Source organism: Tetrao urogallus (assembly GCF_951394365.1).
Source record: "Tetrao urogallus genome assembly, chromosome: 14".
In the NCBI taxonomy this organism is placed as follows: Eukaryota; Metazoa; Chordata; class Aves; order Galliformes; family Phasianidae; genus Tetrao; species Tetrao urogallus.
The window spans coordinates 11,461,174-11,522,121 of record NC_136827.1 but is presented as its reverse complement, the minus strand read 5'-3'; the positions used below and the strand labels follow the sequence as shown (position 1 = coordinate 11,522,121).

At 43.1% G+C, this 60,948-nt stretch overlaps 3 protein-coding genes across 4 annotated transcripts; 2 read left to right on the top strand and 1 right to left on the bottom strand.

Moving 5' to 3' along the window:
* Window positions 1–3,068: 3,068 nt before the first annotated feature.
* Window positions 3,069–8,137, top strand: CNOT8 (CCR4-NOT transcription complex subunit 8; the record flags this gene model as incomplete). The annotated part of the gene is made up of 6 exons (XM_079542481.1): window positions 3,069–3,185; window positions 4,788–4,981; window positions 6,294–6,455; window positions 6,806–6,950; window positions 7,571–7,681; window positions 7,988–8,137. 6 exons carry the CDS (start codon window positions 3,069–3,071, stop codon window positions 8,135–8,137), a joined length of 879 nt encoding a protein of 292 aa, XP_079398607.1.
* A 2,462-nt stretch (window positions 8,138–10,599) lies between these two features.
* GEMIN5 (gem nuclear organelle associated protein 5) lies at window positions 10,600–27,452 on the bottom strand (the record flags this gene model as incomplete). The annotated part of the gene is made up of 28 exons (XM_079542611.1): window positions 10,600–10,755; window positions 11,794–11,890; window positions 12,158–12,734; window positions 13,140–13,302; window positions 13,830–14,087; window positions 14,765–14,975; window positions 15,295–15,414; window positions 15,606–15,753; window positions 16,292–16,429; window positions 16,709–16,804; window positions 17,371–17,499; window positions 17,926–18,039; window positions 18,529–18,756; window positions 19,012–19,183; window positions 19,739–19,878; window positions 19,977–20,158; window positions 20,538–20,611; window positions 21,011–21,147; window positions 21,774–21,868; window positions 22,401–22,486; window positions 23,211–23,423; window positions 24,045–24,204; window positions 24,410–24,542; window positions 24,723–24,842; window positions 25,065–25,216; window positions 25,935–26,116; window positions 27,041–27,195; window positions 27,302–27,452. 28 exons carry the CDS (start codon window positions 27,450–27,452, stop codon window positions 10,600–10,602), a joined length of 4,587 nt encoding a protein of 1,528 aa, XP_079398737.1.
* Window positions 27,453–31,501: 4,049 nt separating this feature from the next.
* Window positions 31,502–33,553, top strand: MRPL22 (mitochondrial ribosomal protein L22; the record flags this gene model as incomplete). 2 transcript variants are annotated; one of them, XM_079542643.1, is made up of 4 exons in its annotated part: window positions 31,502–31,522; window positions 31,973–32,050; window positions 32,833–32,902; window positions 33,342–33,553. In XM_079542643.1, 4 exons carry the CDS (start codon window positions 31,502–31,504, stop codon window positions 33,551–33,553), a joined length of 381 nt encoding a protein of 126 aa, XP_079398769.1. The 2 variants fall into 2 exon arrangements, 1 of the variants encoding a protein (XP_079398769.1); XR_013792593.1 differs by lacking the exons at window positions 31,502–31,522; window positions 31,973–32,050; window positions 32,833–32,902 and adding an exon at window positions 33,172–33,256 and having other exon boundaries at window positions 33,342–33,456.
* Window positions 33,554–60,948: the final 27,395 nt, after the last annotated feature.

Here is a 60,948-nt window from a genome sequence, read left to right as displayed (position 1 = left end):
GTTATTTCTTCAGTTTCAATCGGGTATTTTCAAGCCACAGTACCTTTGAGCTCAGTCTCTTTGCTCACCTCCCGCTGGCTGTAGCCCAGGAGAGGTCCTTTGTTTCTGCTCAGAGTACAACTCCTCACCTTTCACTACTGCTGCGGAAACTTTATGAGGGTTTAGGCACCGGCCCCGGGGTGTTTCCAGGCAGCAGTTGGCTGTCCCCTCCCAGACGAGTCATGTGAAGTCAGTACCGTGTCACTGTTAGTGCTGGCACTGCTCCCTGTGCGTGTGCACATGCTGTCACTCAGTCCAGCGCTCAGAATACAGCTCTGCAGGTAAGAGTTTTTCATCAAGAGTGTATTGAGAATAAAAAAGACAGCTCTACCTTAAAGATAAGTCGTTTCTACTAGGCATGAACTCATGTTTTCAGCACAAAGTAGCTGATGCCAATGCAACTGAATGGGTCAAAGGTGTATTTGTTCAACGCATGTGAGTTACAGGGGTGTTTGGCAAAGCCCAGCAGTCCAGCTTTCATCATGTCTCACTAAATCTATAAACTGCAACAGCTGTCACTACATCAAACAGTTACAGGTATTGATTCTATCTACGAGGATGAAATGCAAATAGGTTAGAATGTGGTTGGGCTCAGTTGTGTTTAAATATGCTTACCAACCATGAAGTCTGTAATTACAGTATTGCAAGATGTAAGGTGCTGGAGTGTTGTCTTTATTATGCAGATGTGGCCCCGATCTGTACTACTTGCCCAATATACAGTGTCCTATTGTAAACTAAGCTCAGAGAAATGAGGGTGTCACTTGACATAACTTACCGTGTTTATTTTTCCATGTGAGGAAAATTGAGGACCACTTCCTCTCACAGTTAGCATCATTCAGCCCCTCATGAGTGAAGCAATATATGCTGCTGTTCTGTAAGCAGAATTTCAAGCTAGCAGTAGTGAGAATTGCAGTGATCTGCAAGCACGAGTAATGGTGGTGCCTTGTTGTCCCTGCCTGATTTTTTTGTACCTAACATTATATTTTTATCAAGCAACCTTTTCTGGAAGGAATATTCCTAACTCCCCTCCCAGCCTCGTGCCATTTCATCTCTGTTCCTGTTGCTTCATTTCCATATTTGAGACTGCTACTGTTTCCACTGACACTTTCTCTTGACTAATGCAAAGTATTTCCTACTGAGGAAAGAGTTTTTAATTCTCAGCTGTTGCTGCTAATTGTTATTTATCATGGACTTAATATGGAGCAACGTGATTCCTCCAAGCTATTTGGGTACGTGCAAAGGAGGAAGTGGAAACTGGCATTTCAAGAGAATAAAGGTTGTCCAGCATGTTATTTGGACTTGGTCTCGCTCTGGTAGCACTGTTAATCTAATATGCTAAAGTAGGTGATAAGAGTGAACTGCTCGGATGTCAGTTTCTTTTTAACCTCCGTCCAATTCAGATATGGGTTCTATCTGAAGGATTTACAGCCTCTAAGATTAGTTTAAAGGATGTCTTCGTTTGCTTTCTACCGCAGTTTGGGTCACGGGACAGCACTGAACACAGCTGTTCGCTGGCCCAGGCTGTGCCCCGAGCTGCACGTCCACCAAAAACACTGCAGTGTGAGACAAAGGCTGAGCTCTGAGCAACGCAAGAATGGGATTTGCTCTTTGCTAGAGGTGACAGAGACCTTTCTGCAAATGCAGCACGTGGCATACATTACAGCAGCGACCGCAGATCCGAGCCGAGCATGCAAAACGCCAACTATCGACCGTGGAGATAAACGGCGAATCAAAATAAACTTCAGAATGCTGACAGCTCCAAGGTTAATTGATAAGAGAGCAGCCTTTAGCAAAGCAGCACTGTCAGAGCTTTTTCTGCTGAGGTATGAGGACTAAAGCCGAGGCGCTGAACAATGCCTGATGTGTAAGAGCTGCCAAGGTGGTTTTCCTGGGTACTTTTATGGAAATGGTGAGCAGGCAGCTGAGGGCACGAGGGGAAATGAACCCAAAGGTGCACAGACAACCGCTCCGAAGCAGCAGCAGAAATGCGGAATAACAGCCATGAGCAGTCAGACAGCGGCTCCTGAGCACGGACAAGCAGCACATCCCGGACACCTGAGCGTGCAGCACGCCACATAACAGCAATAGCAGCACGTTGCAATAACAGCAGTAACAGCACGCTGCATTACAGCAATAGCAGCACGCTGCAATAACAGCAGTAACAGCACGCTGCATTACAGCACGCTGCATTACAGCACGCCACGTAACAGCACGCGCCGCCACGTCACGCACTTCGCGCCGCGAGCCCACAGCCGGGCGGGGCACGCGACAAGGACACGGCTTTGCGCATGCGCGCCGCGGGCAGAACCCCGCGTGGCGCTCCGCCTTCCCCGCCCCCTCCGTTTCCGTCCCCTCCGCGGGAGCGCGCGCCAGGCGCGAGCCGCAACGTACTGCACCGCGCGCCGCTGCGGCTTTGCCATAACTCTCGCGAGAGCCGGGCGCCAACCCGGAAATCCCGCCTCAGCCGGAGGCGTCATCGCGCCTGCGCGGAGGCGAGAGGCCCGGCCCCAGCTTCCGGGCAGGTAGCGCTTGGGGGAGGGGAAAGCGATGGGGAGCGGCGGAGCGGACGAGCGGTGGGGGACGGGCGGGGCTCGGGAGGCCCGCGGGAGGCGGCGCGGCGGGGCTCGGCGGGGCTCGGCGGGCTCTAGCAGGTGCGGGGCCCCTCGCGGCGCAGGGCGGCGGCGGCTGGTCGGCCCCTGCCCTGAGGCAGCGCGGCTCGTGGGGGCGCGCGCGGCGCTCGGGCTGCGGGGCCAGGCGCGCTCCCGCCGGGGCCGGCGCGGCTCCGGGGCCGCTGTTCGTTGCCGGCTGCCTCGGGGCGGCCGTTGGCGGAGGCCGCCGAACCCCGCGGAAGTGGGGCTGCGGTGATGCCGCGGAGGCGCGCCGTACCGTGCTGGCTCGTTCCTTTTTGTAGCTCTTTCTTCACGCCCTTCCGTCTGTTCGCTGCAGCACGCTGATTAGATCGCGCGGCTTGCGGCTGTACGCTGCCATCTGAAGGCGGGGGGAGCTGGCTGTGCCCTGGGCCCGGCAGGATGCCAGCAGCCCTGGCGGAGAACAGCCAGGTGATCTGTGAGGTGTGGGCCAACAACCTGGAGGAAGAGATGAGGAAAATCCGAGAGATTGTGCTGAGTTACAGCTACATCGCAATGGTAAATGCTTCGTGCTTGACCTGTTTGTCTTATTCGGGAAATAGGGGCACATGATAGTTGGACCAAGAGATCTTTTCCAGTGTCGATGATTCTGTGGTGCTCGTTGAGTGAAAAGTGATTTCCCTCATCTGTTACCAAACAAAAATAGCAGTTAATTGGTGAAATATTAGGAAACTCATCACTAGAGAGACATACCAGAACGCAGTGTGTGTTGTCTTTGTTCTGGTTTGATGGAAAGCCGGAGAAGAGAGAGACCACCTTAGAAAAGGGAATTAATTGAATATCAGCATGTATTAGTTTGTACAGTAGAAGGTGGGGTGTTCAGGTGTACAAATCTTTAGGTTCCCCAGCATATTTGTCCTGCAAATTTCTTGCCCGTTTTGGAAAATTGACAGGAAACTGTAGGAGAAGAAGCCTCTAAGTGACAACTTGTTAGCAGCGGTGGCTCCTTCTTAGCGTGCTCACATGTTGGTTGTTCCAGGAGAAGAATATTCTGGCTGTCGATATGACAGCACGTTTCAGGAAGTTTTATTTCAGAGCAGCAGAATATCCTCCAGATGGGAAGAATCCCTTTCTGCTCTTAAAGTTTGTATCTGCTTGGCAGGAGCCAGGCACTCACACAGCCAACTGAGTTATGGTACCCTTCAGTTACGACAGCTTTGACTGAGGATGCTAAACTCAAAGATAGGAGAGAATTCTGTAATAAAAGCATGACATAAAAATACACGTGCCTTCAGAGTGCATAGAATTCAGTGCAGAACAAAGTTGTGAAGCAAACAGTAAACATATACGTATATAATTGTATGTTGATTGGAAATGAATGCCTTGCTTCAATATGCTTTGTGTTTCATCTCTTTCTGGCCTGTTTCCCTGTTGTAATTGCTGTGCTGTGAGAGTGGGTACAGGAAGACGTGCAAGGGAGAAATTCTCTTATGTACTGGATCCTCTGAAAGTTTTTGTGTGCTGTAGTCTATTTATTGTAGTATTGCTGTAGTCTGTCTATCTGTTGATGCTATTTGACTTGAGAGTAGAAATTAGTATGGTCGCTTTGTTGTTAAAGTCTGTCTTGATTTGCAGCAATTTCTATCAGTGTAGTATTGGCTATTTTTTTTTTTTAGTAACTACAAAGTTTACCATGATCTGTATTGTTGTTGTTACCATGGTGTTACCATGATCATGTACTGGTGAGAGTGCTGGATTTAACTTACATTTGGAACTTGAAAGAATGCTATATGTATATTTCTAAATAAATCATTTTCAGTAGATATGGGGAAAATAAGAGGGGTAGGCCCTTGGGAGTAAGAGATGCTTAAGTGATGCAGTAACTCATACTGGGTGATTTTGTGACGTGTTTGTTTTGAAACAAAGCCACAGGAAAGGTTACCTGTGAGAAGTGAATGAGTGCAGTCGGCTGACCCATGATGTAGGTTTTCTTTTAGTTCTGACTTGTAGCGGTTTGAAGTCCATACTAGAATATGAAATGGGATGAAAAATAAGTGTTTTTAATAGAAGAACTCACAGATTGCAATATTGAGACCTGCAGGTGTGGAACTGAGTACAGTCCTGCCAGAATGTGGGATAAGATTTCCTCTTCTTTTCCAGGACACGGAGTTTCCTGGGGTTGTTGTAAGGCCCATCGGTGAATTCCGCAGTTCCATTGACTATCAGTATCAGCTTCTTCGGTGTAACGTTGATCTTCTGAAAATTATCCAGCTGGGCCTGACTTTCACAAATGAGAAGGGAGAATATCCTTCTGGGATCAACACCTGGCAGTTCAACTTCAAATTCAACCTTACGTGAGTCTTCTGTGCCAGGGAGCAATGGCTGCTTCCAGTGCTGCCGTGTGCTTGTCTTTGGAAAATGCAGAAATCCATTTGTTCCTCATCACTGGTTGGTTCTGAGCATTGAAAATTGAGATTCCAGAGCAGATCATGTGAGGCTCAGTTTTGGCATGACGGGAATTGTATTTCTGGAATAATGTTATGATCTGAAACTTTACGTGGTTTTTATATATTTCCATATATTTCATGTAATCGATTCATTGCAAATCTGTGTCTTTCTGCTAAATAAAAGTGGACGTGCAATTTTCAGCAAAAAGGAAAAAGCCCCTTTACAGAGCTTTGCTAAAGTATCTAAAGGAAAAAGCATAGGTGGAATTATCACACGTGTTTGGGAGAATCAGCCTTGTTAAAGTGAGTGTGGCAGTTCTTGACTCTTCCACACTACCGTTTCCTGGGCTGCAGTTGAAGCAAGTTTATTTATCTCTTCCTGTGTGATTATAAAGAGAAGTTTGGCATCTATGCCACAAAAGCTGCCTGGAAATAGAGAAAGTTTCTCTGGCAAAAGTGCATTTCTTTGGGAATCAGTATTACTGTGAAACAGAACATTACCAAAAAACTCTTCATGTAAGCTGATCATACTGCTCTTGAAAACAGAAGTTGCAGTGTTTACTTGCACAACTCTCTCAGCCTCTTAAAAGCATTTAAGTCGTAACAAAGAGGTTTTGACGCTGTGAACCCTATTTGACTCTAAATTATCATGTTTGGTATGAGTTTTGTTCTGTGTTGTCATGTCCCCCACCTCCAGATGGAGCTTAGGAGTGTAAAACTCGGGTGTCTGCTCAGCTCTTCTCCAGGCTTATCAACACTCATCTCTGTAGTCAAGCGTTACGCAATTTGTTTAGTCTCTAAGATGGCATTGCAGATAATAATAAGGTAATATAGTGCTGTCATGTGACAAATAAAACACAGACAGCAGTGGTGCTTGTTGCTTTAGAGGTCTGTGTCTTCCTCTTTGGGATGACTTCCCTTTTCTCTCCCATCATCTGGCACTTCCATTACCTCAGAGATATCTTTCACAGCATCAGTTCTATGGAGGTGCATTCTTCAGATTTGGCAGTAGCAGCAGAATTGATATTCGGTTGAGGTTGCAGAATATCTTGTTAAATGTGTAAGAGTAATGGTATTAAAAATGGTTTGAGTTTTGTAGAGACATCCAATGGAGCTCAGAGGTGGACAGCCTGCAGGTCGCTCTGATTTTCCAAATGCGACGTGCGGGAAATCTTTCTGAAATGAGCCTTGGCTACAGAGCTCTGCTTTTCTCCTTCAGGGAGGATATGTACTCTCAGGATTCCATAGACCTCCTTGCAAGCTCTGGGCTGCAGTTCCAGAAGCATGAGGAAGAAGGGATCGATACCCTGCATTTTGCTGAGCTGCTCATGACTTCAGGGGTCGTCCTCAGTGACAGTGTGAAGTGGCTGTCGTTTCACAGGTAGGTCTGACGATCACTGGTGCTACTGAGCGAGATGCCTCTTTCTGGCTTAAATCCTGCTGCTTTGGACCATGGAGTCTGACACAGATTTTAATGAGATGCATTTTAGCAGCTGTGCAGTTCTTAATGTAAATTTGAAATTGTAAAGGCCAACTTTAAGCATGCTGGTACTTCATTTTATATCAGCACCTATTTTGTTCTGCATTTTGTGTGTGTGCTGCTTGCAAGTTCTTGTGCTTCCTCTGTGGAAAAGAAGGCTGTAAGTATAGAAAAACACCCTCTTGCAACTGATGTAACACTAATACCAGCTGAATATAGGTGTTTGTCAGGTTCTTTATGTTTGTTTTCAGTGGTTATGACTTCGGCTACATGGTGAAGCTGTTGACAGATTCCAGGTTACCTGAAGAGGAACATGAATTTTTCCATATCTTGAACCTTTTCTTCCCATCTATCTATGATGTAAAATACTTAATGAAGAGCTGCAAAAACCTCAAGGTAATTTTGTCTTCGATGCAAACAAGGGGTGGATGGACAGCAGCCCTGCACATCTGCAGGAAGCCAAATGACAGAACCGTTCTCTCTCTAAACTGAAGTATCAAATCCAGTAGTCACACAGAGACACTTAAGACTAAGTTTGTATCTAACAGGTACTGCCTCCCCTGTTATAAGCTTGTCAATATGTTTATTATATAAGGAATATTCACATAACCATGTGTATCTTTTTTTTTTCCCCCTGCACAGAGTGGAGTATTTTTGTCTTATGTGAACTATTCCATGACTTGATTAATTGCTAGGCACTCAGAGGGTTGAAAATTATTTATGTACTGAATCACAGCCTTAGTTCAGGAAAGGGTGGGAACCCACGGTGCAGCATTTGTAACCTGTGACTGTACCCACAGTCATCTGTGTGTCTGCAACAGGAAAGCAAGGTACCTAAATTTGACTAGAGTGTTTCTGCATTCTTGGACAATGTTTATCGTTGTATTTCACTACAGCTGGGGTGTGTATGTTGCTGGAATCTGCACACAGTATTTAACAGTTGTGTTCTGGAGAAGTTTGGCACTTATGGTAAGACACAGATGTTTAGAAAATAAACTCATCTGTTTTCATTGCAGGGCGGCCTTCAAGAAGTGGCAGATCAACTGGATTTGCAGCGAATTGGAAGACAGCACCAGGCAGGATCAGACTCTCTTCTCACAGGAATGGCATTCTTCAGAATGAAAGAGGTAGTGCAGTGTTCTTTTTGGTTCTTTCTCCAGTCTCTGTCCATCAGCATCAATACAAACCATGCTTTTGGTGGTGTTTTTCTTTTTGAGCCTTGTGAGTATCACACTTCAAAATGGTCAGTAATAGAGATCGTTTCTATTGGCATTGAATCTTTCCCTTTATTCTTCCTTCCAGTCTTTGTCTTACTGCCCATGCTGAATCCTAGGAGTGGCTGATTTCAGATGAACTCTTTAATTAAGGTTAGGTGCTTTCCAGTTTAGAGGAACAATTAATTTCTCTTCCTCTTTTTTTGTTCCCCTCTGCAGTTGTTTTTTGAGGATACGATTGACGATGCAAAGTATTGCGGGCGGCTGTATGGTCTTGGCACAGGAGTGGCTCAGAAACAAAATGAGGATGTGGACTCAGCCCAGGAGAAAATGAGCATTTTGGCTATTATCAACAACATGCAGCCATGATAGGTGGTAGCCCTCAGCAGAACGTGGTTACTACATTGGCAGCTGCTGTCCTCACCCATTTTCCCTAATGGTGTCTCAAAGGCACAGTACACAATCTCTGGAAGGCCTGCAGTTTTGCTGAAGAGCTGCGTCTTCTTTTGAAACCCTGGACAGAGTTGACTAAATTCCTAATGCCAGCATTTCTGATTTGCCATCTTTTTAATACGAAGGGCAAAAGACAGAAACTACTGTGTATACCTCTGTTTTTTTCCTCTTTATACTGTACAGAATCTGCAAGGAGGACTTAACAGTGTAATAATATTCCTTTAAGACAAGGACCTGGAAATCCAGTGAAGTCAGACACAGACGTGCACACAAACTCCCAAACTGTGCTTTAGAAAGCTTATTTTAAAACTTCTGCATGTTGTGAGGGTGACAGCTTCACCTCATTTTTTGCTTATTTTATCTTTGCCTAGTCTGTGGAAAATTTGCTCCCTTTGATCACTGCAGAGGTTTGGGAAAGGATAACATTAAAAACGATCCTTGCAGCTAAAACTATTTGGAGATTTGCTTTACAACGATGGGAACGGATATTACTTGAGTCTGGAGTTGATTTGGTCAGCTTCATAGTTTTTGCTTCTGTATGGTGCAGGCTTGATCCATACTGAGCCTTGGCTTAGTTCTTACAGGTGTTAAACTGTTCTAGATAGAGATTAAGAGGGTCTAGAAATTAATTTTTGCTTGAGAACCTCTTGCCAGGACCAATATTCTGACTTCAGTCGTCTTCAACTTGACCTACAAATGTTAGTCTCATTTTGACAGAGTTAATTCAGAAAATGGATAAACTTGTTCCTCTTCTCCCCCCTTTTTATGCTTAACAACCTGCAGAACAGCTCTCCTTCCTGTCATTAAAAACATCTGAAACAGAGCTAGAGAATGGATGAACAATGTGGGATTCTGACTTCTAAAAATCAAGCCATACTTTTTTTCCTTCCTCAGCAGCTCTGTAATGACATGATTTAGGAAAAAAAAAAAGTTTTGGACGGGGCAAACTTAAAATTTTGACTTGGTCATGAATTTTAAACAAGCTTATTCAATTCATTACTAGGAACGAAGGTTTAGAGCTGGTTTTTGAAATGCTTGTAAATAGTACTTGTTTTTAAATTTTGTAAAATAAATTTTTTTAAACAAGGCTTTGTTTGGGAATTTTAGTACTTGATGGAATTCTGGAATCTGAACTCAAGAGGTGCCTGCATGCAAGAAAGGGAAGATGCTGAAGTTTTTTTCTTTTACTACTTAGGATATACGACTGGGATAGTTCTTAAAATTTGCTTTTATCAGCTGTTCTTCAGTAAGTTTGAGCTTAAAATCTCTTTGGTGGACTTAGATTCTCTTTCTGACCTTCTGCTAGCTCAGCAAGCAGCTCAGCCACTTAAAATGACAAATCTATTTTGCTGATGTGTCCTGCCTGAAATTTTCCTGCTTCAGCTCCACCGTACTGATTCTTGCCTAAATGATAGGAGAGCTGTTTGGTTAAGCAGTAGCTCCCCCTCCTGGTTCAAGCAATTCCAAGTTAGTGGGAACAACTCACCAGGTTAATATTAATTAATCTTTAATTAATCTAAAATTAATCTTTTAATCCAACTCCCTCCTTTTACCTGCTGCTATTTGAATCGTTTTGCTTCTAGAATTTACTGAGGCTCTTTACAGCCTTGTTCTTTCAGGAAGTTCTTATGTTAAGATGGAAAAAGCTCTAGTAAACTGTAAGAATGGCCAAAACAGTGCATGTTCAGCACTGCAGGATCCAGGATCACTTTTGACACTTGGAGAACCTGTTACAGCCTCAAATTTACCCTCACTATACTTAAAAACTAACAAACAAAACATGAAGCTAATTTACAACGTGCAACAAACACCTGCTTTGTCCAGCATGTTCCATTTCTATTGTTCTAGCAACAACACAAATAACTGCTTCTAATGATATCTCATTAAATGCCTGTTCCTGCTTGTAGAAGACTTTATTTAAAGACGGGAAAATAAAGTCACACTTTGTAAAGTCACACAACACTGGTTCAAAGGTCAGACTACGTGAAGGAACCATTATTTTCTTCAGAGGGCAGCTAGTGCTCTTCTGCTGGAAGACAGCTGCTCAAAACTACTTTGCATGTAAATTCCAAGAGATTTCCTTAGCATCACTTCCTGTGCCATAAAACTCCTGTAAAGTTTCAAGGCTGCAACCTACTACTTTTCAATTTCCCATTGAAAAGTTTTTTCAATTCCCCAACACAATCCCATTAAGTAGTAGTTGATAACCATGGATGTATGTATATAAACCCGATTGTTTTGTAGTTTTATCCAAAACAGCAGTCATCAGTAACTACATGTGTAGAAACAAGCCTTCACTTTGAAGAAAGAACAGTCTTGGTGTTAATTGGTGCTAAGTAACTGTGAGCAGCTCAGAGGAGATGTCTGGTCTCAAAAGGTCACGTCAAGAACTTCCTGGCAGCCTTTCCATAAACGTCAGCACTACCATGTTTCCTAAGGAGATCCACTGCCTGTTCATGTAATTCAGGAGGACACTGGGCTCCAATGTGAAGGAGGACAAGGCAGCATTCCAGCACATCAGGGAACGGAAAGACCTGCACACAAAAAAAGAACAAAAAGTGAGTCCACTCTTTCAGTTGGAGTTGTTCTATTACCACACGTTCAAGCAGCTGCATCTACAAACACTGCTTTACAGTATCTTATCTGGGAGACAGTCATGAGTCAGATGGATATTTTCCTCTTCTTCCAGGACACCAGCACACATTTAACTTGGTTAAGTTTGCTCCCTTGTGCACAATCACCGTAAATACTTACATGATAGACTAGAGAGGGGTGGTTCTCAATCTCACAATGTGTCGTTTGAACAGTTTCTAATTAATAATAGGCCATGTTATGCTTGACATTCATGACTTCACTATCAAAACTACTTCTGTACATGGAATTACTGTACTTAGCATAGAATTGCTCTTAGAATACATGGGAAAGATGCATACAGGATATCCCACTGAGTTGTCTCATGCAGAAACTTCATCTATGTGCTCCAACTGCATGGAGAAAGTAATGCTTGAAGCAAGAATCAAACGCTGATGCCAGCTATGAATTCTCTCAAAATTGCTGTGGGATTCGTTCATGGAAAAGGAGGGCGATTCTGCCCACCTATATCAGCCAGCTTATATTTACATTACACCTTTATCCTACACTTCTAGAGTGCAGCTGTGGCACAAAGTCCCTGCTCCTTCTGTATAAACAAACTAGCAGAAATGCTGAGTCACAGCCTGAAGCAGTGATTGGGCACCTGGTGGAAGGCAGGGCCAGCAAAGGGGAGCTCAGGTGCATGCAATGCTCCTGAGAGACAGAAGGGGTGGAGCCAGGATCCATCCCTTCCCAGGCCTCCTTTAAGGGTTGGCAGTGGAGGCTAGAGATCCCTGCATGCCTGAAGCCTTCAAAACGTAAGTGATTTTTTTCCCTTTGTTTCTGTATCCATAGCTCTGTGTTTGTGCTTCTCATTTGCTGCAGCTAGGGCTCTGCCACCCCACTATTGCTGCTGTACTTTCCATCACGTTATAGCATTACAACGACTTACAAAAAGGCTGTCCTCTTTCAGAATTATACTGCCTCTACTGAAAACTTACCTTTAAACTGTCTGGAAATTCTGCTAATTTCTGCTTTGCTTCTAAGAGTCGCTTTGTTAGTTCAGGGAGGGTAATTGTTTCTTTTTCTTCATCTTTACTGTTAAGAAAAGAGCAGGTGTTATGAGTAATTGGTTTGTTTAAATGACTGTGTAGCCTCCCTGCTATAATAAACCCACCTATCAAAGTCATTCAGCCGTAGTAAGTTCACACACACATTAATGCCTTAGGGAAATGCAAGACTTCTTAGGCATACATTCATTGACCAGCATGAGATTAGAAGTAATCTGAGCAAGTAAGAAATCCACTGCACAAGCACCAACTGAAAAGCTACGCTTTTCAATCCATCTCATGTTCGAAAGCTTACCGCTTGACCTGACTGCTGTCAGAGCATGGTTCATCCCAGTCGTTCTCTGAACTCTGCTGCACGTTGTTCTCATGGACATTTCCATTTGTGCTTCCCTGGGGGTTATTCCTCTGCTGCTGATGCTGGTGGATCATGTCTGCTAAAATGTTCTGGACCTCAGCTATATCTCTCTGTGTGCTCTGTAAAGCAGCAATCGCTTCTGAAAGGAGCACTTTGCAGCCGTTCAGTTTTGACTGTCTGTCTGAAAAATTGACTGAATTAATTTCTGAGTCGCTTTCTGTCTTGCACCTATTAAATTCCATTGAACTGCTGAGGTTTTCATCCATCTCAACTGCAGTTTGATCAGGAGTTTCTTCAGGAGAGGAGTGATCAGGAATGCAACTCTGCTCAAGAGCTGTCTGCTCAGTGGGACACAACACAGGATCCAAACCAGCCTTTTGCATGGCAGAAGAACTTTTGGGTGGGTTCCACCACAGGTCATACAGCAGTCCATAAGCCACAAAGCCCTCTAAACTTCTGCAAGCATCTACACTTTGAGAATTTGTGCTGTCCAGTTTGTCTCTCAGGTTCTCACAGCCTAATAATAAAAAAAGAAGTTACAAATATAAGGATTTCCAAATAAAAAAGACCAGATCTAATAACCGAATGGCTGTACAGGAGACCCCTAACACAGATTTACTCAGATGCAGCAGTGTGACGCTGGAAGCAGAAAAGCAAAAGCAGACATCTTTGCCATCCTTTTAAATACAGTACTCTCTTCTAGCTAGCATGAGACTGCATCTTCTTATCATCCATACTCAACTCCCTTGTGTCCTAAATCACTAATTAGGATATTCACGTGATCAACAGCTACAGCTGAATGCACTGCATAGTATGGAGAATAAAGGGAAGAGCAACAAAGGATGTAACAGACACATAACTCTGCTTACAAGGAAGATTCTTATATTTGTCATTGCTAGGAGATGTACAAGAAGAGACGTACCTTCAGGAAGGAAAATATTGCAAATTTCTTGCATCAGAGTAAAATTGCCAGCATCGTAACTACGGGCCACGGCACCAAGAATACTTTTCACTGCCTCATCCCAGGCAGCAGCCTGATAGCTCAGTGCTGCGAGGGTCAGGTCATGGGAGATATAGAAAAGCACCTAGAGGAAGCAGCAGAGAGCACAGTTCATAGTTATACTGCTAAGTAGGAATGACTTGCTAGTTAAAACTATTACAGAAAAGTCCAGAAGCACGTTTTTTTCAAGAGAAATTTTAACAGTGATGTAACTTACATGGTTTCCTTTATGTAGGAAATCAGAGCATCTTTACATGACCTGTCACTATAATTATCAGCAACTGTGCTTGCCTCTGTCCTCTTAAGTGGCTGAGAAGTTCCCCAATGGTCAGTGACTCAGTGAGGGCAGAGAGAAGAGCTGCAGGAGCATCAGTCTATGACCATACCTGCACTCTACCATATCTGTAACAGCAAGCATCCTGGCCTCCCCTGACAGTTGTAAACAAAGTCTTGTTGGGGGAAGCTGCCCCAGTTGTCTCATCATTAACTGTCCCAGACTGTAACCTCATCCTGTAGCAGAAAGCAGTCTCCTGGAAACAGCTCGCAGGACACCACAAAGTGGCTGCACGTGCCATAGGGAGGCTTGTTGTGTACAGACTTAAGTCCAGTTACCTGCTTTGGGTGAGTGTTGCTGGTACAAGGAAGATGCTCAATACTGCGCAGTTGCTCCCGTGCACACGTGGCTTTTTCAGTGGTGTCCATGCCTAGGACCTTCTGCCATACCTCTATCACCATGTCGAAAAAGGAGGCATCTCTGTTCAGCTCCCAGCTGTGGTAGCAGGGAGGCACAGGGCTCCTTCGATTACAGGGATTTCTTTCGCTAAGGCACTTACAGAGCAGTTCGTTGAGGCAGAAAACGAGTCTTTGCCCCTTTAACAAGAGAAGAAAACAAGAGCATTGAGCTGAAAAATAATCTCTTACTGCCTACACCAAGTGGCTAAATTAAAAACACAGCTAGTAGCAGGCTGCTGCTGATAGCATACTTCACTACTATAGCTCTATAGGAAATAGGCTCTATAGGAAATATATAAAGGAAAAGTACTGACAGAGGCTCTAAGGTCAGAAGGAAACATCAAAACAGGCTAAGGCAACATTCTGCTTCTCAGTCTGTGCTATAAGAAATTCTTGGATTAAGCCTCAGATGGAGATACTCATTCATTTAATGTAAACAGTGAACACTCTTTTACCTTTCTTATTATGATCACTACTATGTACTAAAAAAGAAATCTGCACTATATAACTAACAAAAAAAACCCACCACAACAAAGCAAAGCAAAAACAAGCAGAAAAACCTTCTGAACTACCTCTTATGAATGGAATGTGTGTTGAGCCTACATGCCTCCCTATCATAGGCCATTTTTCTCTGCCAAGATGCATGGTTTTTTGAAGTGTCATTGCAATAAACTTCTAGAAAAAAAATTTTGAGGCAAAACAAGCTCAGGGCTACCAGTGGATTGTTAATACACAGGAAGAGGTGTAAAGTTAATCAAGTTAATCTGGAGAGAGACATTACTAAAATAAAGCAGAAAGGAAAGAACGAGGCTCACAAATAAAGTTTTCTGTTGCTGAAGGACTTCCTGTGCTCCAACCCAGTTCCTGGATAACAGCATTTCTTGGGCACATCTGAGAGACAAACTTGCTGACAATTCCTCCTCTCCAGATATCAGAGCAAGCTCAGCAGCAGTTTTAAGGGATGCTGCATCCCCCTTCTTTGCCAGCACTTTAACTGCATCGTAGGGTGAGGAAGCACCCAGATAACTGAAAAGAGAAAAAAGCGAATTGACTCTAGGTCACAAAGCCTCATATTCCAGAATAAAACTGCTGGTGGTATGTAAAACATGCATGGCTTACAAGAGTAATACAAATAAATAGATTCAAGAGACAAAAATTAGTGCCTGTGTCTGGATTTCAGCTGAATCTTTCTCAGAAGTCTGAAAACTCCAAAAATGCCGGAGCCAAAAACAACATCAAGTAAAGCCAGAGTGCAATCCCAGACCAAAATATTCCAAATATTATTAGTAACTGGTAGTCACAAATGTGAAGCCCTCAGTTCTGTCTTCTTACTAGTAACACTTACCATTTGGCAGCCATGGAATAATGACCATCTTTTTCTAATACAGCTGCCCAACTGGTGTAGAGATCCTTCAGAATTGGATCTTCTGGACGCAACCGAGCCTTAGCAATTACAATTGCTTCCCTAATGCACGTAAGAGAAACCAGACAGAAGATTGATTGTATTAAAAATACATAAATACCTTCTCCTTTCATAAAGGAATCATCTCTTACATTTAAAAAGAAACTACCTCAAGTATTTCATGGGGAAAAAAAAAAAACAAACAACAAAAACAAAACAGAAGAAAAAAATCTAAAACACAAACATGCAACAACCTGTAAAAATTATTCACTTTCAGGAGCTCGACAGCTTCATACACCTTATGAATGGACAGGAGATGGGAGGCAGCCTTCACGTATTGCTCCTGGAAACACAGCTGCTTTGCAAAGGCTTCTACTGTCCAAACCCAAGCCTGATATCCAACTGCAAAAGAGAAAGCAATACAATTACAGGCAAAAAAACTAAAACAGAAAAAAATCCTGTTCTCTTCAAGAATTCATTGGTTTCTTCAGCACGCGCTTTTTTTGCCCCCACTTAGGTACTTCTTCATCTTTCTATTGCAAGCAACTTGAGGCAACAAAACAGGACAAAGCTTGGACTTGAAAACAACTGTAGGATTTCACTAGCAGTAAAATAACTTAAAAGTACATTTAAACCAACAGCGAGCCAGAACTGCTACATATCACAAAGCAGCATCTTTGCCCTTGGAGGTACAGCCTGCTTCTCTGAAAAGTCCCAAAGGAAATCTCTTTATTTTCTGCTGCGCTAATCTAAGGGTGCTTGTGGGAACATCCAGGCTTTGTCATAATTAGAATTTGTTTTGTATTTGATTTTTGTCATCATACTGTTAAAGAAGAAACTGCTATCCAATCCAGAAGAGTAATGAGTTTCCAATCTAAAACAACGAGGTGAAGTTTGGCAACTAATTCCATCTGCTTGTGTGTCACACGAGCAAACGTACCCATGGGTGAGATGGCTACCAGCTGGTCTGTCAGTTCTCCCCTCTCAGCAGCTGCCTGGAGTACACCCTTCATGTCTCCTTTCCACAACATGAGCTGTTGAAAGAGCTCTGGATGTCCATTCTCCAAGTGGTATTTTCCTGTTTGAAGTAAACAAGTTTCCTCGTTATCTTTCAGAATGAGTGCACCAGCATTATCTGACACAGTAAAATATCTTGATAGAAATGAGCTTGCTCAGGCTTAAAGCATTTTAGGTTTGTGTTTGAAAGCTGTAAAAACTGTTTGGGAAAAGTAAGCCTTTTGTTCTTTTCAAGCAGACTTGCATTGTTAATCCTGCACTTAAATATGCAGTAGGAGTTTTGTTCTTGAACATCGCAGTGACAATGCACATACTGCCAAACTGGGCTCGTTCCACTTACCTTCCACATCAATCATGTTGTGCAGAGAAGCTCTGTCTGTGAACAGCCCCAAGTGGATGCGATTCTGGAGGTCAGGGGACACATCTTCATTATCATCTAACACAGATAAAGAGAATGAACGTTTAGGATTTGGTACAACAGGGGAAACGAGGACGTGCCAACTCAGCGTACTGCTCTACTACACTCAGCTACTGCAAATATTTCTGTCTTCCATTTTCTTTACAGCAGATTTAAGAAGCTTGTGCATTTGCAGATTGTCACTCAGAGCTTACATCTAAGTTTGAACAGAAGAATTTTGTGTGTGCAGGACACTTACTCCAAATCAAACATAGGAAATTCCCTTGGAATGATCTGAATCTAGGGATAAAAACGTCTTCCTGATGACTTATTTTCCCTTTCACCTTCTGAAGGAGAAAAAAAACCCCAAGCTATACAATCTTACCCTATCTCTATAAAGCAGGATCCTAAAAAAAACCTGTCTGGAGTGTCTACAGAGTGCCACAGCACTACAAGAGACAGTAGATCACCATTTCCAAAACTTAATGCCAAGTTGTCCAGAGACCATGGATTCACGACATGCTTCTCAATACTTAAGAGCACCTTCCCTCTAAGTATTTTACCCAGCTGATCAGAGAGGGGAAGCTACAGTTTAAGACTGATACCTTTGGTTTTCAGACACGTTGCCAGCCTCAAGCAATCCTGATGCAATTCATCTTTTGATCTGTGATCCATGGATGTGCTGAAGGGTAAAAGAGAGCGAGGTTTCCTCTTCTTCAGAGAGGCATCAGGAGCTGAAAAACCAATACATTTAGTCACTGTTGCACAGAGAAAGCAGAACTCTGACATATGCAGAAAAGCAAACAGAAACCAGCCTACCTGTTCTTCACAGAAGAAAATGAAAAACATACTCAACTGGTACCTGCATCCCTGTTATTACAGTGATAACTTTCAAATACTGATCGCTTTGCTTTTTTTTCTGCCAGCCTGCCAAGACTAAAACTTGCAACTGTAAGGCACCATCTGTGCCCACATTAAACAATATTCAATTGATCTGGCAAGCAGGGCAAATAAGAGACTTGAAATCTTTAAGACATTTTACAAACACGCTCTTCTCTTTCTCCACCACTTGTTAATAAGGGAAGATGCAGCCAAGCCTAAACCAAGAATGAAGAACTCTTCTGATATAGGACTGGTGCAAGTATCTGAAACGTACCAACCTAGTTTCTCTTTAGGTGGATCCTTTTTCACAGGAGTGGCTTTCTGGGTTACAAAAGGCTTTGATGAGCTGAATGAAGAGTAATCATATGCAGATAAAGATGTATCCTTGGGCACTGCAGTTAAGAAGTGATTAAGAAAGGATAAACAATACATGCAAAATAATGGACGTTAATATTGTGCAACAATAATACCAAAATATATAGAAAGCAAGCTTTGCTTTGTCATATAACTTAATAGCCTTTCAGGGAAAGGAAATAATAAGAAAACATCACAGAACTGTCAAAAACTAAGATGACAGAAGATATTAATGACAGTCAATCAGTATTAAGATTTATCACCACAAATCAACAGTGATAAAAAAAATAACACTGTTTCAAGGCAAACAGTTAACTTTGTTAGTCCAGAATTTCTTGTTTGGAAATGGTTGTCTTTCAATTAGTTTATAAAGTTATGAAAGGTGTTATGGAATCATACTTCCCTCGGGTGGACTATTTCAGTAAAATTGTGTTAGAAGAAAATCCTGCATACAGATGTTAGGCTTGCTGATGCTCTGAAGGCTAAACAGTCTGGGAGCCACTAAACTAAGACAATTAATTTATTACCAGGCACGCAATCTTTATTGGACAACTCTGTCTCCTGAGCTTCTTTTTCTCCTTCATGGTCAGACACTCCATTTTCCTCTAGCAATGTATCCTTCATGCTCTCATCTCCATTCATGGCATCACTTAGATCCTGCTTGGTTGGACTCTTTCCTACAGGCTTTTTCTTCTTCTTGGCTTTTACTTTCGGTTGGATACTTCTTTTTTTCTCCAATTCTATACTTTTTTTGCCTATGAAAGGTCACAAAGAAGTTACTCTGATATTACCGTAGACATTTTTGGGGTATAAGGTGTTTGCCTCTTAAGATCAACATTGAGTTTGCAAATAAGAATACAATTGAATTTAAACCTAGACAGTATTTATCCCTAAAGGGGAAGCAGGCAGTATTGAATCGGCGTAAAAGCTTTACTGCCATTTCAACATGGCAACTCTCTACTTCTCGGCTCCCAAATCACCTTCAGGGAAGGATCTTCGAATATACTTACCCTGAGGGGGCCGTGTGTGCTCCTGCTTTGAGATGAGCCACTTGTGAACAGAGAAATCATCAGCTCCTGTATAAATGGAATCTGAGTCCACCGGTGACCACTGGACACACAGCAGCCGGCCCTGGTGCCCCCGGTAGTTGCAGAGCGGCTCTTCCTTCATAACATCCCACACCTTATGACCAAGAAACAAACCTAATTACTCAGCCTCTTCCACCCATGAAACTCTGTGCTTCCAATTTAGCAATGTACATTTGTAGGAGCTCGCCTTCTCATGAGTTTGCAGAGGCATTTCAGTCACCAGCAAGCAAATAGAGAAAACTCAGAGAGCTTTCTTTTTTTGTACCAATATACTTGCTTAATGTCTTTCTTAAGAATCCAAAAATGCTACTGGATTTACAAATCAAATTGCAAGGCACAAAGCCATACCTACTGCTCAGCTTCCCTTTGTTCATTGCCAGAGGTTTGGACTAAAAGCCTTCTTTGCAATATTCTCATTTGTGCAGCATGTCAGAAAAGCGGGAATAAGCAAAAGGAAAAAAGTATACCTTTGTATCAGGTATCCAAAGCAGATATCCAAAAAGAGACTGTTGCCAAGGGTAAATATGCAGTAATTAAGCAACTGAACTCAGAAAAGCTTTGCTGTTCAATCAGCTTGGTTCTAAAATACTGCAGAAAGGATGATTTGAAAGTAAAAGAAATACAATTCTGAGTGGCTGTAGAGAAGTACCTGTGCAGTGCCATCATAGCAAGCTGATACCAATCTTCCCTCGTGGTGGGGGCTCCAAGAAAGACTTGTGACCTTTGCTGTGTGTCCCACCAGAGTTCTAAAAGGCTCTGTTATAGTCAAAGGACTTTCTGAAGTGCTCTCTGAAAGAAATAAAAGAATAAGCTACAGTTAGCGATTCAAAGCAAGAAGAAAACAAAATAAGATGCCAAGACACGGGATAGAACCTGCAAACCATTACCTATGACACTCTTCAGATTATGCACATAGATAATGGCATTGACTGAGCCTGAAGCTATCAAGTAACTCAACTCTGGATCGCTCCCATGCTCATGGTGCCACCGAATGGCGTTAATCAATTTGTGATGCTGCTGGATAGTGCAGAGCAACTTCAAGCTTGGAGCCTGAAATATTTCAATTGACCTGAAATGCAAGAATAACAACGTGAGAAATCCTTCAGTCAGTGAAAATGCAATTTTGCTTTGTTTGTCCTGAATGACAGTCTGTGAAACTAAATGAGATTTTCTGTTCTGGATCCAAGTCACACTCCAATTTACATCAAGAAAATGAGTGTCAGTCATGAGTAGATCCTTGAAAAATGATGTAACATGATGTTGTAGATCCTCCATGCCGAGAGCAATTAAATGAAATCCCAGCAAAGAATGCTGTATTTTCACAATTCAGATACATAGGCAATGGAAGAAAAGAGCCAAACCAGGACAACAAAAGTACTTTTGCTTCATAACAGTGACTCCTGTAGGTTAAGGTTGTGCACGCGCCAATCCTGACAAGAGAAACGTACCCATCTTCATTGCCAAGGGCCAAGAGTTTGCCATCTGGTTTCCAGCTGATCTCTGTACGCGCAGGCAGTTTGTGCTGTAGAGAGAAGGCACAGCTATGACCAGCCATCACACAAGCTCTTTGGTCTCTCTCACATACATCAACAGAACACAACTGGCAACTAGACAGAATTACAATTAGTCTGCAAAACAGAAGCCACACAAGTGTCTGCTGCATTTTGTAGCAGTGACATAAGTTTGGGCAATTGAAGACTGAATGAACTGCAAGATGTTGCAAGAACCAGTGGCTGTTTTTATCAGTGCAGTGGAATGTGTCCAATGAAATCTGTCTGGATTCCAAAAGGACCTTGATGCTCCACCTCCTTGTGCTCCTTAGAAAGCTCTACATGTTCCACGAAAATTCAAAAGCCTACAACTACAGGGCAACAGCAACTATAGTCAGAGATCCATAGAAAAAGGCAAAAATCATACTCACTTTGATTGAATTAGTGTCTCTGATGGTTTTGTTGATGTCATTTGCCTCTCCGCTAAGTTTCCAAGGGTTGTGTTGAAAAACAATACCTTCTCCAGCACAACTATACAAAGTTACAGAGGGATGCTCACCTTCTTCTCCTATTCAACAGAGAAAAAAATGTAAATATACTGTGCTCTTCATCAGTCTTAGGAAAAGCAGTCGTCACTACAAATCAAAACTATTTTAAAATGCTGTATGTATGCTTTGATTCTCTGTGATCTGGCAAGAAGAAATTCTCAAAATACAATCCTCTAAAAGGACCTCTCATTCATTCTCCACAGCACAATTGCTGCTGTGTTAAAACTCCCTTTAAATTCTGGTCAATAAACTTGGGGGGAAGTTGCAGAAGATGACCAGTGGAGCCATTCTGTTTAGGTCTAATGATAGAAACACACTTATGGAGCTAAAGAATCTGTACTAGATCCTAACCAATTATTGTGGAGAGCCTGTACAAGTATTTCAGTGCATTGCAGACGTGTGACTGTGGTGTTGTACTCTACTCCCAGCTACTTCCTGAAGCTACTAGAATTCAAAACATAGAACAGGTTATTTTGCTCCCTTGCTGTTAACAATTCCTCAGGCAGAACACATCCTTAGTGGACAGAAAGGACAGCTACCAAGCAAATGGAGCTCGCATCCTTCAGGAAGGGAAGCACACCAACTTTGTGGCATGACTGGGCTCTGTATGGATTTCTACTTTGTAACAAGATGTTATAACACTCACCTGCAGATAGAGGAAGAGTTGGAGGCCCCCAGGCTAATGTGTATACAGTCCTCTTGTGGTAAGTACTGGAGATCTGAGGTGATTTATTCTTAGCACTGTGCAAGAAGGTAAGGAAGCAGGAGTAATCAGATTTCAGCAAAGGGAAATACAGAACAAAATACAGAACAAAACAAAAACCAAAACTAAACCAAATCCAAAACAAGCAAAAACCCCCCCAAAATTGAAGTAATGTATTTCTAGTGAAAACAGACAACAGATGCTTCAATATACTAAAGCAATGGCTCAGCCATTGATGCTTCCTGCAGAACACTACTAAAATCAGAACAGAACACTTAATGAACTGCACCTGCATGTCCCTCATTTTATGCAACTGTTTCTGACCAAAGTCTTCCCTGACTGATGACTTCCAACGGGTGAATGTTACACAGTCTGAGTAAGGTTACTTCAGCAGCTACCAGTCATGACCAACAGATGAAAAGATACACTTAAAATCCATCTTACTATTTTTAATTTAATTTTAACTATTAACAAATAGCAAATGTAGACCTCAGGAAAGACCACATCATCTATGCATGCTGTCATGCCAGCAAGATCTGATACTAATGAATTTGAAAACTACTTTCTTACCTGCTGGATAATGTGTCAAATATGCCAACTTTTCCATCATCTGTTCCAAAAGCCAAGCAACCTTCTTTAGTTGGATGCCACGCCAGCTGCAAGAAAAATAGAAAGAGCCCCATAATGACAAAAGGAATGGGCAATTAATTTTAAAAAGATGAACAAAAAGTTAAGCATTGAAACCAAAGAGCAAGCACTGTCCCTTATCTCCACCCTGCCAACAACAGCAACTCAATTTAAACACTTTTGTGATGTGAATCAAAGACTTTTCCCTTACCAGTTATTGGGACAAGATGAAAGGAACTAAAATCATTGAAATACTACCTGACATCTACATTACAACATAGAAACAGACAATATTTTAGAACTGTGAGAAAGCTTTTGGCATGACCAACTAATGTGTTCTAATGCTGCCACCTTCTACCAAACGTTAGCTTTAGCCAACTGCTGGTAAAACCTAAACTGAAGACATCCATGCCAGTTTTTGCACATTAAACTTCCTAGCAGAGCAAAGGAAACTGTGGATGACAAAAGGAATAATCACAGTGGTGTACAAAACCAACAAAGAGAGACAGTAACCACCTGAAATTCAGCTCATTTTCAGTCTGTGCAGTGTAAATGCCCAGTGATCTAAAAACATCTAAAACGCTGTTCAATTCTAAAATTTGTATCATGCAAGTTGAGAGCAGAAGTGACAACTTGGCATGATGGTATTTTGTTGGGGAAAAACCTTCAGAGTGAGAGAAAAACATTCCTCCAAGTGAAAAATGGAGGAAGAAAAGAGACGAGAAAAAAAAAGGGAATCAAAAGCACACTTACTGCTGTAACCTTGGATTTGATGCTTTGCCAGTAGGTTTTAACATCATAGATGTTGCTCATAGACAAAGTGTTCCATACTCGGATCATGCTGTCTCCAACACCAACGGCAAGACAGCCTGGGTCCACAGGGGAGAAAGCGAGACTATAGACGAATCCCCCAAGGGAAGGCATTGTCCAGCTACAATCCAGAGTTGATAGGTCCCAGCACTTTACCTAAAAAATGTTTAAGGAGCAACGAATGATAAATTTAAAGTGAGTGGTATGATAGGGGAAAAAACAAAGCACGGGTGAGAGGAAGACTCAAAGTACGCAATCTCCACTCAGAGCAGCACGCGTCAAAGACAGGGCTGTAATAACTGCAAGACTGTGATGGAAAAGACAAAAGGACTACGGTTTAATTATGTAGTCCTCTTGTGAATTCAAAATAGGAGGCTCTCTGCTGGTAAAAGGCAAAAAAAAAAAAAACAAAACCCACAAAAAAAACCAAATCAAACAACAACCCTTCCCTCCTTAGCCGCCTTGCCCCCCTCCCCTTCTTCCCTTCCCCCCCAAACAAAAAAAAAAAGGCAGAAATCGTGAGCTCCAGCTGTTGAACATTTAATTTTCAAGTCCATACGGCATAACCATTCTGTCCACTACGATAAAAGCTTGAGCTTACACGCTAACAAAGAAATGCACAACTTGTGCTCAGAAGAAATGTCGAGCCATGATGTTATAAAAGCCAGGGATAAGCCTGCTTTAGGAGAAAATAAGTGGTCATCAAAGCGTTAGTTTCACTCAGTCAGGCTGAACTGCTGCCGCTATTTTGATGTTAATTTTAAAAATGGTTCTTACATCTCTGTCCATTGAAATGGAAAGAAGCAGCTCTTTGTCTTGATGCTTCAGGGAACACAGATTGAAAACAATACGGGAGTGATTTTGTCCTTCTGAAGATCCCAAAAGTGTCCACTTGCGTTTTCCAGGTTGGGTCAAATCCCAGTGTAGCAGTTCTCCTCTGCAAAATTTAAAGTATGTATATTTCATCCTTCACTTCAAAAAATAATACAGACTATCATTGCTAATGCACATCTATCCACTATCTCACTGTACCAAGAAGGAAGGAAGATGGGGGTCAGTGTTTCCTGCCAGCTGTTCTTGAAATATCAATGAATTAATTTACAATTGCTGTCTGCACTTAACATGCTTTGTCTCCTACTTACCCAAAAGAGCTGGATATAATTTCTGTGGGACGACCACAAGGCCAGTGAACAGTGAGCCAAATACGCTCTTTAACAGCAGGATCGACAGCTCCACCTCTCCTCTTTGTGGGTGGCAACTTCAGAGTCATTACACCTTTGGAAAAGAAAGGGATCATCTCGACTTTGTACATCTCAATTCTCAGAAAAAAAGACCCGTGAATCTGAAGCTTTAAGTAGGCTCTCCACTCTTTAAACTATTGGGTTAGCAAATGAAACTTACAGTCAGATAGGAGCACTTCACCCATACTGTTCTCACTTAAATTATGAAACTTACTTCTGCCTCTAGTACAGCTCCATATTCGTATCGTCTGATCTTTGCTTCCTGAAGCCAAGTAACAACTTTTCTTCATGGCTGTATCTTGTTTAAGCTCCCCATTTGGAACGTCACCTTCTTCTGAAGGAAACACCATTGAAGGAAACACCATTAGAATTCAAAGCTCTGAACATAAGCTGAAAACCTGTTGCTCTGGATCAGAACATTTTAACTGAACTCATCAGTTCCATCCGATGAGCTACTTGCTGACTTCACAGGGATAAGGAATTCAGTTCTCCAAAGGGAATTTTCCTGAGCTAAAAAAAAAAATCACTTCACAAACTGTGTATCAGTTCTACATACCTTGGAGCTCATCTTGCCAAGCAGGCAACCTTCCTTCACCAGGTACAGGACACCAGGCCAGGCAATGAATTTCATCGTCGTGACCTCTGAGCCGATGAAGAACTTCTCTTTTCCTGCTGATATCAATTATAACCACCATGCCATCCTTGTAGCTAAAAACAGAGATTCCAGTTAATGATAGATTGTTAGACCCTTGTGGAAGAACATCTAATCCGATTTTCAGGCTACTACCCAGGATCAGTAAGAGAAGCCCAATCACAGGTGGCAATGAGACCAGTCAGCTGGAGCTCCAGTGTCGCACTAGCATAAACACAGCTGCCTTCTGTTTGAGAAGTGACACCAGAAGTATATTTGGCTCCAAGAATAACACCAATTTATTCGCAATACAGTTGTCAGAGTCTTAAAAAGTAACAGCGGCTTTTATAAGAGAAAAACTTTTCCTTTTTCCACAAATAACTTTCATTCTCTCCATCTCTCCCATCTGAAAGGCTTTCACATTCCTGCTTCATTCAATACAGTCTTGGATGTCCAAAGGACTGGAATGGCAACTGTTAACAAAAAGCTAATAAATCTATGAAACTTTTTAGATGAGGTAACCTGTAATGTGATGAACATTAATGAAATCTAATTTAAAAATATCTGTCTTAAGTAACTTCAGATTTTAAACCAAATTCATTTCTATAAATGGTTATAGAATTGTACACCTTGCACATCTACCAGAATATTATTTCTAAATTGCTGTATACAATTTGGAATACTATGAAAAAATAGCCACTGAAACTTCTTAAAAGTAACCTTACAACTGTGCCAACAAAAAATCCAAACAAGACACTTTCAGATGAAGAATGGAAAGCAAAACGTAACACTTACCCAATAGCCACCAGGTTTTCATGATGAGGAGAACAAGCAAGGCAAAAAATAGTCCGAGGCTCTGGGAAGAATTGCTGGCTGTCACTTCTGCTATGCCAGTAACAAACAATCACCCCTTTTTCATCGCCGGATACAATCAGATCTTTCACAAGGGGTGACCAGTGTAACGCTGTGATTGCATTCTGAAGAAAGACAATTGAATATATGTAAAGCCATAGAGCATGCTTGGCCAACTAAATTCATTTTGTAGGTTCTTTTAAAGAACTAAAGCACAACAAAACTGGTGAGGGGTCTGGAGCACAAGTCTTATGAGGAATGGCTGAGGGAGCTGGGATTGTTTAGTCTGGAGAAGAGGAGGCTCAGGGGAGACCTCACTGCACTCTACAACTTCCTGAAGGCAAGCTGTGGCAAGGAAGGGTTTCGCCTCTTCTCCCAGGCAACAAACAGGACCTGAGGAAATGGCCACAAGTTATACCATAGGAGGTTTAGATTAGACATAAGGAAAACTTTTTCTCTCAGAGAGTGATCTTGTAGGTCCTTTCCAACCTTGTGATCCTATGAACATAAAATGAAGTGCATTTAGCAGGAGGCTCTTCTGGGACAGAAAACAGAACGTTGCTCTAACAGCCTGCCTTCATTGGCTGCCTAGAGATCATCCTCAGAGGGAGATGAGGTGCTGCTGCTGCCTAGGAGCTGGGGGTTCCCCGTTGCTGAAGGTGCTCAAGACCCTGGATGATGGCTGATCTGGAGGAAGGTGTTCCTGCCCAGGGCAGCGGTTTGGGCTTTGAGTTCTCTTCCAACTCAACCATTCTGTAACTGTACAGCCCAGGATAGCAAGCAGAAACTAACCTGCAAGCATTCCCTGTCCTAAACTGTTTGGGCTGCCACTTATCTGCCAGTCTCCCGAGCAGCAGTAACTGCCCACAAGCCCTGAGACGGCAAAGCGAGCTGGGTGCGGCAGCAAGGAGCTGCCGACAGTGACCAACAGCCCGTTACAATGCTGTACCGGCAGCGTACACCTAAAACTAAGGGAACGAGCCGCCCGGCAGCTCAAGATCCGCCCGCGGCACATCGCCCCGAACCAAACCCCGCGGCCCGGCTCCCACCTGGTGCAGGCCGTACTCTGCCCGCAGCGCCAGCCCCGCCGCGTCCCACAGCCGCACGCTGCCGTCGTCCGAGCCGCTGGCGCACAGAGAGCCGTGCTCGCGGTGCGGGCAGAAGGCGAAGGCGGCGACGCGTTCCGTGTGCCCGATCAGCTCCCCTGTACCGAGAGAAGCGCTGTGAGAACGCGGTTTCCCCGCACCCGACCGGATCTCGGCCGCTTCTATAAATACGGCGCGCAGAGGGAGAAGGGATCGCGGCCGTACCGTGAAACGTCGGCGTAGCGGTGCTGACATCCAGCACGCTAATGCGGTGCCTGGCGGCGAAGCCGAAGAGCCGCCCGTCTCCGCTGGTGTCGCTGCAGCGGCTGCAGTACCAGTTGGGCGAGGCGGGCAGCACCCGCACGGCCGCCGCCATGGTCCCGCGCCGCGCCGCCGCCACACGCTCACCTCGGGAGCTCCCGCCGAGCAAAGCGTCGCAAACTGTCGCAAAACAGCCCTCCCGCCCGCCGCGCTACGCATGCGCAGGGAGCGGCCGCCGTAAAGCGAAGCGGGGAAGATGGCGGCGCGCTGCGCGGGAGGTTCGGGTGAGTGTGAGGGGACGGGCGCGGTGCTCCGCGGGTATCGCTCGCTCCTTTCTGGGCTCACCTTGTTTCTTCGTTGCAGGTAGCGCCTGGGTGCGGGGGCTCCTTGGCTGGGTGCGGCCGGAGAGGTGAGTGCGGGGCTCCGCTATCCTGCAGCAGGCCGGGTTGGGCTGTATGCATTGGGCCGCTCCCCGTCCCTGTGCTCATCTTCCTGCGCGCTCTGTGGCACGGTGAGAGGCTCTCGTTTGGCCCCGTGTATCCATCACGCAGCTTTTTCTCTGGTTGCGTTGTTCAGAGCGCATCTCCTGCACCTGTCTGTCCTCTCCTCAGTCACTGCCCTCCTGCCTGGCCTCTCCTTTGTTCTGGAGGAGCAGCATAGGCATGTTGGGGAGTGCTGATCGCTGCCCACTGCATCCCCAGTTCCAGAAGAAAAGCTGAGGGTGTGGTGCTCAAAGTGCAGAGCTTTGGTCTCTGCCGGAGCTTGTGGAGGTCAATCACAGAGGTGGTCACTGAAGAAAATGAAATGTTCTTGTGTTACTGCCCTTCAGCTCAGCTGAATTGCTTTCCCTGATCAGTTTTTCAATTCTGTGTGTCTCCCACCTTTTGCTTGTGAATGCTTCTTCCTGTAAAGTTGCACAGTATGTAACTTATTTAAACGAACCTCTTGGTTGTAAAGTACGAAAAGTTCTCTTGCTTGTCACTTTCTTTTCCTTGCAATGTGTTCATGTCCTTTTTCCTCTCTTGGAACTATGGTAAATAGAGTTGTTCTCTGGATTGTCTTAAGATACAGAATGTAAGGTTCCTCAGTCTGTCAGGGCTCGTGTGTGTTGTGCTCATGTCTGGAGAGTAATGCTTAGTTCACTGTTAGGCTGTGAAACTGCAAAGTGATACTTGTGTGGTGGTCGAATATTGTCTGTATTGGTTGATATTATGTCGTGATGGTAAACTGTTGTTTTGGTAAATAACTGGGGAAAAAATGTGCCTAAAACATTTATTTATCATCCTGCTCCGTACTGATATTGTGAACATTTTCTAAGGTGTGCAATGCTTTCGTGAAGCTGTTCAGTGCGTTTTGTTTGCCAGACATTTTAAAATGTTTTGCGTAACTTGGCAACCCACACAGAGCTGTTAGAGCCTCGTTAAAGCTCCAAGTGTTTCATTTTGAACTCGTCGGTTTCTTGCCGTTGTGAGCAGCTGCCTCGTAGTGCTCTGCCTGGTCAGCAGGGGGCAACACGCAGCTCAGTCTTTGTGACTGAGTGAGCAAACTGGTGGAAAGTTTTATATTTGCTGTCATCTGTCTTGCATTGGTTTCCTTGCACTTTGGAAGTGGAGATTATTTTCCCTTTCAAATTTCAGACACGGTAAATGCTTACATGCTTTTGATGCTTTTTTTTCTTCACTCTCAGTTCCTTAGAAAGCAACAAATTATTGCTGTTAGAAGATTTGCTGTTAAAAGTTAGATGAGTATTAGTTAGTCTTGGGAAAATTACAAGACATGAATTCCTTATGCAAGTAATGAACCACATCCAAGCAAAGAGAGGTAATGGTGTCTGTGTGATGATCAGGGGACGTGTGGAATCAGATGCTATACGAATGTAACTTAAGCTACTTGGCATGCCTTAGGAAGCCTTAAGCTTTTTATTAAATTAAAAAGCCCTTCAATGTAAACTGTAAAGGACTTTAACAGCGTTACTTTGAAAGTAGTCAAATATGTCAGTTCTCTTTATGAAGGCAAGCAAGTTCACAGCTGTTTCAGATAGTCTGGACAGTGGCAAAGAACTTTTATGTTCAACAGCAGTGACTGTGGTGTTGTCTTGCAGGTGGTTTGCAGCTGGTAGCGCTTTCCCACTGTCATGCATCCACACAAGTGCATCCCTGCAGAAACTTGGGAAGTGGGAGAAAAAGAACAGGATTGTTTACCCTCCTCAGCTGCCCGGGGAACCTCGCAGACCAGCTGTAAGCACACACCTGCACCTTTCTTTACACATTTGTGTTTAGCAATTTCGAAGCAGATTGTCTCTGGAGGGCTCCACAAGGCACGAGTCTGGTTGCTTTTTGTTGATTATTTAAGGTGTTATTCTGTTTCGCATATTGAAATTGTAGGAGTTCACATTGCTTTGATTCTTTTCCATTTCTAACTTAATTGGAACTTGAAGCTGCTGTGCAGCTGATCATCTACTCAGTGTATTGCAAACGATTGCCATCCTCTGCTTGTAGAATTCTCTGAACAATGAAGAGCTGAAAGTCACCAATAATGTTGTTCTACACTCGTGCTGTTGATCCAGCAGTAGGTATCTAGGAAAGAAGACAGCTGCTATAACTATAAATGTGACTTTCCCTTAGCAGTGGAACTAATGGTACCTGTTTAAATAGAGTGCATGCTTTTTTAATTTTTTGAGTTTTCTGCTTTATAGGATTCTTTTAGATGTGATATTCTGTTGCCTCTCGCTGTGGCCCCCCTCTTAACGGGGCTGTTCATAGGTTGTGTAATCTCATAATGGTTGCTTCATTTGTTTGACATGTGTGAGGGATTGTAGAGTTGTGTGGGGACAGACACGGGAGTCAGGTAAAGAGTGTGATGGCAGAAGTCTCCTCTCCTTAAGAAATCATTTTGTAAACACTGTGCAGTGGAATTGTTCTTCAGTCCGTTGCACAATAACTTGTGTTTACTAAACCACAAATAGAAGCAAAGAGGCTAAAACCAATGAAGGCTGATAGCCATTCAAGACAACTTTGGCAGAAGTCAGTTTAAGTAACATGATTGTTTTTAAAACGTGGTCATAACAAATGCTGTCATCAAAAACTAATAGCAAGATCGTGCATGCTTCTCCCTGTCCCCTCTTCTTGATCATTTCATAGCTGGGAATTGCAGATAAGTGTGAATAGAAGCAAGTCTTTTAATTTGAGTCGTTTGTGGAAACTTAATTGGTTGTCTTTGGTCACTGAAGGGAGTAATCAATGCTGGTTTCTCTACACCTTAACCTGACAGAATTTTAGGTGAATTTTTCAGTATTTCCTCATTCTTGAAAACTGATGTCTTGTATCTTCATTTTTTTTTAATTGTACTTGGGAAATGATGTCTTGTGTCCTCTGTTAGAGGTGCTGCTCAGCAAAATAAATTATTTGCATCTCACAAGAATCATTTTTTCCTGACGTGCTTTTGTGAGCCGTTAGCATTTATCACCTCTATCAATATTGTGGCCTAGAATTAGAAATACAGTGCTGACCAGTGCAATATACACATGAAAATAGAGTTACCAACCAGCTCACTTAAATCAGTTATTTTCCTGTCTGTAAAAGATTCGATGTCCTTCAAATATGTATCAGTGTTAAATTTTACTGGCTGCTTTTGCTCTCTTGGTGCAGTAATAATGTTAAATGGCCCTTTGGAGACACCTCGTCATGTCAGTCAAACTCAAAACCCTCCTCACTTCTGAAGAGCTGATTAAATTCATTGGTGTTGAGTTGCTATCCCAGCAAGATGGTGTGGCAGCACAGTAATACTTTGAAGATTGGGTGCGTGAGTCGTTAGCCTGCTTCAGAAGGTGGGGAGGAAAGAAAAGATGTGGGGAAAAAAAAATAGAATATGGTTTTCAGGATCTCTGTTTACAAACTAATTTAATTCTTATAAGATTGTATTGAGTTTTACTGTTATTATACAGTATTAAAGTTTACAGTTTAAAATGGCAGCAGCATGCCTGACTTGGTGTGTTCAAAGTATGAGTAGCAGGGGAGAGCTGTTCTTCTATTCCTCAAAAGAGTGTGCATTGCAGGGCAGGTGTGTATGCTTCATTTTGTTCTCAAGTGAAATTACTTGTTCTCTCTCTTATGCACCCAGGAAATATATCATTGTCGGAGGGAAATCAAATACAGCAAAGATAAGATGTGGTATCTGGCAAAACTGGTAAGCAAAAGTGCTTATTTGTTCTGAATTTTAGAACAAAATTTAATTGTTGCATTTGCTTTAACAGTCTAGTTCAATCAGAGTGTAATCAGTATCTTTATGATAGAGTACTGAGGATGCAGTTGTGCAGCAGGCAGTTGTTTGTAGTTTGATTTAGCCACTTTATCTTCATCTTAGTATGCTCTCAAATGTGTACCCAGGGATCTTTGGAGCAGAGTAATTGCTGGTTTTTCGCTCTGAGAGAAGACAGTTGAAAAAAAGTTGAGTAATTTATCATTCAGCATTTAGCTGAGAAGAATTGTATGTATGATATTGCACTGAAGAAATGTGTGTTAAGGAAGCTTGGTCTTCTGATTTGTTCTTTGTAACAGCAAAATAATTTAAAGACTGTCTTCTGAATAAAAGAAATATTTGTAATTACACAAGTTAACTTTAACACTTAAATTGCAGGTTAAAGGAATGTCCATTGATCAAGCTCTTGCTCAGTTGGAATTTAATGATAAAAAGGGAGCAAAGGTGATCAAAGAGGTATGCAGCTGTATTCTCTAACAAACCCAGTTTCAAGAAAACTTCCCAAATATTTGATGATGTTGGTTTAAAATGTTTCTGTAAGCCTGTGAGAGCCCATTCAGACCACGTTCTTGTAGCAGTCATGTAATGTTGTGACTTAAGGATACACAGAAGTAGCTTGTGCTGAATGTTCTAAACTTTTGATGATAACAAACAGCATGTGGGTACCTTCACTATAATAATCTTTGGATTTGAGATCATGGTAAGTAATGCCAAATCTGTTATAAATAGCTGCTCTGTAAATGTGCTTCATTTCTTCAAAGTCATAAATGATGAGGAGTGTCATCGAGGAAGGGTTTGAGCTCTGTTAAAGCACAGACATTTTTCATACACAGTGGTTGTTGGGAGCATCAAATTGTTTGCTTGGCCAAAGCATTGGTTTCTGGCATAATTAGGATTGAGTAGTATTAAGTTTTAGCTCAAAAATACTGAATGGCATAACTTGATTTCTACCCATGTCTATTTCTAATCTTGTATAAACCAATTGAAGGTCCATTCACTGACAGCTGCTGGTGGGAGCCATCTAACCCAAAAATATAATAAGGTTGATGTGAAGTTTTCCAGTTTGTGTGCAGAGAATGTAATTATGTAAGATATAAGTCTGTTTTTAACAATTTTGATCTCTCTGAAATACTTTTCTGTAATTGACTTTGAACTCGCAAATTTCTTCATCTTATCCACAGATAGAAAATAACATTGCTTCAATTCCTGCTCAGTACTTCTATCTCTTTTTGTTACAGGTTCTCTTAGAGGCTCAGGAAATGGCAGTAAGAAATCACAACGTGGAATTCAAATCAAACTTATATATAGGTAATGTATTTTTTTTTTTATTTTAGCACAGAAGAATGTCATACTACTCCATGAAAAGTTTATCCTTAGTAAGACTTTGTTGTCTCAAATTGGCAGAGATGGATGAAATACAATTCCTAGTAAATATTTTCAGCAAAAACTCAAAGATATGCTTTGTACTTGCATCACAACTGACATTATCTTCATTTGTACACTTTCTAAATTCACCTTTTTGGTGCTTCTGAAGTGTTAGTTCAACTCCTCTCTCTCAGAGGATTTCCTCTGTAGCACCAATCTGCTGAATGTTACAGAAGATGGAGAAGGGAATCATTAATTGAATTAACTTTTCAGTTGCAGTCATGGAATAATCCACTGGTAAGACAGTGTTCCAGTTGCAGGTTTATAGCAGTTTATTCTGAGGTTGACTGGTCTTCTCTCCTCCCCACCTCTTTTCCTCCAGCTGAGTCACTGGCAGGCAAAGGCCACTATACAAAACGGATCCGTTACCATGGGAGGGGGATGTTTGGCATCATGAAAATCGTCAAGTGCCACTATTTTGTGAAGTTGGTGGAAGGGCCTCCTCCTCCTCCAGAGCCACGAAAGACTGCTTTTGACCAAGCAAAAGAATACGTGCAACAGCTGCGCAGTAGAACCCTTGTTCACACACTGTGATGGACTTTTGCGACTGCCTTGGTACTTCTTGTTTGACAAAGTAGTTATGTAAAATAAACCTAAAACATGTTTTTATTATGTTTTGTTGCTGTTGGAGCTGAATGATGCAAGAACGATCATAGATCTCTTATTTGTCAAGCCTAAGATGTGCAAAAATGTTGGAAGGGCAGCAACAGATTCAACAGATGTTACTTTTTGAGTTACTTGGACTACAGCTTTCATCTTCTGTGCTATCGAATCCAGGGGAAACAATGCACTTAAAACTTGTTGGGAATTCTTTCATGTAGTTCATGCACCTCTGTTATGTACATTCAGGGTCTTTATTGTAGCAATGTACAATTGGCAGACAGGTTGCACGAGTTGGAGTAAATTTACCAGAATTGGACATCGGAAAGTAGCCACAACAGTTCAACAGAAGTGACATCAGTCTTGGATTTCAGGCATCAATTAACGATTCCTTTATCTGGGCTGTAATGCCACCTCCTTACTGTCTCTGTTGTAGGCACTGTGGGGAGTGAAAAATTCCAAGTTCAGATTTTGGCAGTGTCGGTAGGTGGCAATGTTTAGTTTGTCAGGGAGGGACGTGGTAGGGAAAACTTGCAGCACACTGAAACCGTTCTGAATTCTGACCATGGCATTAATAGTCTGATGTGTGTGTGGAGTTCATGCTGTTCTCTGTGGAAACTCAATATGAGTAGTGGAGAGTGAACTAATTATACTGTCTGGGAGCAAATCGCTTTTGTAATGTTGAGGGAAGTAAAATGCTGTATGGATTTAATGTGGAATGGCTTGTTGCATGCATGAACCAGACCTCCAGTTCTCTGGAGGGAAAAAAACAAACAAACAAAAAAAACCCAATATCCTATTTTTTTTCATTACTGTAATTAAGAGGAAAAAGTGGTGAAAACATCTTCACGTTGTCACCCAGGTGAAAATCAGATCATGGACATTGGCATAAAAAGAATTATAGTTGCTTGTTTATGAAAATATCTGATATTTAGACCTTTTCATTCTGAGAGCATTAGTGGAAGATTGATTGCTTACCTCATTTGGGTCTTTTTACCACACTGACTGAAAATTTCATCAGTGCTTGAGTGGTGGTAAAGGGACAGTTTGTAAGGAAACAAATTCTTAGCTGTCCTAATGGAAGTGGCCTACAGCTGTTTCTTTTGGCTCCTGAAGAAACAATTTATAGTACAGGAGTGTTAGGGGATTGTGACGTTATGCAGATACTTACATGGCTCCTACTACTAATGGTGCTTATTTGCCCTCTGTTCTTGCATGGTGTGCTTGCAGACGCAGTACTTGTTCTCATGGAGGGTTGTCAGTGATCTGGGAGAAGATTAAAGAATTGGAAGATAATCCATACTTAACAGCACTTGTGATTTAAGCATGTAAAACCTGACTTCTAGATAACCTCTTTCAGGAGAAAGCTGTAGATTTCCCTTCAAATCCCTTTGGACTCAGGACAAGATTGTATAATTGCTCTCGTTTTCTCAGAAAACTGGAAGAGAAGTGAGAATGTGGCTGATGTCTTTTCCACCTTTGTGATGCAGCTGCTGGCCCTGACACTTCCTAAAATGGCCTTCAGTCAAAAGGCAAGATGCAACCACAGAAGTGGTTGTTGCTTGTCATTTCTGTCATCTTTCTCAAAACAAAAAATAGCAAGACTTTTTCGGCCATGCTTTACAGGCCCCATCTTATCTGCTTTTTTCCTTCTGAACGATGTATAACAGTGGATCCTTATGGTATTGGCCAAGGAAGATCCACATCCTTGGCTGTAACAGTACATTGGGAGGTCTGTTGAGATACAGAGCTTGAACTGACTTGATTCTTCCCCTTTGCTTATAGGAGGGTAGAAGTGTCTAAAGTGATTTATGGAGCCTGCCTGGGTCTTGATTTCAGTACAATCTAGTGATAAAGCTTTATACTGTCAAGTTCTAAATATAAAATTGTTTCTCATTTATTCTGCTGTGCTTTCTTACTAATTAGTAAATCTATGCTTGTGAGATGGATTCAGAAGGAAAGCACTGTTAATTGCAACAAGTCTTTTGCAGAAGATGATTGTTTATTGCTGTGACCTCCAATAAAAGAACAGCCTTAAATGAGCTGTCATCAGACAGGATGGGAGAGGCACCTAGGCCTCTGCTTGATGCTAATTTTATTAATAGCATCTGGGGCACTGTAAACTCACCACTTGTGTACCTGTGTGCTGATGTTACAGAAACTGCAGTAGGAGCAAGTATGCGTGAAGGTGTAGTAAGGCTTCAGGGAAATCTGAGGAGAGCAGAACTGTGAGCTGTGCTCAGCAATGTGAGATTTAATTGATGAAAGCTTGAAAACCTGCTGTTGGGTTTGTTCATAAACATTTTGAAGTACTCGCTGAGAAAGTCAAAGTACTTTTGCCAATCTGATGTCTTGCTGGATGTGCTATGAATTTTTGTTTGTTTTTCCTTTTTAGAACCCTGTGGCAATTACTGAGGAGATTATTAATGAATCTTTCCTAAATCTACCTTTGGATGTAGTGTTCATGAGCTTTCTGAAAAACACAGAAGATAAATCTAAGTGTGATTAAACAGTGGCCTGTTGTGGCTGGAATGGCACATGGCACAGATCTGCCCAGTGCTTCAGCTGTGCTGCAGTACCTGGAATAAACTTGACTGGACCAAGGTCATACAGCATAAAGCTTCTGATTAACTCTGCTTGCACAAATATGGGAGCTGGGTAAGAGTGCTGCCTCCTCAGCATCTAGATGCTTGGGAAGTCCTTTGTTCAACAGGAGCAAATGCCCAGTAGGTATTACTCTTTGCTTTCTGTCAGTCCCCATGAAAACCCACCGGTGGGATGCTGGAAGGTCATTTGCAAACAGTTCTTTTCTAAATAGGAGTAAGGTTACTCCTAATGTCTTCAATGAAGCATGTGAACAAAGTGTGACATTCTTCACTATGATCTATAGTTCTCTTGAAAATGCCCCTATTCCTAGCTTTTTAAAGAACAAGTCTTTATAGCTGAATGACAGCTACCCAGCTCCACTTCAGCCATGTAATTTAAAATAATTACTAATTAAACAAAATACAAGACTGTAACAGTGCTAATAGTCACAGGAGTTACTGTTTGCTGGAGCCTTACCTGGGGAAAAATAACTTGAGGGGAAAGTTGCAGGAACTGTTGTCAGGAACTGACTTTTGAGTACTTAGACTGGAGTAAGGAACAAGATATCTCTTGGGAGTAGACAGCAAATGCAGAGCTAATTTTATATTTGCTCTATCAACTCTCATTTCAAGGAAGTTATGTGCTAGTACAGAGGGCAGCCTGCCATTGAGCAGAACAAGCCAAGGAGAGAGTAACTTTACATCAGGCAAATTATGCATCCATCTCAGATTATTAACTGAGGAAATGAATCTGAAAGTATGTAATACGCTTGAAGAGCTGAGTGTTCTTGCACCTAAAGACAAAATGTGGGTCAGAGCATTTGCTTTACTATCTCGTGGTATTTCTGTGTATTGCTTAATTATACAACCATCGACTTTTGTATGGCAGAGTTAAGTTACCTAAATTCACTTCATTTTTTTTCCTTTTACCAAAAATAATGAATTGTAGTCTTAAACAGCATCTTCTTGTGACGTTTTTATTTTAAATTAATTTGGAGTGGGAACATTTTGGCACTGCATTGGGTCACTAATGTCTTTGTCTAATAATCATTTGAAACCTGCAAAGGCTTCTCTGGGTGCCTGTACTGATACTGAGCTGCTCTCTGTGCAAACTTCTTGCAACGCTCAGCCTCAAATCATACTCTGTTGATGTAATCCTTCGTTCCGTGGTGTGGTGTTATGGAGAAATGGCTGATGATCACATTGTGGATGTTGCTGTCAGATCACCCTGTGGAACTTCTTTTTGGCAGGATGAACAAGCCCAACTTCAGCCTTTCTTCATAAATCCAGTTCTCCAGGCCTTGTGCTGTACGCTTTCTCGTTTTTTCCCCTCTTTGTTGCTCCAGGAAACCTGAAACCAAATTTGATGTTCCAGGTGCACCTCTGCCAGCACTGACTGGAGGGGGATATCTCACTTCTGTCTGCTGGCCATGCTTCCTATAGAGCCAGATATGCAGGTTGTTGTATCTGTGAGAGAGTGTTGTTGGCTCACATTCAGCCTGGTGCTCATGCAACTCTTAGGTCCTTTTGAGATTGCTTGTCAAAATTGCAGCAGGTACCTTTGACACTTGTGTTCCAGCTCTCATTGCTTTTCTATATACACTAGTGCAGACTGCTTCACTGCCAGGAAATGATTCTGCTGTGTGGGTGATGATCTTTCTTTCTTTCTCAACAGGAGAGCTGCAGAACTGTGTTCTGGCTTCAGTTATTAATCAAACTCTTAGGCAAACTAAGAGTGGAATAAAAGCATTTATACACGTTGTTGTGGTTAAACTCCATCAATGTATGCAGCTCGGAGGCAATGAAATGTGTCTTCATCTCTCCTGTCAATTATCTTCAGAGGAAGACAAACATAGGACCTTACTGTATGCTGGCCATGTAAATTAAAGCTTTAATTAAAAGAAAACAGAGTGGACTATGAGGTGTGCTGCACTGAGCCATTAAAAGACTGCTGTGCAGGACTAGCTCTTCTAAATGTCCCCAGCACCTTGCCTTAGTTTTCCCCGCTTAAAATTCCCAATAGTGCATTAAGATGAACTCAGTAGTTAGTAAATTTTCCCTTGTGTGGTTTACAAGCTCAAGGTTATGGGCTAGAACAAGCAGTGTCATGCTATAAATCAGGTGTAATGGAACAGCTTGAGAGCATGCACAGAAGTCCTGTTTCCCCTTGTGCAGTGTGTCCTAAAATTCTGAAGGTAGAGTTGGCACAAACCCAGAAACCCCCCAAATGGCTGATTATATTATTAAAAACAAGCCTCATCCTGCTACCCTCTCTCGTCCGAACTGAAGAGTACTGGAAAGCACTTGCAGGGCTGCAAATCAGAAAAGAAGCTTTCAGGAAAAGGAGGAGGCAGCTGAACTCCACTGTGGTGCAGCATGGATGATGGAACCTCCTTCCAGCAAGTAAATGTTTTTTGTCAACGTGCTCTGTCATAACTTACATGGCTGTAGTTTTCAGCTCTTCCTTATGGTTCCTGTTATTAAAACATATCTTATATTTTTTTTCTTTCAGGCCTGCACTGTGTCTCTAGCTCAGCACATCTAAGTGATCATCTGTCTTTAAATAAGAACCTGCCTGCACAGCTGGGAAAGCAGCCTTGAGTTAGGCAGCAGGACCAGGCTCAGGGCTTGACTCGGGTCAGTGTTGTGTCTGAAGGCCTTCTGGATGGGTTCTTATTCTGTTGGCTCAGAGCATGAGCAGTAGCAACCTGTGACCCTCTGTGCCATGGCAGAGGCACACTGAACCTATAGCACAGTTATTGCAAGAAAAAGACAAACTGCAAATACTGAACCTTGAGCTGGAAAGGTTTAGTCACCAGAGATGATCTCAACGTGCTTAGATAACAGCAGCAGCAGAACTCTTTTGTAGTGGTAGACCTGTACCTGTGCTCTTATCTATCTGTGTTCTCTCTGCCGTGTCCACTGGGGAAGCATCCCAAGATCTTGGTTTGCAGTAACCTTTTTAAAATAATATTTGCTAAGTTTTTATCCTGCCCGTGGCCATTGGTGTTAGATGGTGTAGAACTGTGGATGAAGGCAGATGGCCCTTTTTGACTGAGAGACTGCGTGTGAAACAACTGGAACTGGAGTGTGGTGCAAGTTATGTCTCTTAACGTACGAAACTATATAGAAACTTCTATTGGAGATCATAGCAATACCATGTAAACTATTGGCTAAATAGATACAAGCATCTGCATTTGTCCCTAGTGTGCCACGTTTCAAAGCAGAGAATCTCATTCGTTCTCATCAAGCAGTTGACTTTTCAAGGATGCTCTTAATTTTTATTTTCCTTTTGTTACCTGTCTCTTTTGCTATGCTCACTACTTTTGTGGGGATAGGTGCTTGGAAAGCAACTACTATTCATTCTTCCACCTGTTCTCATTCTGGCAATGTCTGTTGTTTTAAAGATGTCTGTTTTCAGAGTCTGTGCTGGGAATGCGTTTCTTTTCCTTGTATTTTGAGAGATTTGTATTTTTAGTGGGTATTTATTTTAGCTATCACATGGTAGATTTATTCATTTGGTAATCTTAATCTGTCAGTAATGCAGGCAATCGTTTCCGGTCCTGATCTAGCATGCAGGGATTTCACTCATTTAACAGTTTGGCTTTTGGATCAGATAGCCATTGGAGGTAAATCCTGCAGTGTGCTGAGTGCTCTGAAACTACTGGAACTGGGAGCATTGGTAACTTGCAGGGAGCCTGCAGTGTCCTTAAGGACTGTGCTCTTAGCAGCTTTCTTTACACTTGGAGCATATGAATAAGTTACTGTGCAGTGCACGTCTTTCCTTGCTAGACCATATCCTTTAATATGATTTCTCTCTGATAAGTGAGACTTCTTGATGAAATTTTTGCAATGACTGCTTATGCTTGTTTAACCCTTTTTGGGTTTCTTGCTAGTTCTTCTCTGTGCTCGTCTCCTTTCACGTGAAACAAAAGCATTCTTCCTTTTCCAAGGACTGCTGCATTGAACTTGGTTGGAAAATGGGGTGTGCATAATAAATGCTTTCATAAAGTGACACTTCTTAAAAGTAGGTTAGAGATGTTATGTTTGGGGCCAAAATTCTAGGTTTCAGATGGCTGATAATACATTTTCCCAATGTGTTGCCTGGCATAGCAGGGGAATAGGGATGCTGATCCAAGGGTGCATCATACACCTACAAGGTGAGCTGCAGCAGCAGCCCCAGCAGTATGTAGTTCTTTGGCACAGCTGTGGCTTTGGCAGGCCAGCACTCATGGCATCGACATTTTGTGGCAACTGTGCAAAGCAGGCAACTGATTATCTTACTAATAATTGCTTCTCAGTGCTCTCCTCCTTATCTGCCCTAGAGAGGAAAACTGTCCCCCTGTATTCTATCCTGTTGGATAATGGCATAAATGGAATCGTGGGGGTAACACCACAGTACGGGCTGTGTGTACCTACGTTTCTTCTCTAAGTTCCCTCCTTTTCTAGACTTTAATTGTAGACCCAGTCTGTGATCTTCAAATATACTCCTTCCCCATCAGTTTTAAAAGGAAGAAGGCTAATTGAAGGCTATCCTTTAACTCACCACTGTTGTCAGCTGTGGAATCCAATACAGCGCTTTCATCTACTGACAGTGATGTAGTGGTTATTAAATGCAATAGAAATCACTCAGACCCCTTTTCATTAAAACTTCACTCATATCTGGTTTTCTGTGTTCTTGGGAAGGAGCTGGGTGGAAATACAGAACTAGAGAATTGCAACCCTGTATTGTTTTTTGAGGGAGAGGGCATTCAAGAACAGAATAGGCATTTGCATTTGAAGTGAAGGATCGATGTGTTGTCTTATTCCTGAGACACTGGGGAGCTGCTCCTCCCCATCTTGGCACAGGGCTAAGGAGCAATGATTCTAATGGATTAAACTGTGTAGAAGTGTCTCTGGGTCCCCATCATGGAATAAAGCACCAAACATTTGAGAGATAACCATTGCTTCTGATTTAAGATGTGCCAGAAAAAGTGTGGAAAAAATGTCAGAGCCCTTCTACTAGCCAGCTTGTTTGAATACAAACATAAAATATTAATTTAAATCAGCTAAAAGGCATTCAAAACTTGATGTTCTCTCTTTACCCCAGAAGTAGTCTGCTGATAAGAAACAAATTAAAAATGCAGAGTTTTCGAATAGTAAAAACGCTGTGTATTTCAAATGAAGTTGGTGTTTTTATGTGTAACATTTTGGACTAAAAAAAATAATATTAAGTGCACATAAAAATGATTACTGTAAATGGTGAAGACATCAAAGTTTGGCATCAAAGTTAAATGAAAGCGCTTGGAAGTCTGTTTGTTTGATCTGTACATTAAAAAGCTTAAAAAGAAGCCAGTGCTCTTTTTTTTTTTTTTTTTTTTAGCTGGAGCTGGGTAGCCAGTTCAGATTCTGCTGCGTCCTAGGGATTCCCAAACTAGGTTAGATCCAAGCTCATTATTTTTGTTGGTGATTTCTTTTTCTTTTTTTCCTTCTGCATTTTCCTGGTACGGTTTTATGCTGGTGTGCCAGGGAAAGTGAGTTGGAAGAAGCAACGTGCCGCAGGCAGGAGCGGACACGCCGTGCCACTGAAATAAGTCTATTTCCTCTTCTAGACCTTGAAGAAGGTCTACCAAAATCAAAGGAAATTGAGTTCTTAGTAACAAACACTCTCAAGAAGGTTAACTGTAGTAATCTTGACACTGTTTTACCACCAAAGATACGCTCCTGTCTTGGCAAGAAGGTGTGAACTGGGAGAATGAGTCAGAGGCATGTTAATTTATGTCAGCTAAGGATCTGCTAAAGAACTGCGACCTATTAATGCTCAATTAATTTCTGTTCTCTTTTAGGGAAGAAAATAACAACATCAAAAGCTTGGAAAGTGGAATCTAGGAAGAAATGGTGACTGTGCTTCTTTAGGGCCTTTCACCACAGACCTCTCTATGCAATACCAGTGATTAACACTTAGAGGAAAACTGCGTAGCACAGAGGAATTACTCTGGACTCTAGGAGTCTTTTGGTACAGTGCAAATGTGAGGCCTTCATCTACAGAGAGCCAAACTTCAGCTTATTTAGTTTGGGACCTGAAAGTTGTAAGCAACAAGAAATAAAACTTGGAATAAGACACCTTGGCCTCTGAGACTTCTGTTTAGTGACCCAAAGCTTTTGGGATCAACAGGCTTTGAAGGCTTAAGGGTGTGTGATAGTTAGTAGATGTGTTTGTTGTGGATGCCACTTAACAATGTCTGGGTTTATTTTAGTTTTGCACAGTCTACTGTATTCTCCATTGTTTCCACTTGGCAAGGAATTGGGTCTTAAAGCATCCCAACAGAGGGCTAAAGAAATAGGCTCCTCCACAAGTGCAATAGAACTGTTTTCGTATGAATCCAAGAGAGCTCTTGAAATAATCTAATTTCAGTCCCTCCTGTTACTTTCCGTGAATTCTAGGATGAGCTGGTTGCTGTGTGTAGCTTTTTTTACATACAGATTTTGGTTTGAACCCAATTAAAAGCAGAATCTTTGCTAAAACAAAGGCGAGGGGAGCAGCAGGGAAGGCTTTGATGCACATGAACCAAAGAACAAAACCAGGAAGGTTGAATGTTTGTTGTTCATACATATTCTTAGAGACAATTATTGTTATTTCATTCCTAAAAACTGCCCATTCTAAGAGGAAATGATTGTATTCTAATAAGTACTTGTTTATTAAAGTTGTGGGAACTGAAGTTGAATATGAATTATTAAAATGTCTTTGAGGTGCAGAGTTGTTTTTCTTTTGGCAGGTGTCTGTGGAAAAACAGAAACAACATGCAGCAAAGGAGGAGAAGCAAAGGGTGAGGAAAGAGCTGGCCCTGGATCAAAGCCCCAATCCTGCTGGCTGTGGGACCTGTGTAACACGTAGGGTGGCCCTTGACCTGGTGTCTGAGGAAGGATTTGGACTGCCCAGAGAACCAGGCTGACTGTTTTTTATCAACTGGTGGAGGCTGTGACATAACTTTCCCTTGAGAAAGAAAGGGACGTTTGAGAGGGATAGATGATGCCAGGGGGGCAAAAGCAATGGCAAGCACATGGTCTACTCTGTGAATTGAAAGTACTGAAGGGATCTCTGCAGGGAAGGAAGAGCTGAGCAAGGGAGGTCTGGAGAACATGATAGATTCAGTGTTGCTAAAGGTTAATGGTGTGTCCCTTAAAATGTTACATAAAATGCGAGGATGTTCAGGTGATGGCTTTCTGGCAGAAAGTGCAAGTGAAGATGTTCCCTCCGTTTGCTGTGAGCTTTTGAGTTTACTGTGTCACTGTGGGAAATTCGCTGTAAAGAAACACAAAAGGAAAGAGAGGGTGTGAAGTTCTGTTGCAAACTGCTTTTGTTTGTTCAGCATGGTTTACTACAGAAGGGAAGCTTATCCCACCTGCATTGTTTGCAGATATCTGCCAGACTCTCTGGTGCTGTCAGAACCTGCTGACCAAGTTTGACAGTTGAGGACAAGTCTGAAAGGTAGTGAAATTTCTAGAGAGTCAGTGATAAGGAGAGCAGAGAACCTATAAGCCCCTGAAAAAGTTGTGGTGATGTCCAGAAAAGAGTCTTATGGACCTATCCAGGAAAACTTTCAGCTGGAATTTGACTTTTGCTACAGCGTGATCTCCATCAGTCACTCCACACAAACCAAAAGGAAATCGCGCTACATTTTTTCTTCTTGTGCTGGTGTAGGTGATTTCTGGACAACTATCAGACCTAGACACCCTACGTGGGTAATCCAGCTGATTTCAGTGGGACATGCTGTGCTATGAAGAAGTTCACCTCATTTGAACAGCACCCATGCAACTGCATTCCTTATTTCCCTCTGATTCCTGGGAGTTTGTACAGTTTTATCCAAGAGAACTGTAAGTCAAACAGCATTTCTTTAAACACAACCAGCTGCTAGGTGTAGCCACATATATACTTTTCATTGCTGGGTATTTGTGTAAGGTGGTGTATGCATCTGTGCCATTTTAACTGAGTTCCCTGCTGCGCAGTCTTGCTTTTGTTCATCTCCCCATAGAGAAATGTGTTTTGCCCGAGTGATGTCTGCACATTACTGTTTTCTTCATTGCACTCATATTCTTAACATTTATAATTTAAACATCTTCAAAAAGAATTGACAGTTGCCTTCTCCAAAGTAAAGGACAAAATGACTTGTGTTAATTATTCTTTCTCACTTACTTGCTTACCAGGGCATATATTATTCCGAGGCTTTTAGTGCCTTGAGCCAAAAAGGGTCATTACAGCAAGCAGCATAATGACCTGACCAAAGAATGTAAGAGGGAGAGAGTGAGTCCTTCTCTGTTGAACTCTCTGAAGTCATTAATGGATGCCTGGGGAATTCTATGGAGCAACAGCTCAGAAAATAAACAGAATTGTTCAGTGTTGGATATCACTCTCGTGACATCTATGCTATTACAAAGATTTACAGCTGGAATAATTCAATCTAGGTTTTCCTCTTTCCCCCGTTGACTCGCATTTTGGAAGGCAGTCAGACCCTGAGAGTTGAGTTTTGCATAATTGAAGCACCAGAACATATTAAATGGAACGACTAATGGGGATGAAGTTTTCCCCTTCCTTCCAGTCTGGGTTATCAATTATGAATTAGCGGCAATCTGAGATCAAAGGGGTTCCATTTTTGCAGCTGAATTTGAAGATTTTGGAACTGAACAGATGAAATGAAGTTAATGACTCGTTCCAGAAATGCAGAAGCAGGAGTTAACTGACAAGGGTGGAGTTCAGTGTTTGCTTTAATGCATTTCTGAATGTGGACATGTTCTCATATGTAAAATGGGACACTGATCAATTTCCTCGTGTAACAGGGTGCTGTTAGGACCTTGTGCCCTGTGTGGGGCATAGCAGATGCTAATCTGATCTGTGATGTTCATCCTACTGCTGTATGTGACCTAGATATTGAGATGTACTGTGGAAGTGCATTAGGGTTACCATTGTATTACTTGCACAGCTTTTTTGCCTTAACACAAGTTCATTGCAGCAGACAAAATGCATCTCTTCAGCAAGAACCATTGGACACGTGCTTAACATGAAAGACGCAGAGGGTTTTAACTTGCAAACTGCTGTGGCTTCATGGAGGGAAATTCAAAAGAACAGTCCAAGGCAGGACGTAGCCATGTGCTCCCTGTATGGGAATGCTGACTCACGGCCTGATCCACTGATTGAGCAGCTGAGAAAGGACCTGATCAGCCCTGGGAGCACAGGTGAAGGCAATTTAGTGTCACCAGAAGGGGTGGATCCTGGCTGCACCTCTCTTAGACCTCATTGAAGGGCTGACCCCCAGTGGGGAAAGATCTCTTTCTGGAGATCCCTCCTTGGTGAAGCTTTTCTTTGTGAACCTGGAATCTTCTGATACAGGTGAGCAATCTTCTTCCCTTCTTTTATAGCACCTTTCTATTGCACTGGTCCTTCTGTCATCACACCTTTGTTGTAACACCTTTCCCACTGTATTGAGTTGTCCAATTGCTGCACTTCCCCAGGCAGCAAACAATAAAGCACGTTATGATTTAGGGTGGTGGATCGTGCCACAAAGATCTCAGAAGCCTGAGGGAACAAATAACAACCTTAGACCTGCTGTGCTTTCTGCAAGTGCGCGAATGCTCACCAAAGCAGACTCGTGCTGGTTGTTTAAAGGCTTTTTTCATTGAAATACTGTTATATAATGGGTAGCCATGTTGAACCCACCCAGGTGCTTGTGATTACGGGCTGAGGAGTTGGGTTAGCTCAGCAGAGTGGGGGCACTGGGGGAAGGGAAGGGGTGAAGTACAGGTGGTGCTTGTGATCACATGGGGAGAATGCAGGTGTGTGTGGGGCTCACAGGGAGAAGAGAGAAGGTATGGGGGCTCTTTTGCAGTTAGAGAGAAGGCATTTCTTCACCCCAAGGCTCGAAGGCATCGGGAGTTCTGGCTGCAGAGATGACAGTGAGTGACTGGTGTGATAACACCCTGAGGAGAGTATTTAGGGGGCAGAGACAGGCTGAATGAGAAGGGTGGGCTAGGACCAGCCTTGGAAGACTGCAAGAGGCCATGGGGGGGTGCTGGATTCGTTGTCTGCCATCTACCTGGCCTCTCTGATCTGGCACTGTGGCTCACTAGCTGCTTCTGCTGGAGAAGCACAGCAGAAAAATTCTTTTTTTCTTGTACGTCTAATAATTTTTTTTCTTTTGGCCTCAAAGTCATCATTTTTAATAGGATTTTAGATAAATTTCATGGTATGTATTACTTATTTTGCTTGTGTAATGGCTTGTAAGTAGGATTTTAAATTAATTTAATTCTAATTGTTTCTTATTTTGTTTGGATAATGCCTTGTAGTAAGACTTTTGAAATTAATGTGAACCTATTACTAAATTATAATGTAGTAATTATGAAAATAATGAATTTATTATCACAATTGTGAGAATAAGTAAGAGGGAGATTCTAATGACCTGAGTCTCCCTTGTCTTTGCTGATACATCAAAAGAAAACGTCGCCTGGAGTATTACATCTTATATTCAAACACTTTAACATTTGGGGTAAGTTTTCAGAAGCTCCCACTCACCTGGAATGTCAGGAATATTTCTGTACTGGAACAAAACCACTGTTGTAATCAGGCTGAGTGCAGGGGCCAGACTAACACAACCAGCTTCAGCTTTTATTCAGGAATTGTTGTTGGTTTTCTTTTGTCTTGGTGACTTCAAACACTTTCTCGAGGCTTCATAATGAAGTATGCTTTCTTAAATGTTGCTTTCATTTGATCAGGTTCTGATTTTTTGGGGATGTGGGAGCTCATGTCCCATTGCTCTGGGTTGTACAAAGCTTTACTTATTTTTTTTCAAGCTGTTCTTGTAATGATAAACACCTGGGGTTGAGGCTGTCTACCTCTACAAAACAGCAAGGAATCTTCTTTAAGATACTGTTTCAAAGTGGTTTGTTTGTTTTTGCTTGAGTTGGTCTGGGTTTGTTCATAAATTGTTGCTGGTGTTTCTCCAAGAGGTTCTCTAATTCCTAATGGTAGGAATTAATTGAGTGATCCTGAAAATGTTTGAGAGATGCATGAGAAGGTGTCATAGCATCATAGCATGGTTGTGTTGCAGGGACCTAAGAGTCCATCCAGTCCCAACCCCTGCCGTGGGCAGGAACACCTCCCACCAGCTCAGGCTGCACAGGACCCATCCGTGGCCTGGGCACTTCCAGGGATGGGGCATCCACAGCTCTGGGCAGCAGTGCCAGCATCTCACCACCCTCTGAGTAAAGAATTTCCTCTTGACATTGCACCTAAATCTCCTCTCTTCCAGTTTAAAGCTGTTCCCCCCTTGTCCTGTTACAGCACTCTTTGATGGAGGCCCTCCCCAGTTTTCTTGTAGGTTTACTTTATGTACTGGAAGGATAGGAGCCTAAGTTGACCTTGATATGATCTGTCAGGAAGTAAATACCTAGTATAGGGAAAGTACATGGATGAAAGACTGTGCTCTCGTTTAAAATGCTGGGATAAACTTGTCCTGAAGACCACCTTCAAATCATAGCATGAGGTTCCTTTCTCTAAAGGTTTTTCTTGTGGATGCAGAGCTATTCCTGAAGGTTTCAATATTCTGTCTGGAAAGGGATGTTAACTGGTTCTCTGAACATGACAGTAATATCTCTTGTGTTGATGTGCTTTTTGTTATCTGATGGTTTGCCTGCTCCAGCAGTGGGTAGCTCTGACCTCTTGGCTCGTGTGGAAGCAGTTCAGCTCTTTTTGACTTTAACCAGCCTGAGGAGTTGTGCATCCTGCGGGCACGGATGTTGGGAGTAGCTCAGGAAAGTGCTTGCAAAGCACTGAGCTGGGCTGTCATGTTTGCTGGGTGAGGGAGCTAAAGCCCATTCTGTCTCTCTGCCACCTTGAAGGCTCTGTGCCCCCTGGGCTCTTCCCTCATGTTGTCAGACCATGTGGTAATGCTGTTTCCTGGAGCATGCCAGCAATGTGAGCAGGTCCCATCCTCTGTGCTTGCTGTTTGTTTTATTTGGTGTGTTGCTAACCTTTACTTGCTGCACTTATTTACTTTGGGTTTTAAAGTGTGGTAAGGTCACAACAAATTTAGTGGGAGGCATTTTAAGCACTTACGGTAGTAAATCATAGTGTACATCACCCTTATGCATTTTATCCAGAACCAAGGAAATCCAATTTGGTCCATAATATGAAGGCCAAATAAAGCTAGGTATCACAGCGAGAAAGCTTTGACGTATTGCTCTGAAAGAACCCATACACTTCTCCTCTATAAATTAGTGGATATTTTGCGAAGCTGACAAGTAGCTGATATTCTTGGAGCTGGTCCTATTTTGTGACTTTTTTTCCCCTCTTCTCCTTCCTTTCCAGCCTTCTGAAAATCCAAAGGGGAGGGGTGGGGGAAAGCAGACTCTTTTCAAATGTGGATTTTAAAGCACTGGAGATGTGGACAGATCTTACAAGTACAATGAACTTGCTGGTAGTGCATAAAACCCTGAAACCTTGGGGACCCGTCTCTGCAGGAGTAAGTTCTTATCTCTGCCTTTATACACCAAATGCTTTTTCTTAGACAAGACAATCTTTGCAGGTGTAGGATCAAACCAGCCCGCATGTCACCTGAAGAGCTGCAAAATCCCAGTGACCAGAATGAATGGCTCCGAGCTCCACTCAGGACCTGTAGATAAAGCACAAGGGAATGTGTCATGGGCCACTAAACTGCGCTGGGCAGGAAATGGGCTCGATAACCTGGCATATATATCCTGCTTTAATTCTGGTTGGTTTATGGCCCCTGCAGTATCCCAGGAGCCTTGTCGGCTGCCTGACCTTACCCCTGCCTTTAGTCCAGCAAAATTGGGAGGGTGTTTGAGAGGGGAGCAAAGGGGAGGCAGAATGCATTACTGCAAGCTGTGCTGTTGGACTCTTGAGCTCTTTAAGTGACCCAAAAGAAGACAGATTTTGCTGATGTGTAAAGCCTGGCAATCAGCTGGGTTCTGCCAGGTAGGGCCGTGCTGTGCTGTGTTGGATGCTCCCTGAAAGAGGCTTCTCCAGGGAGAGAGTGAGAAGCAGCAAGAGCTCATCGGAATCACGGTACAGCTTTTTTTAAGGTAAATGACAATGTTTCCGTGGAAGAATAGAGGGACTGCATGAATTTGTGTGGGATGTGGGCAAGGCAGACTTTGCTTTCACCATCGTAGGGGTGTTGTGGGTTCACATAACCGTGGCTTATTCTGCCATTTTAACTTTGGCTCTTCAACTTTCTGATGTGTGTAGCTCCTAGAAACGTGTGTTTGCTTTATAAAGGTTTGGGCTTCCTTTCTTCATCTGTGTAGCTGGATTGGGAGCATGTCAGTGTCAGCCTGAGGGGAAACCCACACTTTTCTTTTATCATGACTTATCCCAGGACTTAAATATAAGTAGTGCAGCTTTAGATTACTGTTACTGAGGCTGCCCAAGAGATGCACAACTGATGCACAGGCCCTGTGCAGGCAGAGGGAGGACCTGATGGCAGAACCTATGACAGCAGCCAGTCCCTGCTGTGACCCCTGGGAAACAAGTGGTGGAGGTGTGAACAGACTGCATGTGCAATGGTTGCAGGTGGGAAATCCAAAGCTACAGAGTCCCTGGGAAAAGGAGCACTTGTCTCTAAGCAGTGCCTCCACCTGAAGCCTTGCGACCACCCTTATGTGTAACTGACAGAAGGTGGCAGCTCCAGAGCACACTGCATGCAGAACAGTCTCAGTCACTCTTCACTGCCCAACTATTCTGATCATCCTCTTTGGTTTTCTTGCTAACTGCATCCATAACTCTTGCTCTAGTAAAAACCTGCTAATTAATGCACAGCCATGTTGTAAAGTGGAGCTGCAGTTCCAACATGCCTAATCCTAAAAGAGGCGTTTTGTTCAAAAATGTCCTTTTCCCTGGGAAATGTGCTTTGATTTGCGAAACAGAAAATGTATTCATTTAACTGAGCTATTCATGTGGCAGGTCGCTATTTCACTCTTTTTGTGTAGTAAAAATTTATTTTTTTAATAGGTTTACTGCTTTTTGGTTATTCACCTCTAAAGGACTGACTTGAGTGCTGCAGCTCTGATCTGGAGTGTAGAAAATTAATTCTTTTTATGGTAGTCTATTCCTTTCACAAGTCCTCATTTTAAGTGCAGCTCAACTGTATTGCAAATAACAGTATGTGGTCCTGGAGGGAGTAGCAAGACTCTAATTTAATCGTGTACTGGAGGCCTTATAATGTCAGCACAGCAGAGTGCCGCTCTTCTCTTTGAGCCTTCTGTGCCTCAGTGGGAGTTGAGGGGATGGCAGTGAGGTACCAGGAATAAGGGAACCAATGTTCTCCCAAGTGGTGGCCCACTGTTGGCTCTCCCCTTGATAGAAGGCCTCCCCTTCAAGGTGACTTTAATAATTGGAGCCATTATTATCTCTTACATCCTGGGGAAAGTGAAAAGTTATTGGCAACTTTGTGGCCCTGGTTGCACGAGAAACAGGCAGCCACCATCTGTGAAATTAAGTACATTCCCTCAAAAAATTAATTTAATTAGCCCTGATTCCATAAGTAATACAACGAGAGCTCCCTGGTGCCTCCCAGGAGAAGCCCGTTCTAAGTCAAGTGTACCGGGAGACCGCATTTGGAAGTGAGTCAATTATTAGTTTAATTCAGTCATTAATTTAATTTTAGAGAAGCAGAAATGCCAACCAGTGGGGAGGTGGCCGTGGCGTGCAGCATGCAGCCCGCGTGGGCTCTGGCTCCAGTGGCACGAGGACACGCAGACCGTATCAGCTATGGCTGAACCACCCTAAGCTGAAAGTCACCCCTTGCTCTGTTCTCCCCGTGCTTTTCCAGTTGCGTTTGGTTTTATTCTGCCCTCAGCACAAGAGCGTCCAAGGGCCACAACATCTTCCTGTGCTACAGCTGTGCTGTAGCCTGAGCTCAGAGTGCATGGAGAGATTGGGGCCAGACATTGGCCAGGGCTCCTAGACTGCAGCTTGCTAATCAGCCGCGAAAGAGAAGCAGTCGTGACGCTTGAATTAGAGTCTGATAGTAGATAGTTTGACTATAGCCCTAAGCACTGCCATGAAATGCATTAAGTGACCTGTCACATGTGATTTGCTGTTTTGCTCATCCTCTGCCCTGCAGAGATCAGTGCGCACAGTGACTTCCTTGCAGCGATGGGAATTCTTAAAACAACCACACACCCATCTCTGCTGGAGCAGGCAAACAGATGTAGAGATGGATGCTTTGTACACCACGGATACTTCATTGGCACTAGTTGGTTAGGCACATCTCTGCAGTACAGCAATAGCCTGGCATGTGAAAAATGCAGCTAGTTGTTTGATACCAATATGAATATTTTAACCCATGAAGAGGAGGCCTTACTCCATGAAATTGTCAAATGCTTGTGCTGAGATGTTCTTCCCCGTGTTTGGTGTCCCTTTGTTTACTAGTGATTTTCAGAGAAAGCCTGCACTGTTCTGCTTAGAGACCTTTTTGGTAGGTACAGAAACTTTGAAGTGGGTTACCTCTCTGGGCCAGCGCCTCAGTGCAGGCTTGAAGTGGAATAAAACAGGAGCACACGGAGGTGAATGTTCAGTGCTATGTGTGGGGAGTTCAGCCATCCTTGATCGCTGCTGATGCTAATGACAGTCATGAGTGTGCATCCTCATACATCAGGTTGAAAAATCAGCCCCTTGATGCCACTGGAGAGTCTCTTAAGGCTCCCTCTTCCCTTCCTGCCATCAGCCAGAGCAGCTGCCTCTCCTCCAGAGCCCACCATGTGATCTGCTCTGCCGCTCTCACATAGCAGGTCTCATTATCCAGGGTATTCCATTAGGATTTACCTTAGTAAGGATCTAAATAACTCTGCCAAGACACAGTAATATAAAACTAGAGCAATTCAAAACAAATAAAAAAACACCCTAGCTTTTGAGACCATTCTTATTTCTCTGGTACCCAGCACAGAGTGAGGCCCTGCTGAATTTGTTCACAACATCTGCGTGGGTCCTAAAAGACCACTTCTGCAACTGCAGGAGTAAGTTCCTACTGATTATTTGGTTAACTACGTGTGGTTTGGTCACTTCAACAGCAGGAACTGCTGGGCATTGCCAGGTTAATCCAGCACCTGCTTAATTAGTGATGTCCATCAAATGGTCTGATACAGCCAGGGCTGCCTGGGGCATCTCCAGCATCATCCAAACTTTCCCCTCTTGTGGCTGGTTGGTTTGGTTGAGGTACTCTCCATTTTCTCCAGGTCCCATTGTCACCTTTGTATGAAGAGATCAGCAGGGGAGTTCCTGGGCCATCCTGGGTGGGGGTGGCCAAGTGCATGCAGCTGTGACCCAGGTGCTGAGTTGAGCTGCAGTTGCTGCTTGCTGAAATCATAGTCCTTTAATTCCAAAGAACTTCCACAAACCCTGCGTTATGTTCTGGTTTTTAAGCTTGTTAGGGAAGTGCAAAGAGCTCATGGTTTGTCTTCTGGAGGGATTCCAAAATTGGGCACAAAATCCACTGCCAGCCTTGAAAAGGGCTGTATGAAATGAGTTATGTGCTGCTTCTGCATGATGTAGGGCTCAGCATGGTCTCGTTTCTCATCTGTGTTGAGCTTCATCATCTGAATCTGGATGGCTTCAGGTTTCTGCAAAGTATCTGTTATCGTTGTTATCATTCATAGCTCGTTGATGCCATTACTCACTCTGTTGTTGGGATGTCCAGGCCAGCTTCACAGCAATGGGGCTAAATCCTCTCTGGTGCAATCTCAGCTCATTGGTGATGCACCAGGAAGGGATCCGACCTGGCTGCAGTTTTCTTGCCCACTTAAGCATGTTTACTTCCCTTTGCCAAAAAGATGGTGTGTGAAAATTGCTTTTATTATCAGAAAAAGAAGTTTGCAATGCAACCTGTCTCCTTGGGTGCGTTAATTCTATTTTACAAAGAAAGAACATATTGTTTTAATTAATCATATGAAAGCAAAATTAACGTGATTATGTGAAAGGTGCTGTAAATCATCCTTATTCACATCATTGAGCAAAGAGCGCTTCGTTATTCCACAGTTGTTAAAGATTTTATCTACCCAAGTGAAAATTCAATTAGCACAACCCAGCCTCATATAAAAGTAAGGATTCTGACTGCGGGAAAAACTTTGTGTGTGAATGTTGCCTTGTGCCACTTTGATAAATTACTGTAATTAACTGTATCCCACGCAAGCTAAACAAAACTTACAGCAATGCTGTTGTGCAGAAGGAAGATCTCCTCTCTCGCTCTTAGGTAGGAATTCAAATAGTCTCAAATTGTTTTGAGCATCCCGTTCTACGTCAAGGTAGGAAAAAAATTGTCCATGAATGGCGACAGCTCTGAAGCTCACTTCTCCCCTTCCTGCTGCGTTAGAAACAGGCACTGCACTTCACATGTTTCAATTAAGCAACTTGAATTCAGTTAGTTACCTCAAGACATTAATAGTGATAGGCAAAGTAAGAAATGAGATTGCTGGGGAAGGGCTCTGTTTGTGCTCCCAGGGGGAGAAACCTGCAGAGGTGTTTAAAAAAACACCCAGTCTTGGACTGGGAAAGCTTTGTGTGCAGGGCACCTTGCCAGGCTTATGGGGTCTTCTGCTTTTTGGAGTGAAAAAACTGAATGTAAGTTAAGTTTGAGTTAGAAAATGGACCAGATGTGTCCCTGGAATTTTTACTGTCATAAGACTTCATGGCAGCTCTTGGCATGTATGTTAACTAGAAGAGTATGCTTGCTGGAAAAGATTCCTTTGCTCCATTGTATTGATTGAGAGAGAATAAAACTTAGGAAAGGCAGAACTGCTGGCTTTGCTTTCTATAGCACCTGAAAGCATCTTGGAAGTCTCCCAGGCATGTAGTGTCCTGGTCTGATCCTACTTTGGTTACAGATCAAGCACTGGAAGCTGTGAGGTGAGATCCTCATCTGGAATAAATGAACAGTGCTCTGATTCAGGTCTGAGATCTCTGCTGGTTAGCATGAGCTAGGGATCTGGCTTTCAGAATGTTTTTTATAAAGGAAGATGTGGGCAAATGTATCTGGCAAGAAATGAGATGCAAATGGCTGTGGATTTAGGCAAAGGAAAGTGAGTGTGGCAGGGGGAGAAGGTGGCGGTGAGCATCAGGAGCAGCTGTCACTGCAGTCTGGATGAAGTGCAAACAGCTGGCTGTGCGGTTTGTCACACTGCAACATGTTCCCTGGGAAGTGAATGTCAGAGGATTGGATCAAACACCCAAACCCCAGTTGGTGAGGGGATGACTGGGATCTGCTGCTGCACCCCCACACAATTCCCCTGACCTGCAGCAGCTCCACGCATTCCCCCCTCCTCCCCCCCCCCGTGCAAACTGCTGCTTCTCAGCAGCTCACTTTCCCTGCCAGCTTAATTTCAAGTCTGTTGGATTTCAGGATTTCTCCTTTTAATCCCCCACTTATTTCTTTCAACAGAAACGGTCAACAGTTTTGGGTCAAGGTGGATTAGTGCGGGCGGTTCGTGTGTTAGCAGCAAGCACTCTGGGCGTGGGGAAGCCCACAGCGTGTTCCCTCTCAGTGCCAGATTAGCTCCGCCGTTCCCTGCTGTGCAAGGAAATGGGTCATTGCTGATGCTTAATTTTGTTTCTCTGAGGTGCACTGTGCTGCCGTGTAGTTGCCAGTGCGTGTGGTTTGCTGCTCCTGAACCCCTGTGCCTTTCTGTGATGTCGTGATGGGGCCGGTGCTCACACAGAGCTGCAGTGGGGTCATTGGTGGGACCTTCTGGTTTTAGCCTTTCTCAGATGTCATTCTGCGTTCCTCACGGAGATGAAATTCATTTCATCCAAGTTAGATTTGCTGGGTGGTAAAGCTAATTTGTTATCCCTATGCTTCCTAAAGCCTGCAGCAGTACCTCCTGAAACAGGAGCTGTGCAACTGCCTGCCTTAAACACCGCTCAGGGCAAGGCTCAGAGCTGTCTCTTAGTGATTTCCTTTCCCTTTGCTGAGGGGATGTTTTCTCTGATGAGAAGAGATGGGGCTGAAAGTTTGGTTTGGGGCAGGCAAGGTTCCTGTTGTATCTCTTTGATTTCAAAAGAAATATTCCAGAAAAGCAACCAGTCTGAGTTCTTATTATTTTTATATATATATATATATTTGCTTTAACTTCAGTATGTGCTATGACTTCCTGAAGGGAGGTTATGATGAGGAGGGGGTCAGCCTCTTCCCTCAGGCAACAGGCAGGATCAGAGGAAATGGCCACAAGTTGCGCCAGGGGAGATTCGGGTTAGATATAAGGAAAAACTTTTTCTCTCAGTGAGTGGTCAGGCAGTGGAATGGCCTGCCCAGGGAGGTGGTGGAGTCACGATCCCTGGTGGTGTTCAAAAGGCGTCTGGATGAGGTGCTATGAGATATGCTTTAGTAGCTTAGTGGGTAGTAATGGTGATAGGAGAATGGAAGGACTAGATGATCTTGTAGGTCCTTTCCAACCTTGTGATTCTATGATTCTACGCTTTGCAAATAGGTTACTGCCAGTATAATTCTAGGAAACCTGTGCTGTATGTGTGTCCCTGCATGCTTACACCTGTGAGTGGCTGCGGGTGCCAGAGGTGTGACCAACCTTTGCTTCTGGCACTGCTGACCTCTGGTTTGCCTCAGGACAGGATGCTGCTGGTGAGACCAACTGATTCCTGTGCTACAGGTGGCTGAGATCTGGGGTTCAATGTATTGTGCAAAGGTGATTGTCTTCCTTGTCCATTGCAGAGATGTGGCAGCTGCTAAGGCTGCCCTCCCTGTCTCTTGAGCTGATTTAAAAGCCAGTTGTTGGCTGAATATTAATCCTTCACCCCTTGCTCCTCCTTGCGCTTTTGTGGTCTGTTTTCTAAACAAACATTAACTCATATAATTTTACTTATATAAGTAAAGGCTGTCAAGCTGTGGTGGAGTTTATTTGGCTAGTCACTTTTTGTTTTGCAAAATTAATTTGCTAAGTTTGGATTTAAGTGACTGTGGAAGTCATTAATGAAACCTTACGTTCTCATTAGCTGGAATGATACAGTTGCTCTGTTGTAATCCACAGAATCTCTGCAGAGCAAATGAGATGGATGCTGGTGACCTTTCTCTGCAGCTTGTTGGGATGGTTGTTTGCCATCAATATGCCTCCTTCAGAAAGGGCATCTTTCTTGGGGAGAGCTGCGGAGCGTGGCCAGGAGGCTGCTCCTGGTGGTTAGCAGCACAGTCAGCACTTTGGGAGCATCTCAGTGACAATTTCTGCTGCCCCTCCCATTGCTGAAGGGTTCCCTTCCCATCCCACCCTGCGGATTCTCTGCAGGATAAGGGTTACCTGGGGTTTGTTGAATTACAAAAGAGTGCTTGAGCTGCATGAAAAGGTACAGCAGCTGCCGCTGGTAACTGGGTGCTTGAGCCTGGTGATGGAGCAGCTCTTCTCAAACACAGGAGCAAGCTGGGTTTGGGGCACTGGTATGAATTTGTATAGGAAGGAAAGTTAATTTCAGAGTTGGTTGCAAGGAAGGACAGTTGGAGGCTGACACTGCAGGGGTGTGTGGGCAGCAGCTGTGCTAAGGAGAAGGCAGCAATACCCTCTCTTTAGGGCAGGCAGAAAAGAAAGAAAAATGTGTCCCTTTCCTTTAAAATGAGGAGAAATGGAGGACAAAGGAAGAGGTAACAGAAAATACTGAATGGGTCAGAAGAAAAATCCCTGGCCTGTAGAGCACAGTGGGATTGTACTTTTGTTTGAGGGATTGTTGCAGTAATGTTTTTTTGAGCGGTTGTATTTTGTTGTCACAAATGCTGCTACGCTAAAAAAATTTTCTGTTGGAACAAATAAAAAGCCCAACTTTGTTTTAGAGGAAAGTAGGATTTTGGTGTTGTGCTGTGCTCAGAGGTTCACCTTCACCAAATTAGAGTTCTTCCCTCTATTTGGAGACCGAATGGGAATCTCGTATTTAGGGGGATCAAACTCTGCAATTGCAGAGAGGATGAGCTGTTGTGAATGCAGAGCTGCAGCCTGCAAGCAGAAAGGTGATTGAATTCCTGGGAGACAAACAGCCTGAGCTGCACTGACATACAGCCAGGGATGTGGTTTTGGGGTGGATGAGTCCATCTATAAATAATTGCCAAGGAATACAGCATGGGATACAAAGGACACAAACCAATGTGAAGGACAAAAATGCACAACTAGGGAATACACAGAATAGGAAAAATCATATAGAAGAAACCAAACCAGAACAGGGGGAAGTTCTGGGGTTACAGCAAGTAATGATGCTTCTCTCCTGTAGAGTGCTTTGAATGAAAAGCACTTGGTAAAAGTGGCTTGTACACTGGATTGAATTCCTTCTGAAGCTCATGGAATTGCTTCAATTTATTTTTCTTTAATGAGTGGATTTGGGCCTTGAGAGCCACATTTTGATCCCTTGTGCTTTGTGAATGTTCTCTTACCCTTCAGGGCAAATGCATCAATTGATTTCAGTTGGAAAGTTTGAGCACTAAGGCTGCTAATTGTGAGCTGAAATTCTCCTGCTGTTGCCCAGGATTGTCAGCTGTCACGGGATCAAGAGTCTTTTTCTGTATCAGTTTTAAAAGGAACTTCTAGTACCAACACAGATCAATTCCCAGTGCAATGCTGGGTAGGGTTATGGCTGGGGAAATGTTATTTGAAGGAGAGATGGAGAGCTGAGCCGGTCGAACCTACTTGCAAACCTGGGCAGAACTCAGAAAATATTTTCAACTGAGGAATCTAGGGGGAGAACTGGCTTGTTAGAGCAAGGCTCCCCAACATGTTGCTTCAAAGCTGCACGAGGAATTCACCTCGGTTAATGTTGCATGGGTCATGTATCTTCTTGTAGCTGCGTATCAGCTATTTTGTCAGATGTTTGTAGCTGACTTAGGTTTTTACATGATTTAGCCTCAAAACTGAGAAGACCATGTTGCCCTCATCTGGGGGAAAAGAGCCATCTCACAGTAGCAGGACTCTGAGGCAGCAGAACAGCCTTAACTGAGAACATGCAGAGGTCTGGCTTAGATCCCCATTTCCAAAGTGCTGCTGAATCTTTAAATCTTGCAAGATTTCCACCCCCATCCCAAATCTTCTCCTTAAGATAATGCTGGGACACTGTCACCTGTATGACTTGGAGAATGATATTGCATACTGCAGTACTGACATCTCTGCTTAACCTCTTCAGGTTTTCCTTCTTTCCCTCTAAATTAATAACCTCCTCCATCTCTTTTTGTTTTAAGGTTTACTGTGACCATGTACCACGTAATTGCAGTTCAGGGTGTAAATTAGGGAAAGGGACCCAGGGCCTGACATTTATGGTCAATAAATAATCAGGCCAATCTGGGAGCTGTAGCATGATGAGGAGCATCACTGGGCTAAAGGGGGCAGGACACTGAAGGTGCAATGGAGCAGGAGAGTGGAGAGAAAAACAACTAACGCTTATTGAATAAAACCATTCTGCTCTTGATCAGTGAGAATTAGATTTAGGAAGAATTAGATTTTGAAGAGAGTTGAGCAAGCTGATTTGGTGATGTGAGTTTTGGTGTAGTGCTGGGGTCTGCCTTGTTCTCAGAAGCGTGGATGTTGAGGCTGTGTCTTTGAACTGGAATAATAATGAAAAACGTTCTTGGTGTCTTTGAAATACTGGGCACAAAGCACAACAAAGCGATGGTTGCAGTGGAAAGATGTGATGAAACTTTTCAGCTGGGCAGAGCTTGGTACCACACCATCCCTCAGCTGCTGAAAATCACCCTGTAAAAAGTGCTAACGGTGTGCAGAATGGGCTTGTATTGGGAGAGCTGTACTGCAGCATGTAAGCCAAGTCTATTGTGGTGTTTGGGGTGATGGCTGGAGAAGCGGTGGGGCAGCAGAAGAGAACGTGGGACCACTGAGTTTAGAGGGCACGGTGGTGACGGGCTGATGCTTATGGGCTAGATGATCTTAGTGGTTTTTTTTTTCAACCTTAATGATTCTGTGACCAGAGACGTTTCCCTGCCCCATTGGTAAGGGCTGAATTCTCCTCTCCTGTACAAGTGGCAGAACAGAGGGCTGCTGATTAGTGGGCTGGAGAGGCGAGAGACAACAGGAGGTGTCTGGGTGTTTTTCCTTCCCTATGGCCTCCTGCAACTTGCAATCCTTCCTGGCCACTTCTTTACCCTTCCACGTTGCCTTCCTCCCGTCTGTGATTCCCTCCATGTTATCTAGGAGGAGTGCTGGCAAAGAGGGCTGTGACTCCTGACGATTGACAAAATGAAGGACATTTGTCCTTTTGTCTAGCAGTGTGATAAGCAAATCCAGTGCCAGTCATTTGCATGCAGAGAGGACCGTTTCATTAAGAATTTCATTAAGATGGTAATGTTTAATGTTTCCCGGAAAAAATGAGTTTTTGGGTTGTTCAATTATATAATTAAAGTCAGAGAATTAGGGAAGATTGCAAGCTGCTTGCATAATGTGGGCAACTTTAATGGTAAAACTCGTAAATAAGTTCAAAGGAAATGAGCTTTCTTTGTTAGTTGCCTTGAATGGAGTTCGTCTCCCGCAAGGGTGAAGGATATAGAGGAGGGCAGATGGGGTGTTAACGGGCTTTGATACAGGAGTGTTTGAGGAGCAGCTCTTGCTTGTTCTCTGAGTTTGGGCAGCAGGAGGCAGGTGATCCAGTACGGCACAGCCAGCCTGCTGAGAGAGCCGTACCCGTGGGCTCTATGGGGATCGTTCCTTGTGGAGCTTGAGACTTAAGAATGTTTCTTTTGCTTTGTTTAGCACTGGGTTGCAATGGCATTGGCCTAATATTTTGCAAACATGATTTATTTTTTTTTTTCCCCTGTGACATTATATGTCCCTGCCATGAGTAAGGCTGAAGTGCAGAGCTGTCTGCCTCCCCAGAGTGTGCACAGGGAGGATGATCCAATACTGACCCAACTGAAGGTCAAGGGTAGGTGTATGTCCAGGCTAGTTAGGTGGAATCTGGTATGTGAGATGTGTACACATGTATGTCTATCTGAAAAGAACAAATTCAGGCACGGCAGTGCTAATTCTCTAGGCCAATGGAATGTGCCGTGTTTGATTTGCTCTGGAATAAGTTTCCTTCAGGACAAAAACCAAGGCAGTGGATGTGAGTTAAGAGGATTCCTTCCCCACGGGGTACAGGCTCTGATGATGACTGTGCCCACGACAACCCTGCAGCAGGTTGATGTCCTTGCGTCTCCCCAAATCCTGCTACGAAGAGGGGCTCTCCTTGTGACACTTCAACTGTTCCAGAGGATTACAGGAGCTGAACCTGGAGTCTTTTCAGCATCCAGATGGCTTGTTAGACTTCCTGACAAACATCTAGCACCAACGCTGGTTATCATTTAAGTGGGGCCTGTGACAGGGAGCTGCTGTGCTCCTTTCTACCAGAGGTTACCAGATGCAAGCATTATACCAGAAGCTCTCTGAATCTTTTAATAGCATCCTTTAAATGATAGTCCTGAAAAGGAACATAAAAAGGGGGATTTATTAGGGAGAATTCCCAACAGAAGCTCAAGCAATATAACACTTTAAAAAGAAAATGGTGACCTGACAACACTGCAACAATAAGTCATGTATTATGTCCTTCTCTTTCTAGTGCTTTATGTACTTTAAGGAGATGACCGTTTTGGATGCACCATTATTCTTTATAAAGAAGATCTATATTTGAGTGATTGAAAATAACAACTGTTCCCTGCTTTAGTTTCTTCCAGTGTTCCAATTCAGTTCATTGTGGGCCTTTATTTTGATTTGTGACGTTTGAAAGTTGGCCAGCACATT